The sequence below is a fragment of the Anthonomus grandis genome, chromosome 2 (genome assembly GCF_022605725.1).
Source record: "Anthonomus grandis grandis chromosome 2, icAntGran1.3, whole genome shotgun sequence".
Classification (NCBI taxonomy): Eukaryota; Metazoa; Arthropoda; class Insecta; order Coleoptera; family Curculionidae; genus Anthonomus; species Anthonomus grandis.
In genome coordinates, this window is record NC_065547.1 from 2,547,007 (window position 1) to 2,619,095 (window position 72,089).

The 72,089-nt window shown below is 32.6% G+C and overlaps 1 protein-coding gene across 1 annotated transcript; it reads left to right on the forward strand.

Annotated features, from left to right (window-relative positions):
- The first annotated feature begins 786 nt into the window (after positions 1-786).
- LOC126750471 (endothelin-converting enzyme homolog) lies at positions 787-29,802 on the forward strand. Its single transcript, XM_050460101.1, has 11 exons — positions 787-981; positions 1,463-1,677; positions 1,927-2,097; positions 2,158-2,306; positions 14,632-14,798; positions 14,859-15,041; positions 15,096-15,257; positions 15,426-15,698; positions 20,703-20,890; positions 20,947-22,053; positions 27,848-29,802. Exons 1-10 carry the CDS (start codon positions 858-860, stop codon positions 21,121-21,123), a joined length of 1,809 nt encoding a protein of 602 aa, XP_050316058.1. The 5' UTR covers positions 787-857; the 3' UTR covers positions 21,124-22,053; positions 27,848-29,802.
- Positions 29,803-72,089: the final 42,287 nt, after the last annotated feature.

Here is a 72,089-nt window from a genome sequence, read left to right on the forward strand (position 1 = left end):
CATTTATTTATCCACAACGCCACCAGGACTCTACGTGACCTAAAATGCAGCATCAGCACCACAGAAACTATTTAAGCTTGACCATGTCTCCATTATTATTATTATTATTGTTGTTGTATTGTAGTAATAATCATATCTTTTGTTTAACTCTTAATTGTTTTAAAATCCAAAAGTTATAATTGTATTCTTTTATTATTTTATAATGTAATTAAAGTTTTTTTTAAAAAAGTAAATTCAGTGATTGTGATTTAACATATATAATTCCCCCTGTAAAATTTTTCTAACCGTTTCTTTATCGGCGTTTACAGCCTCGTCCATCATCCGGGTGCTCATTCGACGATCTGCACGCACAATTTGTTTGATTTTGGTCACTGTTTCCGGAGTTGAAACAATGACAGGGCGACCTGAGCGCTCGTCATCTTCAGTGCTCTCTCGGCCCTCACTAAAGCGCTTACACCAATCAAAAACGCGCGCACGAGAGAGAGAATTTTCCCCATAGGCCTCTTGCAACAATTTATAGCACTCAGTCGGAGTTTTTTTCAATTTAACGAGAAATTTAAGATTGATGCGTTGCTCGTCACACATGGTTTTCGGCACGAGAAAAAAACACGTTCGTTTCAAACCGCTACTGCACGAATACTATAATAGTGACCAAATCGTGTTTTGGTAACGACACTGGAACAACGCACTACTCGTTTTTTTCCCCACACTTCTAGGGTGCCCTCTAGGCACGCATGTCTCGTTATTTAATAGCCAGACCTCGTAGTTCTTTGTATAGTGCAGGTGTTTTATGACGAACGACTTTTCCAGAGCAACCCATAGACACTTTTAAATCCAAGGCTGAAAAAAAGGCCAAAATGTACTACGAATCCTGCCTGGATGCCAACGATACCGTGGAAACTCTTGGTGCCAAACCGATGATCGACCTTATTGCCAAATTGGGCGGCTGGAATGTTACTACTAAAGGGTTTAGCGTTAGCAGTAAGTCGATGTTGTTTTTCAGGGTGTAACTGGGAACTAGTGTTTTAATGAAAAAATTTATAGGGGTCAAAGTGAAAAAGTTCTTTAAGATTTTTCGGTAAGTGTAATAGTTTTCAAGATAATCGGTTTTGAAGTTTAAATTGGACTCGTTGAGGCCTATTTTGGCGCATAACGGCGAAATTAGCGGTTTAATGGAAAAAAAGTGTAATAATCGAAATATGTGTTTTTCGTAACTGTTCATATTTACGAAAAATGTGGTTTGAAATTTCTATTAGTAGAATCATAATGTTTGCCTTTCTACCAGTCACATTTCTTATGTTTTTCTCATAGTCATAACAGTTCCCTATTAAATTGCCTTCGAACCTAACCATTTCCCTACTAAATCCTTGTTTTCACCCCTGTAACTGAAAAACCACAATATAAATCACAAAAACCCTAATAGCACATATGAAATGTCTCTATCAAAATCACAATTTTTTAGACTGGACCCTACAGAATACCCTTCAAATAGTCCAAAACAAATACAGCATAGGAGCATTGTTTTCTTATGGGGTGGGTGAGGACGATCGTAATTCCTCCAGGCACGTTCTCCAATTGGACCAGAGCGGTCTGGCTCTTCCCACCAGGGACAATTATTTAAATAAAACAGCTGAACACGTTAAAGTGTTACAGGCTTATTTGGAATATATGACAAAGGTGAGAAAAACTAACAAAAAACATAAAATGTCCAACAGTTATAACTGAAACATAACATCCATTCTTTCTTCAAAACAAAACAAAAGTAAAAAACTCCAAGTCAGGATCTCATTAAACATATGTATATACATAATTATAATTTCTTAAAAAGCTACACGTGTTTCGCTCCTATCGGAGCATCATCAGGCCCACCAATATTTATAATGCAAATAGATGAAGGTAAGGAATTTAAAAATTATTTTTTTTTAGGTTGGAATTCTTTTGGGTGGCGAACCGAACGTTACCAGAAAACAAATGCAAGCGATCGTTGACTTTGAAACGAAACTAGCGAACATCACGACCCCTAGCGAACAAAGACGGGACGAAGAGTCCTTGTACCACCTCATGACCTTGGCTGAGCTACAAGAAAAAGCCAACTTTGTAAGTTGTCTATTTTTTTTCTCTCACATTTTACCGTCAATCAGATAAGGATATTTTTAGATAGATTGGCGGCAGTTTTTCGAAAATGCCATGAAGGTGGTGCAAAAGAAGGTGGGGGCCAGGCAGCAAATTATCATTTATGCTCCCGAGTATATGAGCAATTTGACCAAGTTGTTGGAGGAGTATCAGAATACTACTGAAGGAAAAATGTAAGTTTTTTGAATGTTATTCTATGCGACACGATGTATGGAGAAAATTCGCCAATGGTCGAATAGTTAACCCTTTATTGCATGAATTTTTTGTTTTTTATAAAAAAAATCTACTAGTACAAACCTGACCTCAAGATTACGTTAAAAATATTTAAAAAATTCCTTCTTCGACAGTTTTTTCTTGTTTTTTTTGTGGTTCATATATTATGGCATATTATGCATTAAAACAACATTTAAAAACTGTAAAAAATACCTATATTATTTTATAATAAAATTTATTCAGTGTGAAACTTGTAAAAACAGTTCCTATCATTGTTTAAACAGAGAAAAATATTACATTTCTCGCATTTTATGAAGCTTTTTGCGCCACAGAGATATTTGCATCTTTGCCTTTCATTACACTATAATGGAAGATGATCATATCTATCTGTTCCAACATCTTGCATTGGAAAATCGGTTGCTGGACCCCTTCTTTTCTTATTTTGCTAATTTTATATAGCTCCACTTAGACGATCCCGCTTTCTAGTAGAACCAGCTTTATTAACTTTGCACAAACACTCTCTTACTGCCATTTTGAAATCTGCCAGAGCTAAATTATGCTCATTGCCACCTCTTCTCCAAAGAATCCATACATTGACAGTCATTAGATCAATAATATGAAAGAATATACGCATGTACCATTTCTTGGATCTGAGTTTGATCCTATAGTATCCTAGCATCGAATCCAGGAGGTCAACTGATTGTAGATCGTTACAGCTCTTGGACATGGAACCATTATATGTGTCTTATCCTTCTTTAAAAATCGTTTCACCGCGACTGTTGGCATACTTCCAGCATATGCTGATAAAAGGTTGACTAATTTGTTGTCATACCATGCAACAACATTTTGGTATTTTGGTACCATCAATTGTGGCAACTATTCTCTACCATAGCTCCTTGGCCGTTTTTTTTAAGTTCAGACTCTTTTGGAATATTACTGTTTGGCACTCTCTTTATTCTAACTGTTCCTAGTGGTGACAGACCCTGTTTCGTAAGATGAATTTGCATGCAATGGAACGCTATTAAACCAATTATCGAAAAATAACTTATGATTTATAGGCCTGGGTACTGTTTGTGTTAGCCGCAGAACCACGTTTGAACTCACCCCCAGATCATAGGGTAAAATTGGTTTGACTTCAGCGAAAATTTCATAATCGTAGGAAAATCCGCTGACTCCACTAAAAACAAACGCCTTATATCCCTATTTGTGGGGATTATATTGGTTTATGGATGAACGCGCTTTTGTAGGAATTATCTGCTCATCTATAGCTAAAAACTCCTCTTTTGAAACTTTAAGTAGCTGCTCTCGTAGTTTACTTAGAAGCGGACGGATTTTGAAAAGTTTATCATGACCAGGATTACCGGCAGCAATAGCATCATTATTGTTCGCGAAATGTAAAAAACGTTTTATTTCCTCCCATCTGTTACACGACATAACATTTGATATCAATTGGTGACTCAGGCTGGAGTTCCAATAACTTCTAGAGTTTGGCAATTGCACTATTGACATATAAATACAGGTTCCTATGAACTATTCTAGCTCATTTTCAGTAAGATCTAAAGGTTTTTGAGGTCTTTTTTCTACTGAACATAATATAGTTTGATAAACTATCATTGATGATTTCATCTGTTCATCAGGAAAAAAATTAAAAATGTGTGGGGGCATCTGCTTGCTGCAATTCAGGTGGCAGGTTAGTAGAACCGAGAAATTTTATATCATTATCATCTATGTTACCAAATAACCTCGCTTCCAAGTTGGATAATTTTTCCTCTATTCTTTATTGGACTACCCCGTAATTCGTTTAAGGAAATATCATCTTCGCTGTCTGAACTGCTTTCTGAATCTGTTTCTGGAATAATCATTTTTGATTCATTATTTTCTATTGTATCGTCTTCAGAGTCTGACTCTGGGGCTGATATAAAAGGAGGAATATCATCATCTGATAGTCCTTCGCCTTCACTACCATCAGGTATATCCATAACCACAGGTTTTTTTGAGCCATAGAAGTTTTTAAATTCGGATCCATTTTTCTAAAATATCAGAAAAAATAAAATAATTCCTAGTTCAGAAAGCGTGTTGTGCCATAAATGTGCATGACAGTTTTGCACAAAACTGCGTATATGGCACAAATAATTTTTTAGTAAAAAATACCAAAATATAAGGAAATGCTTGAAAATACTGACAGGATCACTTTCTTAAAGGCCTCACCTTTATGTGGATATTTTTTTTGAATGAAAATATTCAATCGAAACTCCGATGATTAAAGATCAAATTTCACTATTCTTAGAAGCACGCACCTGGCAATACAACGCTAACAAAATTTCATAAAACTTTAACTTGCTTTATTGAGATGGCGTTACATGACCGGTTATATGAAATTTGTGCCATATATTCAAATCATGCATAAATACGTTGGATTGAGGTTTTGTTTATAAGGGTGAGGCTTAGGAACAGTAATTGTGCCATATATGACCCACTATGCGGTAAGGGGTTAACGTAAAAGTAAACTTTAAATTGCCGCTAAAAATCGATTTTTTATTGAAACTTTATAAATAAAGTTTTATTGTATAGTTTAACGGTTTCTTTACATAAAGGCTAAATTAAAATGTTTATGGGATACGATATGATTTTTTTTTAATGTTTTATTTCAAAAAATTTGCTTTTTCCAATGAACGGACAGCGCTAGCTAGTAGTCGACCAGTCTACACCAGTTGACGAACAAGTCTAATATCATACAGAGCCGTAATAAAAACATTATGAATTTGAGGATCTGAATAATAAAAATCACGAAAAACAAAAAAAAAAAAAGAAAAATGTTTATTAAATAAAATAAATAATTCTTATAACTAACTCCGTAAAGGAACGGAATCACAAGATATAAAATATATCTAAAAAAAATAAAAATTCTAAAACAAAACCAATTATTTATTACAAGGATATAACTAGCAATAAAATAAAAACATACAAAAAAAGTATAAAATTTCTGGAACAAAGAGACGGCTGTAATAATTTATGCCTCAATTCAAACATAAAATTCTGATATTGAACATCAGAATATTTTAAACTAGAGCATTTGTCGTAACCTACAGTTCTTCACAATGTACACACTTTTGCTTATCATTTTCTAAGTTAACAACTTCATTAAGAGATTTTGTATCTAAAGGTTTAATATTACAAACTTAACTAATACTTAAAAAAGCTTTTTTATTTTGCAATGTTTGATTTCCTATTTTTGTATTATCTTCATCTTTTTTTTCTTCCTGGAATGTTCGTTTGCCTATTTTGTCTCAGTTTTTCTTCATAATATTTCCTGTATTCATTAGATGAAATTGCACTTGGACAGTTACTATTTCAGCTCGTTTTGTTTTCTAATGGTTTTGGACACGTAAGATGTTTTTGAAAAGTTAACTTCACTTCGGTTTTGCATTTTATCTTCCTCTCACTTTCTAATTTTTCTTTTTTTATAATAGTTTTAATAATAATAATAATAATAATAATAATAATAATAATAATAATAATAATGACTTTTATTTTCCCATATAATACAAAGATATAAACTTATTGCTAAGGTCTATTACGGCGCAGTCTAGCCTATAGCTACTCTACTGAACCCTATATCTTAAGCTAAAACCAACTACTTAACAATTTACATAGGTACTATAATTTATATAAAAAAAAGCAAATTATATGTAAATTCGTGAGTTTAGTATTTCATATCAATAAGTACTACACCCTAAATATTATTGCAATCAGATTAGCCACTATAAAACATCATAATATACTACATCAAATATTTAATGTAAGACCTAATTTTTCTTTTAAAAGACACTTCCGGCAAATGTTTCAAATTATTTGGAATCCTGTTGTAAAGCTTCGCTATATTATAAATAAAAGATCTCTCAAAGATAGACGCGGAGTGACGTGGTATGGTTATAGAGCCTTTGTCGCGAAGATCTAAGTTATGTATTTCAGTGCGAAACTTAATTTTTTTGTATAAATATTCTGGACATTTCCTTGCTATTATTTTATAAACTAAAACTATTGAGTGATAAATAAGCCTCTTATCCATTCTAAGCCAGTTCAACTCTCTTAATTTAGCCGATACTCCCTGTTCCCTGCCCCGCAGACCCCCAATTAACCTTACGCAATGATTCTGTATTAGTTGGATACGGTATTTATCTCTTTCTAGCAAACATGGTCCATATACTACATCTGCAAAATTAAAATGGGAAAGCACTAAAGAGTCACAGAGCATCCTTTTCATTGAAGTTGTTAATAAGTGTCTTTACTTAAATATAAGTTTTAAATTGATAAAGGCTTTCTTTATACACATATTAATGTGTTGAGTGAACCTTAAACTGCTATCTAAAATTAGGCCCAAATTCTTAGCAAATCGGTGACAATAAGACTTTCGTCATTTAACGTTAATTTAATATTAGGTAATTGTGAATTTTGTGCCCTGTTTCTACCAAAAAGTAAGACTTGAGATTTAGAAGGATTGAGCTCTAAACAATCCATCTGTGAAGTATACAATGTAAACAGAAGAGGTCCCAAAATGGATCCCTGTGGAACACCAAATAAAAGCTGTTTTGCATTGGACAATTTACCATTCAATTTTACCCTTTGACTTCTACCTTGTAAATAACTAGCAATTAAGGTGCATGAATGTATATTAAAACCCAGATATTTTAAAATTGCCAAAAGAAGAGTGCGATTTATCCTGTCAAACGCTTTTGAATAGTCTAGAAGAATAAAGACAGTTAGTTCGTCATTTTCGATAGCTTGAATAATATCATCTGTGACCTTCAAAAGCGCCGTCGAGCAACTGTATCCTGGTCGAAATCCAGACTGTACTTCCGGTAGTAAATTATATTTTTGTACATATTCCCTTATCTGGATATTAAGAATTCTTTCTAAGACCTTAGAAAGAGTAGGAAGTATACTAACCGGGCGTAAGTCCTTCAATTCTACAGGATTATTTACTTTAGGAAGAGGTGTTACCAAAGAGCATTTCCATTTATCAGGAAAAGATGATTTTTCTATACTATAGTTTACTAAATGTGTTATTACAGGGAGAATTATAGGACAGCAAAGTAGCAACATATCAATACCAATATCATCATCTCCAATGGCTTTTGATCTAATTTGAAAAAGAGCATCTTTAACTTCTTGATCCGTAGCTAATCTGAAATGAAAAACATTGGCCTTTGATAATGTATTATTAAGGTAAAAATTTAACAAATCCGCATCAGGATTAACTTGTGGTATATTAACAAAATAGTTGTTAATATCCTCTGCATTCCAACGCCCCGGAATCGCACTATTTTTTGATGACCCATAAATATCTAAGTCACGCATCAATTTCCAATTTTCTCTAGATCCGTTAATTCTGATTTGATTTTCAAAATACCCCCTCTGTTCCCTCTTAAAAGTTGCACTTACATAATTTCTTAACTCTTTATAAGATTCCCAGTCATCACGCAACTTACTCCTCTTATACTTAGTTAGAGCTTTATTTCTAAGTGACATTAAATATTTTAAATTAGGTGTTAACCAAGGAATTTTTTCTTAGTAATTAGCGTACAGTTCTTTTTGGAGCGTAAATATCAAAAAGTTCTATTAAACAGTTGGTAAATGCATTGATCTTAGCGTTTAAATTTGTCAAATAAAAAATTACATCAAATGGAATGGTCTCTAGTTGTCTAGTAAAATCCTCCTTGTTAAAATTTTTAAAATCTCTATAAGTATGAAAAAAAGCCTCCGGCTTTGCCACTTTTAAGCTTAAGTCACATGTTAGAAAATAGTGATCTGAGAAGTAAGAATTTAAATCTATATTTACCGAACTAATAAATTCTTCATGCGAGCAAATAAATAAATCCAAAAGTGTTTCACCCGAGAGTCCTTGATGAGTAGGTTCATCCACCATTTGCTTTAAACTTAAAGACTCTAGAATGGATGAGAAGAGTTCAACAACATTAGATTGCAGATTAGACATATTTACATTTACATTAAAGTCGCCCATACATAAGAAAAGGTCACATTCTGTTAGTAATGTGGAAACATTTAGCTCAAATTCATCATAAAAATTATTAATATTACTATTGGGCGGCCTATAATAACATCCTACTATAAATATCTTGTTTTCAATTTTGATTTTTAACCATAATTGTTCTGCATAATTCCCAGTTAAACAATTAATTATTTGAAAATTAATAAAACTTTTTACATAAAACATTACCCCCCCTCCTCGACCAGTAGAGCGATCTTGCCTAACTAAATTATAGCCTGGAATTCAAAGAAACTCATCCGTCGTGTAATTAACCAGGTTTCAGATAACCCTACTATATCTACATTATTATCTAATACATAAGATTTAAAATTAATAAACTTTGGCAACAAGGAACGAATATTAATTTGACCTATTTTTAGTTTGTCCGCCATATTCTTTAAATGATTTGATAATAGGTAAATTAAAAATAAATAAACAAAAAAGTATATACTCAAAATATGATAATAAGAAGTATTAAGCAGTAATTTCATCTAAGTCCATATCTTTCCTAATTACTAAGTACCTTTCACCATCAGCTTTTCGAACTAAAATGTTGCCATTTCTGTGCCAAATATATTTATACGAGTCCTTTAAATGCTGCTTGGTCCTCTTAAGAAGTAGATAAGTTTCTTTTGTGAGCTCCCCTTCTATATAAATCGGTGTTGCTGAATCTCCCATACCTGAATTGCTTGCAGTGATTTTCCCCTTGGTGGCCCTGGATCGTAGGAGGCGCTGCTTTAAATTCTCAGATTTCAAGGTAATTATGGTTTTAACCCCATTTTTAACTGGTATATGTTGCATCTTGTCCACATCACTTTCTTTGACGTCTGGACACACCCTATGTAGCAATTTTAATACACAAGTATCTTTATATTCCACTTTAACAGAAGCTAGAAGTCCAGTAACACAAACATTATTTTTTATTTTAGCAGTCTCGTTCATATTTATGGCTGATTTCAGTTTTTGCACCTCCTTTTTTAATTCTTGGTTGTCTCTTGCGATCTCAGAAACCATCTCCGATAGAACTTTGGTGCGTTTTAATTCATCCTCGTACTTCTCATTTAAAAAATCCATAGATTTTCTCATTTCTCTGACCTCACTCTGTAGCTCCTGAATTAAAACTTTTAATTCAGTATCAAGCGATGTAAGAGTCTCAGACTGTGGAACAAAGAGGGACGAACTCCTTCTGTTTTGATCCATAAATGACGTATCCTTGTCTCGAATTGAAGTAGTTGGCTGTGAAAAATGACTCGATGACCTACGAACACAAGTACTGCAGTTCCAGGGTGTCCTATCCTCCTGCATAATTCGTGCCTCAACCTCCGATACATTCCCACATGTTAAGTGGTAAAGTCCTTTACATATGCCACATTGCAATTTTATTTTCTTGCCTATTCCTTTCCCACAATGGCGGCAACTTCTTGGAAGCGTCATCTTTATTCAGTCGCGGGAAAATTAACAGACAACGGCAACCCCGCTTCGAGCCTATGAGCAAGTACCACGTACTACTGCACGGAGCTTAATCGTTTAGAGTCCGGTTGGCGGATTACGGCTTATAATAACGGCAATACAATACAATAAAAAAATAGTATGCAGGGACTATTTACCATCAAAATCCATAATACTCGATGCACTCGACAGCTCTCAACAGAAAAAGGATGTTTTTTAGTACACTAAAGGCTTAATTTACAAAATTTTAACGAGAACACTTTATAAACAAACTTATCGAATCTAGTACAACGTTGACTCCTATTATCATATTTAACAGAACATCTATATCAATTCCATTTTCTAATAAATCTGGTTTCAAAAAATGTATCACTTTTGGTGCACTTTTTATACGTTTTAAAGTTTTTTGGTTTTAAGATTTACAATAGCTAGAGACCACAAGCCCTAATCCCAGTTTTTATGTTATTCGGCATGTTAAGATCTTCTAAAACCTTTTACTACACTAATTACCTGCTTAGTAACACTTTATTTGCTAATCAAAACCCAGCAAAAACGTTCTCGGACATATTGTCGCCAATATCCTTTCATAGGCTTCAATTCTGGCACATCTGCTGGCTGAATCAAATCGTCCCCTTAATGACATATCACAGGTGAGCGAAAAAACAAAATAACCAAAGTTCAATTTGTCATAGCGTTGCTACAAAAATTACTTAAAATTTTGGCACATTAATTTAAAGTGTTTAAGGGTTCAAATGACATAAATGGATTTTTGAAATAGTTGTCTAGTTTCGAATGATTTGAAAAAATATCAGATACGTCGTTTCGTTATATAATCTTGTAAATCATAAGCGCATACGACATGGGTGGAATGCATAAAAAGTAGTATATGCTAATGCTTCAAGTATGTACTACATTTCTAAAGTTTATACTACACTAATGAAGCATTTACTACTCTCTGTAGCATATACTACTATGTACGCGATACATAGAAGAAGGTGCTATGCTTTGGAAGTATCTACTAGTTATAGTAGTGAAAACATCTTGTCGAACTTGCATTGTCTTATTTATTTAATGTAACACGACGTTTCACTTGATAACGGTTGGAGATACTTACCAACCGAAACGTCGTGTTACATTAAATAAATAAAACAATGCAAGTTCGACAAGATGTTTTTACTGTACCATTGTCTACCACCTTCAAAAACAGTTATAGTAGTATTTACTACAGTTTAAATGAAGTTGGTGTTTGACAAACTTCGGCCCCAGCAATCAAAGTTTTAGTAAAAAATGGCAGTTTTTATGGATGTGCATCGTCAGAAAGTATACAAACAAAGAAGAGAATACAATAATGACGATTTATATCGAAAATTATTTAGGTAATTACCATAAATTTAATAAATTTTTCTATCCCAATCATCTAATCACGCTTTGGTATTTTAGATTTAAAAGAGAAAATGTAGAGTGGCTTGGACAGTATTTTCTCCAAGATGATAATGATAATGAACCGGTGGAAACAAGGGGTAGAGCCCTGTCACCGACTCGGAAAATGGAGGATTTTTTTGAGAAAATTAGGTGTTTCTAGTAAATTAACTTTGTAATTTAAAAAATTTAAATAACTTTTCTTACAGGAGATCCTGGATTTCAGCAAGGAGTTGGTGTTGATCTAGACGTCAATCAAAGCACTGTTTCCAGAACCTTATCTACGGTCTATCTAAAGTAATTTATTCAAAAAGAAACAATTGGATAAAGTTCCCCAACACTAACAAATTGCTTAGAGTTGCTTTTAATGAGGGAGCACGTGGTGAGCGAATGCCCAGGGTTATAGGTGTTATTGACTGTACCCATGTAAAAATAACAAAACCATCTATTCACGGTGATGTACACGAATTTGGCGAAACTCCATAGTGCATAGAATTATGTATAATAATGTGCACGAAGCAGCTTTATTAGGTGATGAAGGATATGGTGTTGCCCCGTGGTTATTGACACCATATAAAAATCCAACTACACCAATGCAAGAAAATTATAATTTAATCCATGCAAAGGAATGATGTGTCATAGAGCGCTGCTTTGGTCAGTTAAAACGGCGTTTTCCAATGCTCCAGTATACTTTTCGCCTAAAAACTGAAAACATTCCGGAACATATTGTGAGTGCATTTGTACTTCATAATATAGCTAAATATCTACAAGATCCATACCATGATTTTGATCGAATTGAGATGGAAGTTCAGTATCCCAATGAACTAATGCCAGAGGGTAATCAAGCACAAATTCGAAATCAAGGTACACAGCGCAGAAATGAAGTTGCTGAGTTTTTAATTCGTAATGATAACTAACATACCTAATAATTTAAGTTATTATTATTATGATAATTATATACTAAATAGGTAACTTATGAAATGTTTAATAATAAACTAATTATAAAAAAGTAACAACTAAATAAACTAATTATTTCAATTTTAAGTTTGTGACAAAATATCAAACTATAAAAGAAATAAATGGATACTATATTTCATATTATATTTAAATTATGGGTTTATACGTAGATTTTATATTCCTGTTAATAATCCAACATGTCCCACCTAATTAAATGGTCAACTAACTGCCCACCAGCTTTGGCAAAATTTACCAATGCAATCGCGGCCCGTTCCTGAGCTTCGGCTGAAGACTGTTGAGCTCGAGAAGCAGAAATTTGGGCTTCTTGGTACTTTTCGTAGACATGTCTTTTGTAGTTAAATAAGTGTCTCCTCTTTATCAGCTGCTTTAGAACCTTTAGGTGTCATGACTTTAACTTGTGGAAGTCATCTTCACTGTTTTGGAAGGAAACATCAATCTCATTGCTTACACCAGCCTGACATGCACCTGGTACTCTGTGTAGAACTGGGTTTTCTCCTACATTCCATAAGTCGTAGAATTTTTTTTTTGCCATTCCGTCAGTACAATTCTTTTATTTCCAGTTTTCTCAAGTCAACTATTTTCTTAACTTTTGTTTTCATGTTATTAAACTTTTTCAAAAGTTGTTTTGTGTCTGGGTTTTTTCCCATTATTTTATTAAAACCAGTTGTTAATTTTTTTAGTGCATCTTCTTTTTCGTTTTTAATTTTTGGTGTCATCTTTTTATCAAATAAAATTTGATAACTTTCAAGTAGAGTAACAAATAATACTTGTTCGTTTTTATCTTGTCCTAGCTCTTTTGTTGCACCGGAATCTAAAGAATCATAGTTAAACCAGTATTATAATCACTGAACTTTTAAAAAGTTTGAATCCGAACCGAATTACACGAACACACTTAATACTAATAGACGCACTGATAGAAAAACGAGTTTTGACAAGTGTCTTGTCAATTTTGAGAACTTTGACCGCGCTTTCTGCGACACTAGTAGATACTTTTCTCTTAAGTAGTAGGTACTTCTGTTGGGCCGTACAGTGTAGTATTTACTTCATAGGCGAAGTAGATACTTTTATGTAGAAGCTATGTAAATGCTACAAAGTAAATAATTTTTAGCGAAGCATTAGCACCTACTACTTTTTATGCATTCCACCCATTGATTACGAAGGGGATTTTTAAAACAAAATTTGCATTATTTTTGGAAAAATACTTTATTGCTACATTAAGTTCTCATCACATTTATCAGAGTCCTGGTGAGGTAAGTTCTTATAATATTCTTTAAATTCTGGATCTTTTATGACTGGTGTAGTTCCACTGCACAACGACACAAGATCGTTGTATTTTTGAAGACTAATTTTATTAGATTCTTTATTTAATTTTTCAAATTTATATCTGTTGATAAAATCTGCTTTTATACGCTTAAGGTAAATCGAATCAAAGTCTAACTGAAGATGACTTAATGGGGATGATTTTTAACCATGATTTCCATCACATTAGTCCATTTTATTTTATTGCCATTTTCGGTATCTTATAGTCAAGACGCTTTGATCTTTAGATAAAGCCTTAAAATCGTAGAAGTCATCATACTTCACACTAATTATCTTTTTAGGCTGTTTTCTACGTGCTAACCGTATCATTGGTTGTAACTGTGATAGTATAAAAATATCTCCAGCGCTAGATAAAGCTGATAAAATTGCACTGTGTGCAGAATCACCCTCGGTTTGACCATGGTTGGTCTCAAAATATTTTTGAGTAATCGTTTCTATAGCAGTAGAGCAGCATTGTGGCTATAATTGTTCAAATCAATGACTGTTACATTCTGATTTTGGCTCTATTCTTCTCATGCTGTATTGACTCGCGCTTACTGACTTATTCATTTCAAATTAAACAGTGACACTCTTTGTTAGATAAATTATAAAATGTGAAATTAAAATTGGAAAGTCGACTCTGATAGAATATTGAGCAAATAAATGGAATGCTAGCTTGAATAAATCGGGGTGTTCTATTCAAAAACTCAAAGTAAACACCTTAACCAAACAAACATTAATTTAGCGTATATGACAAAGCGACGTATGTATCAAAAGAAAATTTGTCAGATAAGTTAAAACTTGGATATTTATTTATGGAAAAAGTACAAGAAATAGAGATACGCCTGTTTGTTGTTTGAATTTTTTTTTTGTGTTTAAGTAGTAACAAAGTGAACTACTGAAAATAGAAAAAAACGATTTTCACTCTTTCTTTAAACTTCCCAAGACCTTACTATTGACCTAGAGTTTCAACTGCATTTATTTGAAAAGCTCATATTTCAAATTGTATCATGTGACCCCTCGAATTTCTCATTATTTCACGTTTACGTCAAAAATAACGAAGTTCCAACTACTTACTCCCTTCATTTCAGAACCCTTAACAACTACTTGGTATGGCAAACAGTGAAAGTATTCACCCTATGCTTATCCAAGCCCTTCAGGGATGCTTATAAGGGCCTCAGGACAGCCCTGATGGGCTCCGATGGGGCTGACGAGCCCCAATGGAGATACTGCATTCAAGATACCAATAATGTCCTCGGTAAGCTCGATGGCAAGAGACTCAATAAACATTTAATAAATTACAATTTGTTGCTTTCAGGTTTTGCGATCGGGGCCATTTTTGTGCGAGAAGTTTTCGATGTACGATCGAAAGAGCAAGCGGAGGTGATGATTAACAACGTGAGAAACGCTTTTAAGCGAAACTTTGACAATTTAAAATGGATGGACGAGCAGACCAGGAAGTTGGCCATAGATAAGGCCGACGCGATTTCCGATATGATTGGTAACATTTGAACCAGTTTTTTTAAGAGCTATCGTAATAATCCACATATTCCAGGTTATCCGGAGTTCATTAAAGACATAAACCATTTGGATGAGCGGTTTGAAAATCTTAGCATAAGATCTGACGCTTACTTCGAAAACAATGTCAACATAAATTTTTACAATTTAAAGAAGAACTTGGAGAAGATCAATGAACCGGTCAACAAAACCACCTGGAGTAAGTCCAATGAGTTGCTTCTGACTAATTCAAAAAAGTAGTCAATTTTTCAGGTGTAACAGGTGTAATAGTTTAAAAAAAAATAAACATAATCTGAGACCATTGACTTTACGTCCCTCCAATCTCTGAATTTCTGACTGATTTCTAAAAAAAATTCTTCTATTTTAGGCATGGTCCCATCGACCGTAAACGCTTACTACACCCCAACCAAGAACCAGATGGTCTTCCCGGCTGGGATCCTCCAGAGTCCCTTTTACGACCCGTCGTTTCCATCCGCATTGAATTATGGGGCCATGGGCGTGGTCATGGGACACGAACTCACCCACGGCTTCGACGATCAAGGGCGACAATACGATAAAAACGGCAACCTGAACCACTGGTGGAAGAATAAGACCGTGGAAAGGTTCAAGGAGAGGACCAAGTGTGTTGTCAACCAATATGGTGAGTTTAAATATTTTTTTAAATATTTCGATTTTTATTCGTCGTATCGACAAATTTATAGAGAACAAAGTTGTTCATTAAGGTTTTCACTATCGAAATGATTTTAATCATCTATATATTTAAAACACTAAGCCAAATTTTTCAGCAAGTTCGTGAGAGAGTTGTATTGCATCACTTTACACGATCTTTTTTTTTAAATAATCCTCTGGTTACCGAGACCTTTCAACACTATTTTTTTTTATTGTTTTATTGCGTGTATTTTTTATAAAAACAACATAGTTTTTAAGTCGATAACATTTTCTGTGCAGTATGGCGAATGCGCTGGTACGTGGATCGACAAGACCGGGCGAGGCGACTCGAGGTGCGACATGCACATCTGACGTCACACGAACGATAGGTTATAAATACTACTGCCAGAGGCACTTGCTTCATTCATCATTGTTGATCGTTGCTCTACTTTCAACAAACATTTCGTGTTCGGATCGTAGTAGTCGCTGATCGTTTATAATTTTGATAAAGTTAGGATAGTTTTCGCTGTGTTGTTTCCTTTTTGTTATTATAGGATAATTGGCGTTGCGTTTGCTTTTTTTTCTATTTATATAATCGAATACTGTTTTTAAGTTTTTGTTGTTTTTAATAAGTTTTAGGTTATAGAGAATTTCCGAAATAGGTTGCTTTTGTTTCGTTTTCTATTTCGGATTTTATTGTTTTGTCTGATTAAAGGGTGTTTATATAGAATCGTTAAAAAAGTTAAGAACTTTTTTTCCTTATTCTCATTTTTCAAGTTGTTAATTTGGGAAATAAATATGGAAAGGGAAGTTATTCCTATTTTAGAAGATGGAAATTGTTTGTTTCGATCGATTTCTTATTGTTTGTATAATAACGATGGACATCATAGGAAAATACGATTAATGGTTGTGGAAAAGGTTAAAAATGAATGGGAGTATTACCGAAATTTTATTATAGGAGATTTATCTTACAGACTGTCGATCAAAAACGCAGTAGATTACGAAAACTTGCTATCGTTGGATGGTGAATATGCGGGCTATGTTGAATTACACTGCATTGGGCAGTTGTTTCCTAACTATTTATTTAGGGTATATAGGGATGAAAATAATGAAAGTCAAGAGTATGGCACAGGGAATATTCTTTGCAATTTGCTTTTTTCTGGCAATCTTGATAGGGGCTATTATAGTGTTTTACGTTTTCGCCCCACAAATTTTGCGGAAAATGAACACAAGTTTTGTTAAGGAAAGCAATTTTCTTCAACAGTCTAAAAATAATAAACGTAAGCGAAAAAAACTTTGACTGATTACAGGGAAAAGTTAACGAAACGGATCCAGAACCAATAAAATTACCTAAAACAAAAGTGTAGACGTGCTGTATCAAACAACATTTCAAACGTTGTGCCTTCTTTTAGCTTAGGCAATTTGGATAACCCATGTGATTACTGTCTTGCACTATTTTTTTCATATGAAACGAACTCCTCTGGATATTTTGGTCTTTGTTGCAGCAATAAAAAGTTTAAACTGGCTGATTTTAAGACTCCTGATGAAATAAAACAGCTCTTTACGAATGATAATGATTTATCAAAAAATTTTAGGGCGAATATTCGCCAATATAACAATTCTCTATCCTTCGTGTCTGTTGGAGCAAATCTAAAATTACTTCTGGGATATGGTCCTTATTGTTTTGGAATTCTTGGGACGGTATATCACAAGATTTCTGAATTATATTCTAAAAGCGTAAATTCTGCTTCTTGCGGTCAACTTCATATTTTGGATTTTTCTGAAGCCAACCAAATTAGACTTCAAAATTCTGCAAACACTTCTTTACGCAAAGATGTTCTTGAAATATTAAATAAAATATTAACATAATCATAAAATATCAACATAATCCCTATGTGCGTTCATATAAAACGATGCATCAAAAGATGTGTGAGGAAAAAAAGGTGGCTTTAAAAGAAAATCGGATGCCCTTAAATTTTTTAATGCGGTTTTATCATGAACCTCGGTCAGATCTGCGACGATATAATCATCCTACTTGTCCAGAAGTAGAAGCAGTATTTGAATCAGTAGATGAAGCTCCTCCTTCCCATAGGAATATTGCTGTTTACCCAAACGAGGGTGGGTTAAAAAATATTGATTACGACAGCATGCACTGTGACCCTATGTCGTATGTACTTATATGGCCGTGTGGAGAGCCAGGTTGGTATATTTCAATGCCAACTGGAGTTGAGCGAAAAACTAAAGTACGGCAAAATATTTCGATGCGAGAATATGTTTCATACAGGCTTATGGTTCGTGGTAATCCTCCTAAAGGTAATTTTAATTCTGTAATTAATGCAGGAAAATTAAGCCAACAAATAGTTGTAGATTCCTACTGCTGTATTGAAGGTGATAGATTAAAGTTTATCCGCAATCAACAAGCAAAACTTCGAGTAGATACTTATATTGGTCTTGCCGATGCCTTACATGTAAGAGCTGAAAATGAAACTTTAAGAACTGGACAATTTGTTATATTACCTTCTAGCTTTACAGGTAGTCCACGTAATATGATGCAAAATTATCAGGATGCAATGGCAATGGTCAGAAAATTCGGAAAATATTCGGATATTTTTCTAACTTTTACCTGCAATCCTCAGTGACCGGAAATTAAAAACAGTATACATTCGTATGAAAAATAGATCCGGTATTATCGTAAGGGTTTTTCATTCAAAAGTAAAGGAACTGTTACGATTAATAAATCAGGAAGACATTTTTGGTGAAGTACAAACTTTTTTATACATCGTCGCATTTCCGCAGAAATTCCAGACCTGAATAACTCAACACTGTACAATTTAGTTAAGGCACATAAGGTGCACGGTCCTTGCGGCAATCTTAACCCCAAATCAGTTTGTATGGATGAGGGTAAGTGTACAAAAGAATTCCCAAAACCATTTATAGAACAAACAAAAGAAAACGTTAATAGTTATCCTCTTTATCAAAGAAGAAATAATGGTAGGACTATCACTAAAAATATTCATGGCAAAGATGTGAAAATTGACAACCAATACATTGTTCCTTACAATCCATTTTTATTAATGTATTTTCAGGCTCACATTAATGTTGAACTTTGTGCAAGCGTTCACAGTATAAAATATATACATAAATATGTTTATAAGGGACATGATTGTGCTAATATACAGATTACTGCGGCGGAGAAAGGCACACTACACCATGATGAAGTGTCAACATTTCTGAATACACGATATGTTAGTCCCACTGAAGCCGCCTACAGAATTTTTTGCTTCCCTATGCATGAACAGTCTCACACAGTTATTCGCTTACCCGTACACTTACCGCAAGAACAACAAATATACTTTCGCGAGGACAATGCAATTGAAGCATTATTTAGAGCAGAAATGCACATACAGAGTTAACTGCGTGGTTTGAGTTGAATAAAAATCCGTCAACCAGAAGTTCTTACATTTATCCGGAAACACCAGTTCATTATGTTTGGAATAAGCAAGGGCATACCTGGAAAAAACGTGTGAAAAAGCTAAAAATTATTGGTCGAATGTACAATGTTTCTCCAATTGAATCTGAACGATATTACCTTCGTCTCTTACTACTTTATGTCGTAGGTGCTACAAGTTTTGACGACTTAAGGACTTATGATAATGTCCATTATGCTTCTTTTAAAGAGGCAGCGATGCGACGTAGGCTGCTTCAGGACGATACCGAATGGCATCGTTGTTTACAAGAAGCATTGCATGGTCTTTCTCTTTCGACATTTAATTTACCAATTGTATATAATATACCATTAGTTCCAGACAATGCACCTCACTTAAGTTTAAATTATGATTGTGATTCTAAGATTTTGCAGGCAAATCAGGAGCAACGTCTAATTATTAATGAAATAAGTAAAGTTATACAAGAAAACAATATTGCCTTTAAGTATAATAAGCAAACAGGACATCGTGACCGAAATTTTTGGCGTTGGATTTCTAAAAGCTGAAGATGTAATACAAGTCTCCAAATACGCAATTCTTACACCAAAAAACGAACATTGCAATCACATTAATACAAAAGTTTTAGATTTAATACCTGGAATCGCAAAAACGTATGATAGTGTAAATCATTTAGTCACTGAAGAAGAAAACGAAATTCTCCAATTTCCAGTAGAGTTCTTAAATAGTTTGGAATTAAGCGGTTTGCCTCCTCATATTTTCACACTAAAGGTGGGTTATTAAGAAATTTAAATGTATCTCAAGGCTTATTAAATGGAACCAGATTAATTATAAAACATTATGTATGAAAACTGTTTAGATTTGGAAATTATCACAGGAGTTAAAATAGGACAAAGGGTATTAATTTCTAGAATAGATCTTACGCCTTCAGATAGTTCACTGCCATTTAGTTTTAAAAGACGCCAATTCCCCATTCGTCTTGCTTTTTGCATGACTATAAACAAGGCTCAAGGACAAACCCTAGAACGGGTTGGTATTTATTTACCGGAACCGGTGTTTAGCCATGGCCAGCTATACGTAGCTATGTCTCGCGCCCGATCGTTTGACAATTTAAAAGTACAAATAGTACCCAAGGGCAACATTACTTCAAATGTTGTCTACAAAGAAGTTCTTTGAATTGGAAGACGGGTAATTTTATAGATTACTTTTTTTTAACATGCTTTGGCCTGTGTTTCAGCGTCGAATTTCGACGGGTTCAAACTAGTTTTTATCATTAAGTGCGTTGTTTTCAAGTTATGAGAGTTTAAAGCTAGTTACTATCAATTTTCAAAGCTGTGTTTATTCAATATCTTGGTATTTATTAATTATATGAAAAAATATATAGAGAGCAAACTTTTTACAATCGAAATGATTTTAAGCATTCTTATCCATCATTGTACCTTTTTCAAGATTGACACATTTTTTCTCGTAACTCAACAACCACTCTAGATACTTCCATAATTCTTTCACTGAACAATAAAGCAATTCCCAAGGCTCCATTTAACTATTTCCAGAAAAATATGAAATCGAAAACAACCGCGTAAACGGCAACCAAACCTTGGGAGAAAACATCGCGGACAACGGAGGCCTAAAAGCCGCGTACCACGCATACCTGGACGTAGCCAAAGAGGAACCCGAACCAAAAAAACTGCCCGGACTAGACTTAAGTCACAAACAGTTGTTTTTCGTAGCTTTTGCCCAAGTAAGTACCCTATTCGCCCTTTATTCGAACCCCAAGAGCACATTTTCCCACTTTAGGTGTGGTGTTCTACCACCACCAAAGAAGCCACCACCTTGGAGATCGAAAAGGACTCCCACGCACCAGCAAAGTTCAGAGTGATCGGGGCATTGAGTAATTTGAAGGAGTTCAGCGAGCAGTTCCAGTGTAGACTCGGTTCGAAGATGAATCCCGTTAATAAATGCGAGGTGTGGTAGAGGTGTAGAATTTATTTATGTGCCAAAGTAGCATAACTTGATAACCGCTGCAGGTAATTTTATAGGAGGAGTTTTGAGGATTAATTTGATGTATAAAACGTTGTGTTTGGTGGAAGAGTTGATGAGATACGGCAGAGGAATGTTTTCTTAGAAAAATGTTTGATTCTAGTGCATTTATTTCCAAGGATTTTGAATTGAAAATAGATATATAGAAAATAGATGGGGTTTCACTTAAAAGTTCTGCATTCTTTTAGGGATATTTTGATATTCAAACGGTTATTGTGCGTTAAAAGCTCAACCAGTTAGAGCTCTTTGAAAACAGTCAAAAATGTGTTGAATTAAGCAGGTTTTAAAGATATCCTGAGTTATTTTTGCCTATAACTTCGGTACTATTTGAGATGTCTTGATGATTCTTTTACAGAACGACGTTGTGATTCTTAAGGAGTAATTCTGTATAAAAAATATCTTGTTCAGTAAAAAAATTACAGAGGTACGCTACTTTTTTTAGAGGCATGTTTTTGATGCAATCATTGTATTTCAGATATTTCAAAGTATTTTCATGTTTTAAAATAATAGTTTCCTCTCAAAGATTGTGTATTCTTCAAGGAATGTTTTAATATACAAACGATTTTTGTGACTCAAAAACTCAATAAGTTATAGTTCTTTTTGTCTGGTGATGTACAAGAGTGATAAAGAATAGACTTTTTGAAATTACTAACTTTTGAGATATTTCTGCCTATAATTTCGGATGTACTTGAAGGTATCTCAAGTACATCCGAAATTCATGATTCTTTACATGAGTACATCATGATTTTTTCACAGAAAGATGCAATTATTATTGAGCATTACTCCTGTATACAAAATATCTTATTCAATGAAAAATTGATTCAGCTAGGGCACTTTCGGTAGATGCATGTTTTTAATGAAATAGTTCTACAGCAAATATTTTAAAGTATTTTGATGTTTTAGAAAAATAGTTTTCTCTAGAATATTTCTGCATTCTTTTAGGAATATTTTGATATATCAACGATCCCTGTAGCTCAAGAACTCAATAACTTAGAGCCTTTTTTGTCCGACAAAGTACAAGTGAAATCAAAAATGAACTTTTCAAAATACGTAACTTTTGAAGTCATCTTAAGATATTTTTGCCTATAACTTTGGATGTATTTGAGATATCTTCATAATTTTTGCACAGAAAGATAAAATTGAGGCGTCTCATAGCAAAACTCGTCTTATCCATTAAGTCGTTCTACGCAAATTCAAAAAAACCTCTACTAAAGTTATTTTTTTGCATACAATGACAAAAAATAAATAATAATATAAAATGAGTTTTTAGAAAACACTCACATCAATTTATTTAAATGTAGAATATCCTTAATCGGCTAAAATAAATAAACAAAAATGGATTAGACAAGTTTTGATTAGTCATTTTGGATTTGACAAGTTATGCTGCAAAAAAAATAAAACAACGCCGAGTTTGAGAAGTGACATCTAGATTTTTAAAAGTACAAAAGTCTTAAAAGTGAAATTCTTAATTCTCCTTCATCTTCTGCTTCCCGTGGTTCGGAAAATTGATCTTCTGGAACTTCAGAATTAGGTCCTATCAACTTTAAACCCTCTTTGCTCTTCCATTCATTTCCAAAATGTTTTTCTAGTAAATTATCAACATCCTTTAATTTGGCAGAATTTACTGGAGCTCCCATTGGAACAGTGTCTGGAGCAAAATGATTCCATTTTTTTCCTTTTTTTAAAATCGACTTAGGTACCCCAGTATCCGAGTTATAAAATTGTTCTCCTCTAACCATAATATTATTTTCACCAGAGTTTTTAGTCAATATAAACCTTTCAGCAAAGGAGAAATTAAAATGCCAAGAGCTAACATTTTTTAAAAAATCGCCAGATGTAAATAGTTATAAATAGTAGTAGGCACAGATGTAAATAGCTCCGCACGGAGCTATTTACATCTGTGCTATTAGTATTAGAATCTAATTGTCATGCATTATGATATGCTACTACTTCCTTGCAAGGATTATTTTGTTTCATATGTGGGCATTTTCCTTTGAAATGACCTTTTCCGTTCCAATTAAAGCAGCGTCTTGCAGATTTATTTTGAGGACTTTTATCTAAATATTTTTGTTTATTAGTTATTTTAAAATGATTTTTTTGATGGGCTGGCTCAAAAGAATTTGGATTTAAGGATGAAGTCGAAGTTGAAGGCTGGGGATTTTGAGATTCCGGACGCATGTTTTTGTCATCAAATATTTTTAAGTACCGCGCTAGTTTTGCTGGATTTTTAATTTCCGCTGTTTCTACCGCGAATCTAATTTGATCGTCTTTAATGTCACCCATTATCAAATTAATTTTATCCGCGTTTGTTAAAGGAATTTTCATACTGTTTATCAATGCAAGTTTTTCAAAAGCATTTTCATACAGACTTTTGTTAGGCTTAGGGATATAACTCAACATTTTTGTCATATCTGCATGCAAATCGCTTGTAGAAATAAAATTTTCGGCAAGCAGATCTTTCCACTCAGACCAAGTAAATAAACGTGTTGGCAGCCCTCGATACCAAACTTCTGCTGGCCCACGTAATTTACTCAGCGCTAGGTGACAAGTTACTTGATCAGACCAATTATTAATCTGGGCAAACTCATCAACGGCAATAAGCCATTCCTTTATATCTTTATGAACAGGGTTAAACTCTTTAATGATGTGATTATTGATTGGCCCAGTACGATTACTATTGTTATTTGCAAGTTGGTTAAAACCTTGAATTAAAGCCTGACTTAAAGAAAAAATAGACTCACTACCATTCTGCTCAGTGGACATTCGAGGAGGCGGCGTATAGCTTCTTTCCTGATCTCTACTGGAGCGATGACGTGATAACTCATGATCACCAGATCTTCTTTTCCCACTTGTGGAACGTTCACGGCGGGCACTAGGGAAACTTGCGGAATATACGTAACCGCGTTCCGAGTTTCGGGGCATCTTTACACGAAATTAATAGTCTAATAAACAATGCTTCGAGTTTAATAGGTCACTGGATTTACTAATCCCACTTCTGATGTAAAACTCAAAAATAATTAAAACAATTTCTAAATAACACACGGATTTTATTACAATGAAATCAGATTAAGACAAAAGAGAATAAAAGAATAAAAGTATTAATATAAACGCAAACGACTAAATTAAGCTAAAATAGGGTTCTGTATCCGACAAGTGCACCCTTTTCAGTTCAAAACCCAAGTGTCCCTCATTTGGGTTTAAGTTGCCCTTGATCCATTTGTGTAACCCGATACCCAAAGAAATAGTCATCTTATTTATGGGTTCCTAAAGGGTCTTATTAATGGGTTTTAAAGATTTTGCCTGGTTCTTGTCGTCAACTGGTGATAACACTTTAAGAGTCGCGTTTTGATTGTAGAGCCTCCAAAGCTTGAAAACATTTAAATTACTACTCAAATATTGCCAACTACTTAATTTCGAACGACAACAATGGCTGTCCACTCCTTAAAAAACTCTCCGGAAATTTTCTCACGGCCACTCGCTTTTTTTCGTATTTTTTGCTTATTGCACGATTTTCTCTGGGCAAAAGCCCAGTTTCAAGATATCGCCTGGCAATTCTTTGGACGCGATCCTTTTATATGTCTATCGTGCTTCAGTTGTGAACATTTACATAATTTTAATATGTACGCATCTTGCTCCTTCTTTTTTTGAAGGTGGTAGACAATGGTACAGTGAAAACATCTTGTCGAACTTGCATTGTCTTATTTATTTAATGTAACACGACGTTTCGGTTGGTAAGTATCTCCAACCGTTATCAAGTGTAAACTGACGCCTTCACCGTCAGTTTACACTTGATAACAATGCAAGTTCGACAAGATGTTTGCTCCTTCTTGGTTTTCCCCTGATAAAAGTTTTGATGAAAGTCATAAACATCTCGGCTGGTTAATCTTATACATTTGTATGTTTTTCCATTGTGACCGCAGGTCACTTTGGCGTTCCGCCTAAAGTAGCAAAACGATTACCTTTAATACCCTGTCAATCTTGCAAAAACAAAAAACATAAAATACCTTTCGCGTTTTAGTATTTCTCTTTTCCACTGAGATCTGTCACTGATATTTCTTCTGCATTTACCCCGTTCTGCGGGGATAATTTTTTGCTCCATATTAAAAATAACTAGGGGAGTGTAAGGCAAAATGGCATACTTTGTGTTTAAGACCGCATAAAACGCATTATTTTAATGTTTAAAATATTTTTGGTGCATATAAACTATATATAAAAAAATTTAAGACTAAAAGCAGGTCATGTTCACCAGAAATAAAATATTTAACAAATAACTCAAAGTGTCATTTTGCCCACCACTGTGTAGGCAAGATAACATAGGCAGGTAGGCAAAATGACATTAAATTTCAAAACAAAAAATATGTACGGTTTAAAACATTTATTAAACAAATGTATATAAGGTAAACTTTTAATGAAAACAAATAAAATCATAAAGAACAAAAGGAAAACATTATTCTAAAGATCCCACTCTTTAATAAATACATTTGCTTAAACTAATCTTTGCATGCATCACAAATAAATTGCTTGGTTTTTTTTGACACATCTCCGCAGTCAGTGTGAGCCCACATTTTGCAGAGTTGGCATTTTATCCATTGCTCCTTGGACCTAGATCTACTGAAAACTTCATTGCAGTAGATGCACGCTGGATCATCCTCGTCCTCTGATTAATTTCCAAAAGGTTCAAGTTCTTCATCTGAATCATGAAAAACTTATTTGGTAACCCGGGCTCGATTACTTTTCCTGACTTCTCTTTATCTTTTTTTTATTTCGAATTCTTTTAACTCTTACTTATAAATGGAGAAATTATTAAGACACTTTGAGACTCCTTTCTTGATTTTTTTATTGCTATCTTAGCTACAGGTTTGGGGTGTATTTCTTCTAAAATTTTATCTATTTTCGATATATTTGCCATTTTATTTCCGTTATTATTCGAAGTAGGGACCTTACCGAAAGTTGAACAGCCACTGTCCTTCGAGCATCCGGGTTGGATATTGTCATCCTTATCATCATTATGTTTGTTAGGTGAATTTTTACCTGCATTTTCAATATCCGTGTTTTCGGTATCCTCAACTGGGGGCAAAAAGATGATCCGAAAAAATTTGTGGATTTAGTGGGCAAATACCGGTTGCTCTAAAACCACTAACAGCAATTCCTACAGTGGCTGCTTTATTGTACGCCTTTTAAAACAGTGAAGACATGTGATACATCGACACTGTCCTCCCAGGATTTGCTTATAACCAGTTCGTTACTTCTTGATCATAATAGGATCCCAGAGGTCCAAAAAATGACACATCTCATCAGTGGTTGAAGTCTATGCGCTGGTAAACAATAAACCACTACATCATTTTCTTTTGCATATTTTAGGGCACTATAATCTTTGTGACTTGTATGCCCATCCAAAATTAGCAGAGCTTTATTATCGAAAGTGTGTCTAATATATTGAACAAAATGTTTAATCCATTTAAAAAATAATGGTTTTATCATATAGGCGGGTTTATTATACAATTTAAGCGTTCCTTGAGGTGCTCCATCATAAAGTAGTTCATTTTTCTTTTTGGTAGGAAAAATTAGAGCTGGAGGGATATAGTTACCAATGCTGCTTACGCAAATCACAGCAGTTGTATGAAATCCGCGTTCTCCACTTGTTAGTGACCCTACTTGCTTCTTACCTTTTTGAGCAACAATCTTTTGAGTTTTTTGGACATTGGTTATCCAAAATGTGCTCTAATAAAGCTTTTTCCATTTCTTCATTTAAGGATTTTCTAAATCTTCCCAGACTTTTCTTCGAATATATTTAAAATCTCCGTAGAATGGGAAAGTATGTAATTTTGCCTGATATGCCACTTTGCCTTACACTCCCCTAGTTAGTTTTATAAATTATAATTCAAATAAAAATACCTTAAAAGTTAGTTAAAAACAAAGAATTTGGTAAAAATATCCCATAATAACTCTGTTATAACCTATACTAATCCAAATAATCTACAAAAATATAAAACGGGTGATACAAGCAGGCATGTGTTTCATGTTTTCGACGTACGGATAACGCGCGTTTTGAAACGACACATCCAAGTGGATAAGGCAAGTTTTGCGATAACAGCAATATTTTGCCGTTGAATTTTAATGGGATAAGGCAAGTTCTGGTGAATATTATTAAGGTAGAAGGAGCATATCAACCTAAAGAGAATATTGCCATATTTACCACATTTTTCGTAAAATTTGGATAAGGCGAGTTTTGCTATGAGTCGCCTCAAATATTTCTTATATACAAAATATCTTGTTCAGTGAAAAATTGATCCAGCTAGGGCACTTTTGGTAGATACATGTTTTTAATGACATGATTCTACGGCAAATATTTTAGAAAATTAATTTTCTCTCAAACATTCTGCATTCTTTGTAGCTCAAGAAGTCAATAACTTAAAGCCTTTTTGATCCGACAAGGTACAAGTGCAATCAAAAATGAAATTTTCAGAATACGTATCTTTTGAAGACATTTTAAAATATTTTTGCCTATAACTTCGGATATTATTAAGCTATCTTCATGATTTTTTCACAGAACGATGAAATTATTCTTGAGCATTACTCCTATAAACAAAATATCCTGTACGGTGCAAAATTCACTCAGATAAGGCACTTTTGGTAGAGCCATGTTTTTAGTGGATAGGTTCTACAGCAAATATTTCAAAGTATTTTAATGTTTTAAAAAAATAGTTTCTTCTCAAAGATTCTGCATTCTTTAAAGAATATTTTGATATATTAACGATCTTTGTAGCTCAAGAACTGAATAACTTAGAGCCTTTTTAGTCTGTCAAGGTCTTAGAATAACTAAAAAGGAACTTTTTGAGATAAAAAAACTTTTGAGGTCATCTTGAGATATTTTTGCCTATAACTTCGGATGTACTTAAGATATCTTCATGATTTTTGCACCAAAAGATGAAATTATTCTTTTGCATTACTCCTATAAACAAAATATCTTGTTCAGTGAAAAATTCATTCAGATAGGGCACTTTTGGTAAAAATATCTTTTTAATGCAATGGTTCTAAAGCAAATATTTCAAAGTATTTTGATGTTTTAAAAAAATAGTTTCTTCCCAAAGATTCTGCATTCTTTAAGGAATATTTTGATATATTAACGATCTTTGTAGCTCAAGAACTCAATAACTTAGAGCTCTTTTTGTCCCGCAAGGTACAAGTGTAATAAAAAATGAACATTTCAAAATACGCAACTTTTGAAGTCATCTTAAGATATTTTTGCCTATAACTTTGGATGTACTCGAGATATCTTCATAATTTTTTCACAGAAACATGCAATTATTCTTGAACATTCCTCCTATATACAAAATATCTTGTTCAGTGAAAAATTCATTCAGATAGGGCACTTTTGGTAGAAAAATCTTTTTAATGCAATGATTCTACGCCAAATACTTCAAATTATTTTGATGTTTTAAAAAAATAGTTTTCTCCCAAAGATTCGGCATTCTCTAAGGAATATTTTGATATATTAACGATCTTTGTAGCTCAAGAACCCAATAACTTAGAGCCTTTATCATCCGGCAAGGTACAAGTGTAATCGAAAATGCACTTTTTAAAATACGTAACTTTTGAAGTCATCTTAAGATATTTTTAAATGTACTTGAGATATCTCTAAGATTCTTCCACAGAAAGATAAAGTGATTACTGAGGATAAATTTGAACTACATAAAGTCACATTAAGTAATGTTCTTTTGAACTTAATATAGTAATCCCATGCGCTAGTGCCAACCCAATATAAGTATATATATATAATTTATATTAAATTATAAAACATAAACTGCTGATCTAATACAGGGTGTTTTAAAAGTTTTTATCACCCTGTATACTATATAAGTCAAGAAAATTAGTTGATAGTATAAATTTTAATTTTTTAATATTGTTTTTATATATATATATATCTAAAAGTTCACATAAGGTTAGAACGGGTATAAATGTAGCATAGGTTTAACATTAAATAAATATTATAATAAAATTATTTATTTTATATGTATTTAGCCACATTATGTAAATATATTTATCCATTGTTACTCTATATATATTTTTATATAATTTCTTGTTCCTATATTATATTGTGTATTCGTATAAAAATTATGTATATAAAATAGGCTTAAATATAATATACATAAGTAGATAACGAATGAATTGCTTGGCACTCTTTATTTGCGATCAATACATATTATAAGGTGGTTCATTGAAAAACTGAAGGTATTTACTGTATACTATTACATTCTTGTTATATATATATTACATGTCACTCCTTGAATTTCTTAGCATTTTATGTAGATTCTAAAGATGTAATAAGATACAGAGAATTTAAGTTTCTAAGGGACCACCCTTAGCTAAAAAATCCTCGGTTTTACTATATTTATATATCCTAATTTGTATCAAAGGACCCAATAGCCAGTTTATAGGGTGAAATGGTAATATTAATAGTAGAACAAGTTGAAGTTTGTAGGGAAATTTTCAATTGTCCATATCATCAACCAAATTTTATTGAGAACATCAAATTATCTAATTATTTTGGTTTGTTTGTTGTATTGTTTGTGTAGTTTTTTACTGTGATAATAAATTAAATGTATAAAAGAATACCGTGAGATTTTTTTTTATTTATTAGGCAATAACTGATGATCTGAAACTGTCACAGTGTAACCAAAAAATGCCCCATTGATCGCGTATTAAAATGGGACACAAAATCCAATTTAAATTGACAACAGTTGCCGAGTTGCCCAACTGCTCCCGAATTTTCCCCATTTTCCTGGCAAATCGACAACGATCAGTGACATAATATACTCCCGGAATATCCTTCTCCTTACAATAACTCACAATTTTTCTTTTTTATATATAAAAAAAGGTTCCCTACGTACGTAATATAAATTCAAATACGACACAATAAAAAAAAACGTAGATATAAAGGCAAGTGGGGATCTTTTCAGTTTTAAATTACTTATTTTTTATTTTGCCCCTGTAGGTAAGTAAGTCAATTGGGGATCGGCCATCTTGGATTTGTGACTGGTGTCCCCATCAAGAAACCGTGTCTTAGGACTCTTTGTTACAGGGGTTAATTAATAATAATATAAATATTTAAGTTAGTCCAGGGAATTAGAGAAAGTACAAATTATGTGACATAATGGAAGCAAACTGCATATTTTTTGTTTTGTCCCGGTATGTTACTGTCAGCGGCCATCTTGGATTGCAACGTCACATTGAGGGAGGAGCTTAGATAGAACTGCCACGTGATGTGTTTGCAGGAGGGGGGGAGGGCGTGACTTATGATAAATTGTTACAAGGGTTTATCAATAAGTTCATAGTAATTTTCCAAAATTTTAACTTTCTACTTAAGTTTTGTTAAAATGTAGACAATAAAATAATGATTCTTGCGTTCCTTGGTTAGGTATAGGTAGATGTTCTTCTATTTAAGTGCGAACAAACATAACCTTACTTTTAAAAACCAAAACGTGTGTGTGTATGTGTTGTGTGTTTTTACGTAGTGGCGTTGTTTGGTTTGTTTTCTCTCAGAAAGTTATGTAATAATGGAGTAAGATGAAAATGCATCTACATTAAAACCCTATTTAACAGATCCACAGTGTTTTATTGTTGGCAAATATAAGGACCTAAAAGAATACTACACCAACAAGTTATGGGCCCAGAGTTATCGAGGATGGGTCACAAATAGTTAAAAGTTCATCACCTTTATTAAATAGTTGTTTAGTTAAATCCAAAGTATAGGAGTCGGAGACAGTTGGATAAATTGAAAGTTTCAAACAGTCGTTAGTCTAATATCAAAGGGGTTTTTGATATAGTCTGTGGTACAATTGGAAAAGCAGCAGTACATAAAACTGAAAAAAAAGGTACATAAACAATAGGTCATAAACGCGTAGAAAAAGATAGGAATAGAAGACAAATTGATCATTCTGAAATAGCTTTGTAGATATGTGGAATAAATTAAAAATAATTTTCAAACATAAATCCCAAGTAGGATGTATTACGAGGACGGGTCAATAAGTCTATAAGTCCACCACAACACGCCGGAGACCAAACAGCAGTCAAAACAGTGGATTTCTCGGGGTGAATCGGCGCCCAAGAAGGCAAAGGTGGGTTTGTCAGCCAATAAAGTCATGGCGACCGTTTTTTGGGATGCACGCGGTATAATCCACATTGACTATCTTCAAAAGGGGAAACCAATCAATGTAAAATATTATACCAACTTATTGGATAGATTCAATGAGGAACTGAAAGAAAAAAGACCACCTTTGGCCAAAAAAAAGTTCTTTTCCACCAGGACAATGCAAGGGTCCACGCATGTGCAGTTTCCATGGCAAAAATCCATGAATTAGGTTACGAATTACTTCCTCATCCGCCCTAGTCTCCAGATTTAGCGCCCAGTGACCTATTTCCTATTCCCAAACTTAAAGAAATGACTCGGCGGAAAGAGATTTGACTCCAACGACGAAATCATCTCTCAAATAAATGCCTATTTTGATGACCTCGACAAATCATATTTTTCCGAAGGGATAAAAAAATTGGAGAAATGTTGGACTAAGTATATAAAACTCAAAGGAGACTATGTTGAAAAATAAAATAACTTTTTATATAAAAACCTGTCTTTTATCCAAAAAGTCACGGACTTTTAATTTAGACCAATTACTGTGTACTGACCCTGAATGCTTTTGGTATCACCTCAACAGTAGGAAGGCATTAAATAAAATTCCAAATTCAATGTATTATGGTAATAATGAATTTTCTAGTTGCAAAAAGATAGCGGAGGGTTTTGCCCAGTTTTTTTCAACTGTCTACAATACTAATATAAATAAAAATAACAATTATTATATGGGTCAACAGGTGGGAGAAAATATGACAATTCCTAATCCCCAACTGTCTGTTTAAAATTAAAAGCCAAAGTTAGTTCAGGTCCTGATAGGATGTCAAACTATTTTTTACAAAAATGTGTCTGTACTGCTTTTTCAGAAATCCCTTGGCTCAGCAATTTTTCCGTCATTATGGAAGCATAGTTTTGTGGTACCAATATTTAAATCAGATGATAATGACCAAATAGGCAACTATAGGGGCGTTTGCATCCAGTCGGCCATTCCAAAACTGTTGGACAGTCTTATCTACGACCAAATTTATTTCTATTGCAAGGAGCTGTTGCTCAATCAGCAGCATGGGTTTAGTTCGGGCAGATCTACGATCACTAACTTGTTGATCTATCAGCAGGATCTGTTGGATGCCTTGGAGAGGGGATGTCAGATGGATGTGATTTATACAGACTTCTCCAAGGCTTTTGATAGAGTCGATCACAGAATCTTGCAGGAGGAACTTAGAGTGTTTGGCTTCTCCAATCATATAGTTGCCTGCTTCACAAGCTTCTTGTCAGGCCGGACTCAGCAGGTTAGATTGGGTAGTGCTAGATCGAGCAATATCAATGTATATGCTGGTGTACCTCAGGGTGGATACTGCTCACCATTGCTCTTTAACATTTTCATTAATGACATAGCTACATGTTTTGAAAATAGTGCATTTTTATTGTTTGCAGATGACCTGAAATTTTATAAAGTAATCCAGACTCCCAAAGACCAAATTTTGTTACAGAATGACCTGAATAGGCTAAATTATTGGTGTGTCAACAATATCTTATTCTTAAACATAAAGAAATGTAATTATATTAGTTTTCACAAAAGAAGTAAAAAAGTTGTAACATCATACAATATAGTGGGAAGCCCTGTTTAGTATTCTGATACAATCAAGATTGACGATCATTTAAATTATAATATACACATAAATAATACAGTGGTTAGGTCCTCCAGGGTTCTGGGTTTTGTTCTGCGTAACTGCAGAGAGCTATTAGTCGAGACCTGTAAGAGAGTGTACATGTCTTTGGTGGTTTCTTTATTGGAGTATGGCTCAATGATATGGTCCCCCTATTACATGAACAGCCCTTGAAAGGATTCAGAATAAGTTTTTGAGATTTTGTCTATTTAAATTAAATTTGGAAATACCGAACGATCATGTTTATGATGATGCACGGGAAGTGCTGGCTATGACAACATTGAGAGAAAGACGTATTCGTGGTGGTGGACTTAATCTTTGTATTTAAGCTTCAATGTCCCCTCAAGACTCCTTTGCCTTTTCACGGTACCAACTATGCCACTCACTCCCCTATCGAAAGAATCTTAAATATTATTAACCATAAGGATATTGAAGTTGTGGGCATTGGCTTGTCTAGTTTTAGGAATCAAATTAGAGAGATTATGTAAACTCATCTGTTGATTTTATGTTGGTTTGCCTGTAAAAACATATTTGTATTTTAGCTATTTTAAGTTATGGTTAGGTGTAACTATTGAACTTGTAATATTTTTTTTTGTAATGGGGTTGATCCCGTCTATTAAATAAATGAATAAATAAATTACTTTTGTTCTCTGGAACAATATCAAAAACTCTTTCTAATTCACGAAGAAGAAAAAAAAATTTCAATTACCAAATTCAAAAAAGGCAAAAGTTCCTTCGATTTCCTTGAAAATGGAAAATAAGGAGCACAGAAAAAAATCCTTCGTATCCTCAAAATCTTGCCTTAATATGGCGCGGAATGTGGCCCTGAACCGAGAGCAGGAAAACAAAATGAAACGGTAATCCGTAAAAAGGTAATCCGTAAATTCTGCTTTAGTATATTGACAAATAACCTTACAAACTTAAAAACCCTTAAAAACTCTTTAATCTGTTTCTTTAAAATTGCCCTCCTACAAGTTGGCCAACGTTGGCACTACATTATTTTGAAGCAATTCTAAATAATTATCGCCATTCAAATTGCCCTCAATAAAAAAGGGACCTATGACCTGAGCTTCAATAATTCCTGCCCACACGTTAACCTTTTTAGGGTATTGAGTATTGTCTTCTCTCGTCCAGCGAGGATTTTCCCTGGACCAATAGCGGCAATTTTGACGATTGGCATGACCGTGAAGAGTAAAGGTGCACTCATCAGAAAACATAACATGTTCTAATTGGGTGACATTGCTATCTAACATTGCCATCATTTGTTCACAAAAATACATTCTCCTGTCAAAATCGTCTTCCGTGAGCTCCTGGGTGGGTATAATTTTATAGGGATACATTTTGTTTTCTTTTAATATTCTAATAACTGATGAATAGCTAATATCGAGTACTGGGGCTGCTTTCCGAGTAGATGTATGTGGGTGTTCCTAAAACTCAAGTATAACAGCCAATTTGGTATCCTCAAACATGGCCCAGCTCGCGGAATTGCTTTGCGTCCGTGTATTATGTCCATAGCCAATGATCTGTAGAATTGTTATTTTGTGCATTTCTGTTAACTCAACCATTTTCTGGCTTGTAGTTAATGAAATTCAAACGAATATAGCACTGACGACTACTTCTGTCATGCAACATGAGTCAACATTAAGTCTGGCATTTTTAACCAAAGCAAACAACAATTTTTAGTATTTTTTTATTCTCATATCAATAAAAAGGAATGCTGAAATAGTTTTTACTTGCTTTATCATTACCAAGACCTAAATGGACAAGAAGTATTAAGTGAGTTGTAGAGAATCTTGAAAAATAAATAATTTTCGGTCCTAAATGTTATTTTTTGAATTTTACTTAATATTTCCGAAACTGTCAAAGATAGGTATAGGACATTGTATACAAAATATGTCTAAAATGATCTGAGGAATCTAAAAATTAATTAACATACAGGGTGTTAAGCTTAAACTAAGCAAGTTGGTATTTGCCATCGTTATCTGATACTCCCTGTATATAAATGCGCAACTATAAAAACCAATCGACGTGTTCGAGCCTTTTTTCCAACACGCTCCCATCTATTTATTAGCTAATTTATTCCATTTGGCTCACACACACTGTATAGAAACCTTCATAATATTGATCATTTACGTTTTCAGTCTGATCTGGTGTTAATACCTTGGCATAGTATGTATATCATGCCTGAAATTGACTCTAAGGTTGATTTTTTTACATAGTCGATACTTAATATCCTAGACATACATGCGCCATTAAAGAGGGTTAATAATAAAAGAAAACCATATAGCCCCTGGATAACCCTTAACATCAGGTTTATGCAAAAGCTTCGTAATAGGCTCTAAATAAGTTTAGAGCTAGTAAGGATCGGGAGTACTGGAATACGTATAAACAGTATAGAAATAACATCTGCGATTCGTGTAGAGAAAAAAGCATATTTAATCTATAAACTTGGCATTTGTAGTAATAAAGAAATTTGGAGTGAGTTGAAAAAATCAATATTTCTAAAAAATCCAATGTACAGCTTCCTATATCATTACAAGATGTTAAAAAACTTAAAGGTTTTTTTACTAATATAAAAAATAACAACAATAAGCCTAATACCGGTTTTATAAATTTTTTTAAGGAGCACATGATTTTTCCAAATATATACGATTTTAAGTTTAATTTAGTAGACCGCAGGATTTAGTAGAAAAAATTCTTCAAACTATAAAAAGCAAGGCATTTGAATCCGATAAATTAAATATTACTATTGTTACGCTTTGCTGTCCTGTGATTATTAACCCTCTTACCCATATTATAAATTGTTGTCTGGAGCAAAGCTATTTTCCGGAAAAGTAGAAGGAAGCCAATATTATTCCCTTACCTAAAATTAAAAATCCCACGGAATTCAACAATCTTCGTTCTATTTGTATAAATTTCTTTTGGAAAAAATTATGGAACGCCAAATTCTTCATTATTTAAATATCAATAATCTCATCTCAGAATATCAGTCTGGGTTTCGTAAGGGCTATAGCTGTGTCACTGCATTATCTCAAGTTACAGACGATATATTTCGGGCTTTGGATAAAGATCAGGTAACTGTTTTAATTCTCTTAGATTTTACCGAAGCATTTGACATGGTGAATCATGAGGAGGACAATATTTAGGATTTTCTCAGTCGGCCTTAACACTTATGTCATATTTTCTTTCAAACCGCAAACAAAGAGTTCTGCTAAATGGAAAGGTATCGAAGGCACTTGACGTTATTTCTGGTGTACCACAAGGTAGTATTTTGGGTCCATTGCTATATACAATAGACACATTACAATTAATAAAAAAATTAAATAGATGTAAACATCACTGCTACGCAGATGATACTCAAATTTATTATTCATTTAAACCCAGTTATGCTCTTGAAGCTAACCTTAATATTAATATAGATCTTACTAATATCTTTGCTGAAACTCAAAATCTAGACTTTTTGAAATGTACTAACCAAAAGCAATTAAATGTACTAGATTGTACTAAAATTTACGATAAGGTGAAATGTTATTCGTTTCTTGTAGAAAATCCCTTTTTTGCACTGATTTATTTCTTTTTATTATAAAAAAAAAACAAAAATAAAAATATAAACTTAAATCTCTAATTCCTTTATAATTATTTAATAATTGACAAAAACTAAATCTAGTATCTACTAAGGGCCAATTTTACGAGTTCGAGTAAACACCAAACTGAAAATTAGTTTGACATTACTGATGTATATCTAATGATATAAATGTCAACAACGTCAATCTAATCTTCTGTTTGACGTTTACTGGAACTTTTAAAATTGGCCTTTACTAATTTATACTTAGAATAATATTATATAATATGTATAATTAAGTAATTATAAATGATTATTTATAATTCCTTAATTGGTTGCCACTCCCAACAAGTTGTGTTTCTAATAACCTCTTTGGTTAAAAGTAGATTGTGGCATGTTGCTATTTCTAACAAATTTCTATTTTTTCTTTTAATTAGGTTAAGACTTTAAAATATTCTTTCAGCCGCAGCGCTCCCATGTGGTAAACACAATATATTAAAAAAAAAAGAATACAGAAAAGGAAACATAGGTTCATTTAGAGAGTTTTTTATTAGGCCCAATTCAATTATAAAGTTCTCTATATCCATGTTTTTTAATCTTTCCAACGACACATCAGAAAGTGAAAGCATCCGCCACTCTAAATTAATTTCTTCATATTGGTCTGTATGAACCATATTAGAGAAATATTTTACAAGGGGAATAATGGAAAGGGCTTTTTTATCGGAAAAAAATATTTTGTGGATCTATCCAAGTTAATTTCGTGTATAAGTCATTATTAAGAGGAAATCTTTGTTTTATTGGGAAAGCCAATTCTATGTAAAAATTTAGGCAGTTTAAGCGAAAGTTGTGTAATTCGTTTTCATCTATTGGGTTATTTTCAATAATTTTCTGTACTTTTACCCTAAAATATACCCCCTCTAACGGCAAAAAATTAGGAGGATCTTTGAATGAATTTTGTCAATAGGCATACTGTTAATGTAATTTGAATTTAAAAAATTTGTTAGCATTTGTTTATAAACAGAAGAAATTCGGGGCAGCAATTGATGTAAATGGGGCTTTTCTGATTGGAACTCGATATGAATTGCGTTAGTTATTTTGAGGCTATAAGATAGAAATGATAAATACATTTTCGTAATTTTATTATTAAGTGCTGATAATATGTTGTTAATTTTTGGGGAGGATTCTTCATAAGCAGTTTCGGTAAAATATAATATGAGAGCATTATACTGCTCTAAGACCTAACTCGCTTTGACTGTTGTTTAATTGTTTCCAAGGTAAAAACTGACTAAACAATTAAAACTGAATGATTTGTCACAAAGCGCGTCCTTTTTAAAACCCGATGGAACAGTTTCGAAATATTTAGAATTATCTTCATTGTTTTTGCCCAAAGAGACCAATAATTTTAGGAGAATACTGACAGTCAAAGCAAGCAAGTATACAAATTCTAGAAGCCAAAATGGGGCTCTCGAACAAGATGAACTACTTAAAAACTAAACACTATAGATGAAAATAATAAGCCAAACGTAAGTAGAACCTTAAAGAAACCCTACGAATCAATTCTAACTACAGAATACTAATAAAATTGTACAAAAACTAGCAAAATAATTAACGTATTTACATTTTCATAATACTACTCCCCTCAATAGATCAAACTTGGGCGCAAGCCGGACGATGTTTACAATTTTCATCTTCGCTGTCGGATGTCGCTGGACACGGTACACCACGTCGTTGATTCTGGTGACCACATTGAATGGACCTTCCCAATCCTTCTGGGTGCATCTTTACCTGCCAGTATCCACTCTTTAGATCGAGTGTTGAGAACCATTGTAAACCTGATAGCGTGTCCAGGGTGTCGTCAATTCTTGGTAGGGAATGATAGAAAGACAGTTTCTTGGTAATGTCATTCAGTCGCCGATAGTCTACACAAAATCTAGTGGATCCATCCTTTTTCTTCACTAGCACAACTGGAGATGTCCAGGGACTCTGAGAAGGTTCTATCACTCCTTGTTTCCTCATTTCTTGAAGCATTGAGGAAACTTCTCTTTGTTTAGCTATCGGAATTCTTCGAGGTGCTTGTTTAATCGGAGCATTGTCTCCAATGTTAATTCGATGCTGTACCAAACCAGTTCTTCCCAGGTCTTTATCGTGCAAGGAAAACACATCTTGATTTTCTTCAAGAAGACGTTGCAATTTACTACACTGGTCCCTGGTTAAATTGGCAGAAGATTCTTCAAATAGGTTTTGTAAACATACAGGAAAAGGTCTGCTTGAATAACGACTTCTATCAGCATTTTTCATGACTGCCACTACTTTAGAGCATACGCCAATGTTCTCTCCTTGTTTCAGGTGTTGATCATATCCTTTTAAATTTACCATTCGAACCAAAACAGTAGATTTCTTCTGCGTAGATAACGTCTTGGCTGGAAAAATTCCTTGACCATATAGTTTGCAGTTTTCCATGGGCTCAATCAAAACAGTTTCTCCCTCTTTTCCTCCAGTTGTAGCATTAACTACCACCTCTGAATTTCCTGGTATAGTAACATCCTCGAATAACTTAACGACTCTGGTATTTACTTTTTCTTCATATAGGTGGTGTATAATATTCTCTTCATTTCTCGTCGTCAATATCCGGTTATATACATCCATTTTAAACTGCTGAGCATTCATAACATCTAATCCTAATATGACATCATCCATGATTTCTGCCACTAGTACTGGCTGTTGGAATGTTGTTAAGCCAATTGTAACTGTAGCTTCATGCAATCCAAGAATCGGGATCCTTTTTCCATTTGCAGACTCCAGAATTAAATTAGGTGGTGCTGAAAGCCTACAGTGTGCTATGATGTTCGGCTTCACAATAGTATGACTTGATCCTGTATCCACTACCATCTCACATTCACGGCCGCATATTTTTCCCGGTACTACCAAGCTGTCTCCAGGATGTGGCAGCCGTTTTAGTCTTATACGTGGGGCTTGGTAGCACCCAGCCAGCTTGCGCCCCATAAAGCTGACTAGTTGAAGTTTTCCTGGTTCCTTGGATCTCTTAAAGGCTTGGGGCATTGACGTTTAAGGTGCCCCTCCTCATTGCAATTCCAGCATTGCAATGGTCTTTTAGGTTTCCTCGCTAATAATGATTCAATCTTCTTTAGGCGGTCTTCGAGATCACTTTCCGAAGTTCTGATTTGTCTTATTCGTGTCTGCCTTCTAGTTGCTTGAAAAGCTGCTTCATACTCTAGTCCATGGGCCAAAGCTTCTGATATACTTTTATGATGAGCCATCCTTAGAGCGTGGTTAGTATCTGGATCTCGAACTCCGTCAATAAAACAATTTATAGAAATTTGTTCTCGGAACTCTGTTGGGGTTGAAGGGTAAGCCAGATTTACTAATCGAGCAACATCGGCCTTAAACTGTTGGAGTCCTTCCTCGGGTTGTTGTCTTCTAGATTTCAATTGAGCCTGGTACACTTGTTGTAGATGGGCTTCACCGTATCTCATCTCTAAGGTACGCACCAGTACGTCGAAATTGAGCTGATTCTCAGATGGCACCATTCTTAATATTTCTGTAGCTTCTCCTCTAAGGCTTAGCTTAAGATTGATTGCCTTTTCTTCGTTATCCCAGCGATTTCCCCTAGCAGCGGCCTCAAATTGATTCAAATAGGTACTCCATGCTTCTTTGCCGTCGAATTTTGGTGGCTTTACTTTCATCATTGTTTGCATTCCAGGATCGGGATGAAGAGGAGTCCGTTTTACTTTCATCTCTAGTTCTTGGATCTTTTTTTGTACTTGCCCCAATTCTTCTTCTACCGTTGCTTCAAAGTTAGTCATTAATTGTTTCTGATTCTTCTCCAGATCTTCTTTAAGTTGTAAAACTCGTTCCTCTTGTTTTCTGTCTCGTTCCTCCTGCTCCTTTTTAAGATTATCTTTTAAATTAAGTAAGTCATCTTTCATGGTTCAAATCAGGTCTTCATTTTCTTTCTTTAGGTCATCTTTCATGGTCCTTATCAGGTCTTCATTTTCCTTCTTCAGGTCAGATTTAATTGTCTTTAGTAAATCTTCTTGTTTCTGGTCTCGCTCTTCTTGTTTGCGGTCTCGTTCTTCTTGTTTGCGATCGCGTTCTTCTTGTTTACGGTCTCGTTCTTCTTGTTCTACTTTTTGCTCTTCAAACTTCCTTAATAGCAGCTCCATCAATTTCTCGGTCTCCATCTTGGCCTGACTTCTTGTTAAAGGCATCCACTAAAATGAGCTTTCAAATATCCTTTACTTCTGACACCAATTGTAACGAAATTCGGGAACACACTTTTATTGTCAACGTCAAAAGCACTAATCTAACTCGCCTTGACTGTCGTTTAATTGTTTCCAAGGTAAAAACTGACTAAACAATTAAAACTGAATGAATTGTCACGAAGCGCGTCCTTTTTAAAACCCGATGGAACAGTTTCGAAATATTTAGAATTATCTTCATTGTTTTTGCCCAAAGAGACCAATAATTTTAGGAGAATACTGATAGTCAAAGCAAGCAAGTATACAAATTCTAGAAAATTAGAACTACAGGGATTTACAATAATATAACCTAAATAACCTAAATTTGGGCCAAAATGGGGCTCTCGAACAAGATGAACTACTTAAAAACTATAGATGAAAATAATAAACCAAACGTAAGTAGAACCCTAAAGAAACCCTGCGAATCAATTTTAACTACAGAATACTAATAAAATTGTACAAAAACTAGCAAAATAATTAACGTATTTACATTTTCATAATAATATCTTTTATTAATTCGTCTAGTTCTTTCGGTATTTTAGCACAAGCATAAGATGAACATAAATTAAAAGAATGCGAGCTACATCCTACAACGACTAAGTTTGGTAATCTTTTTTTTAAAAGAGCTTGAACGCCATTAAATTGTCCCATCATTGTAGCACAATTATCGGCTGCAAAACCTGCCATATCTTCTATGTTAACTCCTGATGATATAAGGTAATTTGTAAAACATTCGTAGATTGAGACAGCTGTAGAATAATCCTCAAGCTCAAGGAGTCCTAAGAAGGCATCCACAGTCTTGTTTTTAAAATACCTTACCAGAATAGCTAAAAATTTTTTTATGGATACATCAGTGGTTTCGTCGATGATAATTGAACAAAAATTTTTATTTAAATCAGCAACAACTTGTTTTTTAGCATACGGACCAATGCATTCATTAACTAATTTGGTAGTTTTAGTTCTGCTGCAAGAAATTCCAGCGGCAATTTTCGAATCTGGACATTTCAGTTCTCCTTCTTAGTTTGTCATTCTTGCACAGAGTTTTTTTTAAAGCAACGTCTATACTAGGTTGTTCAGTTGTTACCGCCATTTTCATATTTTTCATATGTAGGTCATTTTTGTCATGTCTCTTCAAATGGGAACGATTTCCTTTTATTTGCTTATTGCAAATTTTGCAATAAAGATAATTACTATTGGGACATTTTATACACCATTTAAATTCTGACTCCCAGCTAGAACAATATTTTTGCACATACCTAGGCTTCTTTCGGCGTTTTTCTGTCAATTGTTCATTTGATGAAGAGTAATCATCACTTGATGTTTTGTTACCCTGGTCTTCCTTATCTGTCGAAGTTGATGGCTGATTCTGCTGATCATCGTCAGTAGATTTTTTAACCTCTTGAAAAACCTGAGAATTAAAGTAATATTAGATTCTAGAAAAAAAAAACAGCTATAAGACAATTTAAAAACACCTTAAGTATACTATATTTGTTATAAATGAAAAGACATTACAGAGTAGTGTAGTATGCTAAATAAATGTATTTTTATGATTATAAATCAAAATATTTAAAAACGAGTACTTACTTATCCAAGTTTCTCGTTGGCTAAAATATTCTTCTTGTTTTAAAACAAAAGTACACACGCACAACCAGCGGGAATAAGTGGCAACAATTGTCGAATATAAGCCAGGCGAAAAATAAATAACAAAACCTAAATCGATAAAAAAGAAGAACGGGGAATCCCAGACATCAGCGAGTCCACGTTATTGGCGGAACAACGCGCGATACGCGGGAACAGCGTATCACGTGTCACCAATGTGTATGACCAAAGATTATAAGACTTATTAGGAGTATTATAACTTTTGGTATGCCTTTCGCCCTTGGTCCTATTTAAAATTAAAAAATGTACTAGAATTAAAAAAAAATTAAAAAAGAACTAGAATTAGGTCTATATATGATAAAATGTGCTTTTGTACTTTGTTGTCGCAAATGTATTAGAAATAGTACAAATGTACTCAAACGGCAACCCAGACAAAAATTTCAGAATTCGTGCCTATTTGGCGTAAGGAGAAGGGAGCATATTTCTCATAAGCTAAAGGATGCGGGCTGGTAAATATGTTCAATCGACGTTTTTTTTTATAAATTATTTAAGTGGAAGTCTCCATCATATTTGCATAGAAATATTAGATTCCGAACGGATGTACATAACCTAAATATTAGAAGAAAAAATTTGCCGGCGCACAATTATTTGAAAAGTCATTTTCATACTTAATTGTACACTAATAAATAGGTTTAAAATAAATGATTTTACATTGACAGAAAAAACTTCTAAAGTTAACATTAAGCTGCTTCTCCTTGGTTAATTATGTGTATGAATGATTTTTTTTAACGTTTTTGTGTATAATATTGTTCATGATTTTGCCCCTGAAAGGCTTTGAACGTTGCCATAAATCATTATATAGTTTTCTTCATCTTCCCTTCCCCTCATATTTTTTTTTTCATATCCTGATCCTCTTCCCATGCTCTCGTTAGGTATGTTCTTTCTTTTTTCAGTAGAATATTTATTATTAAATTATTGGTTTTTTTAATTTGTTTTTTTGGCCGCAACAGAATTCAGGGAGCCTTTTGTGTAAGGGATATCTCTGTAAATCCGCATATTATAGCCTTTTGGTCACCTTGCATTATTAGCTTTTTTATTTAGTTACAAATTTTTCGATTTTTTTTATGTTTTTAGTAATTGATGAAATACTTAAAATTTAGTGGAATCTTGTAATATTTGAAATTTTGTAAAAGTTAATACACTTACCTATTAGTATTCTTTGTGCTTAATTGCTGTAATTTTTGTTCTGATATATTTATACATATATTTGCCATTTAAATATGGTATATATGGTTTCTAACTGATCAAAATTTTATAATTATTGAAACCTATAAAATTGAATTGATTTTTCTATGGAGCCCTTTTTTATAAGCCCAAACCCTGTTTGCTTTCTACCTTTTATAAACACTAATCTAAGACTTTGATAAATGAAAGAAGCTTTATTAAATTATATTAAAATATTTCAAATTTGAATACATTGAGTTAAAGTGTTATGGTCACAAAAAAAAACTGTAACATTTTAAAGGTAAATTGGTTCAAGAGCATTAATTTGCACATCATCTCACTATGCTATCTCATTTATATCTGATCTTATTATACTTACTTATCTTCAATTTTTTTTTTAAATTATTCTCTCTCTGTCTTTCTCTTCAATTTCTCTTGTATTTTTTAATCTGAAAACTATATTTTCACACACTGCTTTGCGGCCTTGTATTTTTGTATTTTTTTTTTTAATATAATTTTTGCTTTGCTCTAGGAGCTGACTCTTTTCGGAGGCAAGCTGATGTACCTTTTTATTTCGAATAGTTCATAGTTTGTTACAGGTTAAAATTGGCATTTTATACTCTTTATTAAAAGCACTGATTACAGTTATATTTTCAAAATAGATATTTTACAAATATTAATGATTGATACTAGTAATGCCCTCTCTGTAATAGCCTCCCAAGTAACCCATAGTTCTGTTCTCTAGCCATTTCAAATTACAGTATTCTTTTTTTTAAGGACACATTTAGTTTTGTACATTTCAGCTTCATATTGTACTGGTTGTTAATGAAATTTTATTTATACTCTTATAAAACCCGGTTCTGGACTAAAGAAATATTTTAGAATTTAAATTATATCCCATATTGATTATTTAATTATTTTATAACGAATAATGATTAATTGGGCATGTACAATTATTGTGTATGTTGTACTGTTCATAGTACAATATCTGATTTTGGCTTGACCATACCAGATATGCTGGTTGATTTTACTCGGTCTGACCTATCTAATTTTTGTCTCTTTTTATCTAATGTAAATATTAGTTTTCTTGGAAGATAGCAAGAAGTTGCTGGTCTAGGCAAAATCGAAATTGATTGTCATAGTGACACATATTTTCATTGCCAACTTCCTTGGGCCACAAATTTTGTTATTTATTTTTTATAAAAGGTTTTATGGTACTTATAAAAAAAGTTAAGTTATTTTGTTATATATTTCGATTGGCAATACACCTTGTGCGTGATTGCTTAAATACGGGTTTGACCTCTGCGGTCGTTCCTTTTCCCAGACCGCCGTCATGAAGTGAAGAGTGCTTTAGTTCTTTTTGAAATTCGTGTGAATTTTACCCATATGGGGATATAATTGACTAAATGTGGTGATAGTAAATCAACTTTTTGGGTGTAATGCTATAATTTGTTGTTTTGTTGAATTTACTGGCCTTTATGGCGATTTAAAACCTAATAATTTTTCACGTGCCCTCGAACATCGGCAAAATAGCGGTTCTGATTGGCATTGGCAGGGGACAATTTAATTAGCAAAGCTACATAACATGGATTTTGAATGGATTTTTTTTTGTACGGACCTGATTTTTTTCATGCCACATGGTGCTTTCGTTTTGGGGTTATGTACTCTACTGGCTCTAATCTAGAAGGAGATTTTAAGCAACTGTGAGCTAACGTCTAACCTAGACCACTACCAGAGCTTGTGAAGTGGAAGAGGTGAAGCTTGGAAGCCTGCAGTTTTCTTGACTGGGAATTGGATGTCTGGGAGAGTCTCGAATCTGAAGTAGTCTGCTGTGTGTGGAGCTAGGTGACACAACGTAACATTTTTTTATTCACTTATTTTATTTTTATTATTACAACTTTTATCTTTTGAGTTGAGATACATACATAAGCTTATTTAAAATTTTATTGACATTATTTAATCGATGCTATTTTATTATTGAATATTACTGATAAGAGTACATATATATATGACAAGTGACTCCTGTGAGGTAAGACGCAGCCGGCTTCGTAGTACTACGAGTATATACTTGGGTTATATTATTTATTTTCAGACTACTCCTAAGATGTCAAATTTTCTCAGATTAGCTAGTAAATATTAGAGTAAACTAATAAAAGGGTAATTTTAAGTGGGGAAGCTTCAACAGTTAGGGTTGTTATTTTTTTTTTTGCTTAGGTCAATGTCCGTGGCGGGATATACCGGGCCATGTAAGTTATTAGTTTAATTGAATTGAAGCTTCATTCCCCAAAAGGTTTGGGTGTAACATAGTTTGTTTATTTTTTGACAACCACACTTTGATTGTGTATTTTTTGTGTGATGTTGTGGTTCCTTATTACCAACTTGGATGGTTGTTCCTCTTAACGATAAATAACATAACATAATTCTCTGTGATAATCAAGACTTAAATAAATTGTTATTTTCTGTTGTTAATTTGTTTTTCACTTGAGTTGAGTAGGTTGGAATATCATAGGTAATTTGGAAACAATAGTGTATACTGATTTGACTTTGATTTTGTTTTCCAAGTTTCGTTTTGAACTTGCCTAAATAAATTTTGATAAATATTGGGCGTCCTTTGGGATTATATAAAATCCAAAACTTGGTGGCGCCATACTGATTTTGACATTTAGTTGGGTAACTCTTGGGTAGTTACTACCTAAGAAATTTTGGTTCATTTGGTTGAGAAAGAAGCTAGAACCCACATCGGCTTGAGCTAGCAGCATTGTGAAGGATTCCTTCTCTGGGCGTTTCAGGTAAGAGGGGTTAAGTTCCTCCGGGCATCGAACAACTTTTGGAGACCCTCTTAAGGCCATAAACCTTTCACTATTTTTAGTACTTCTTTTCTTTTGATTAACTTGGCATTCATCGCTTCACCACCATCATTCCATTTTATTGCACTTTAAGAAAAAAAAAAATATAACAAGTTTTATTATGTATTATTTCATTAATAGGCATGTATATTTGGGAATAAATAAAGCATTATTATTATTATTAAAATGTTTTTTTTTTGTAATTTCTATATAAGCATTAATTGGCATCATTGCATCAGAGATGTTGCAAGCGAACAAACTTCCCATAGTTTCACGGCAATGCCAAGTCTTTTCTAAATACATTTCTAATTAATTTTTTTCATTCAAAAAGTGCATGTGGGCGTGGCTTAAAAAGAAACAAAAAAATCCATAAAACGGTTGTAAACAAGTGCCAACGCTAACTCTCTCCAAATGGCTTGTAAATAGCGAAACAAATCCATATACGATATCCAACTCGCCAACAGTCTTATATATGGAAAGGGTTTATTGGGGCTGAAGTTTATACGACTTTGAGGAAATTTATTGGGGCAGTTAATGAACGTTATACGCTCGCCGGGGAAAATAAGAAACTAACATGGGGAAATCTGTGCCCGGTCGAGCCAAAACGTTTTATTGACGATGTATTATCGGTTATTTTTGTATTGAAATAATAACGAACGTTTCATCTAAGTCCTTTGAAGTTCAAACCCTGCCGACACACCTGAATCTTTGCTCACCTTGTTTAAATGCACAGGAAAAACAAAGTTCAAGCGTAGCGACAAAAGGGCGCGCCGGTGCGGTTTCGTTGTTTTCGGCCGAAAATTGACGCCAATAGTCCGGTTTCCGCTTCCGGAACCACTATGACGTTCCTCCTCTTCTTCGCTTCTTCTTCTTCTTTCTCTCCTTTCCTGTGCCTGATGATGAAAAGGCCTTTGTTTCGACGGCGGAGTGCCCTCCACTCCACGTTGTTCTAGATTAGAAAAGAACAAACGGTATTGTGGTAATTAAAACCGACAAGGATGGACGGAAATTGGGTTTTATTGTACTCGTTATGCGGGAGCTTAAACCCCGTTTTTTTTCTTTTTATAAATAATTTGTTTTAGTTTTTGAATCGCCTTGATAATTATAATATAGGAGTATTTTTTTTCCAAAAGAGAACTTTTAAAAATTTCAAAGGGTATTTCTTCCTTGCAAAAAATTATGTGAAAAAACGCTGAAATAGGGATGCAATGAATTTATTAGAAGAACCTATGTTCCAAATTTCAAGTCTCTAACTTAATTAGTTACAGAGATATAAGCATTTTCTTATTAAAAATTTTTTTTAATTGGTTTTAAATTTCATGGCAAATTTCTTCATTGCAAACCATTGTTTGAAAAAACGGTGAAATACGTAACCTATCAATTTATTAGAAAAAGGTATATTTTAACTTTTAAGTCTCTAACTTCATTAGTTTCAGAGATATAAGCATTTTGACACTAGGAATTTTTTTTTTGAAAACCGAATTTTTTCAAGTTTCAAACCGAATTTTTTTATTGCAAAAAATTGTCCTTACCCTCTGATTGGTTTGTCAATTTCAATGAGGCGTGTCTTAACCCAAATTATTACGAGGGTTGATCAATAACTTTGTGGATGGCAAAACCATTTATTCACCCGGTATAGAGTGCCCTAAAAACCCTTGGTAACAGCAATTAGTACAAAGCTTTGTACAATTAATTCGACACTCGTCCAGCGTGTTAGTTTTCACGCCTTTTTTTAACGGTACAGTAAGCAAACCGAACGACCGTTTTTTTTTTGCAAAATGATTTTGTCTGGTCATTTCCTTGTACAAACAATATCGCGTTTTGCTCTTTTTGTATAGGCGAAAAACAAACGAAACCTCGAATTGTGTTTTGAACGAACGTTTTTCAATTGTTTATTAGTTAAGATAATATTTTTTCAAGACAAATAGTAGATTTTTATATAAGCCACGCCTTCCAGTATCTTTGACAACTGCCAACGTCACCTGTCACAAACTCAACCTATTTGACACGCCCTCTTGTGGACGGAGTTTGTATATAAACAGAGCAAAAGGCATGGCTAAGGCAAACTTTCCAGTCAACATAAGTCAGTCCAACTAACTTAAAAATGAGATACAGATTAAATCCTAGGGATGTCCCATTACATTCCATGAAGTCTATGGGACGTTTCAGGGACACGCTATTAGAACAGTATGGGTCATAAATGGGATCATCCCAATTTGATCACATGACGTCCTCGCCTATGGTACAGGCGACTTAATGGCTGTTTATGGGACAATATTAACGTTTTTCAGATATTTATAGGACTATTGGAAAAAATCACTTTTTTTTAATAGTAACAGTAATAATTTTTCCATTTCATTTTAGGTTATATAATGATATATACATATTTAATTAGGGATATAAACCTGAATATCCTTAATATGACAATCCTACCCAGGACGTCCAATAGATATCCCAAGGTATCTTTATTTGGACCATCAAGACATTTCCGACCAATATAGCACGTCCCCGAGACAATTACTAAGTTTACATGAAATATTAATACGAATTAGAGCAAAAACACTTCTGACATGACACAACGGAAGAGATTTTAAGGTTGACATTAACCAGCTGTTTTTTATTGCCAACCTAAATAATTTATTGATAAACTACTTACTTAGATTAAGTAAAAATAGATCTAATAAAAGAATATAATTCTCTTGTTTTGTGAAAACACGACAAAATCAAAGTGATTTTTTTTGCCCCCCTATCGGTTTTCAAATTTTTGTTAGTTGACAGCACTGAAAATTAAGGCGAATATAGATACACGGAACCTTAACACGCATTACAGCGAGATCTTTAAAACGTTTTAAAATAATAGGAACGCCAAAAACGATTTACGTGCGTCTACACATGCGTTTTATCATATATAGTCGCATTAACGGTTACGTGTAAACTTGGTAAATAAGTGTTTACTGCCATATTTTTGACAGCTCTCACGGTCACATCATGGCCAGTGTTGCCATTTGCGGCTTAACTTAACCTCACGGTATTTTTCTCACCCGAAAGGTTAAATAAACGAAATAAAATTACCGCGAAACCCGATTCTAGAAATCCGTCGTAGCCAAAACAAACCTAATTGAAAATGAATCGGATCGACGACGTTCGAGGCCATAAAATCGCCTCGGTTAAGGTTAATTAAATCGGCAACGTTTTGTTTTGCCCCCGTATATATATACATATAAAATAAAACCTCTGAGCGGCCATCTTGGATCGCCACGTCAAAACACAGTTGGCAATGATAGTTTTCAACGAATGTCACGTGACTGTTTGTTTATTTAAGCAACAGTGATCACGTGACCGTGTCTATTGATAAACAACCATGCAAAATAACATACGAGGTAAAGTCGAAGACTTATTACCGATTAATCAACTTCAAAAAAAAAAAAAATTGAGATTGGTCCGACGCTGGAAGACTATTGAAGTCGCCTCGGGCGCTGCGTACTTGATTAATGGTAGAGTGGCGAAAAACAATGGAAAATAGAAAACAAAAGAATAACGGGCCCGGGACGCTTTGATGTCTCTTTGATTACGTCATCTTGGTATTTAGACCGTTTAGCGCTACGTATTTTTTTTTTTCGTCTAACTTTTTTGTTTTTGTTTCGAGTTGCGTTTGTTTTACGGCCCGCGGAAGCAACAGATTAGTGTGGACGTAAGCGTGAAATTAAAAGGTTTCCGTTTGGCATTAAGAAGCTTTTGATGGTATCTTTATAAAAACTGGGAATATCTGGCTTTGATGGAACCGTACTCCCTTATTTTAAACGAAACGCCCCTGTATGTGTGAATATTTAGATTCTACGTGAAATTCTAAGAATTTTGAGGGGTCACATGCCATACGGGGGTCCAACAGTTTTTTAGATATAAACAGTTGAAAATCGCCTCGTTTTTTATTTTTAGAGCCTGTAAAGCCAACAATAGTCAACGTAGAGTGTAGCAATTTTTTACTTTTCAACCTTCAACTGTACTGATTTAATTTTTTTACTTAAATTTCGCTAAATGACAGACATCTGTCATATGTCAAAAAAACTTTGAAGCTTGACCCTCTTTGAAATCTAGGTCAGTAGATAGGTCTCAAAAAGTTTAGCCGAGACAGTGAAAACCGTTTTTTTCTAAGTTGAATGGTTTTAGCTGCAGAGCCTCTCAAAGTCAAAAAACCGAAAATTTTAATACGCCAATATCTCAGGAACCATTTAACCAAAATATAGCAAGTGACCCCTCAAAATTCTTGGAATTTCATGTAGAAATTAAAAATGTAATAATATAGAGGGTGTCCTATTTGAAATAACAAAGTTACATATATTTTCTAGTTTAAAATTTAAAAATTTTAAGTGATTAGGGCTTTGCCAGAGCCAACACCCTATACAGCATTCAATTTATTTATTACAATTAAGAAGAAAATTTTTATTGTAACTTCATTATTGTAAACGGGACACCCTGTATTTTATTGCTTATTTAGATTCTACATAAAATTCCAAGAACTTCGATGGGTCACATGCCACACTTTGGTCCAACAGTTTCTGAGATATAAGTAGTTGAAAATTGACTATTTTTTCACTAACAGTTGCTTAATTTTCTATATTCAATTGTAATGATTTTATTATGTATAGTTCAGTTCAGAGATCTATTAGAATCTTTGATGTGCCGCGAATAGTCCGTGTGCCGGTGTTGCTTGTATTGTCACATGGCATGCATGTTTAAATCGCAAAATTTTATGTGGAAAGAGTCATAAAGTAATATTCTAAGCGATATTTAATCATTTTATTAAATAAATAAATGTTTTAAGCATTTTTTTAAGAATTTATACATTTGATTCGTAAAATTTGACTACATGCGCCCACGTACTATTTTGTTAGACTGAGTCACAGGCACTCAAGCGTGAAAAGTTGCACAGGTCCGGCCTTCAAATTAATCAAATTTATTATTCGGGATTCTTGGGATTAGTTTTATTAAGTTAGAAATTCAGGATAGTTGAAAGGTAGATAATATTTAATTTAAATATAAGTAAGATTTAATTACGTAAAATGAGTTTAACCAAAAATTTTAATTTAATATGTTTAGTTTTTAGCACCATCAGTGGGGTGTTTATAACAAGTGATGAGAGAATAGGTGGTACGAATTACTTAGGCCCATTTATTCTGTGTATTAAGGCATTAAATATTTACTGTTTGACACAAAAGGGTAAAATGTTTTGGTTTGTCTTCAAATTTTATATATTTCCTTTTTTTGGGTATTGAGATTTATTTTTACTTGGTGGTGATTATTAATGGGGATTTTGGCTGCCATATTCAATGTCACTACATTTTAAGTATACTGAATCCTTAAACTACAGTGAGGATACTAAATACTTTTATAAATTTAACCAGTCTTTTGAATCTGGCCCAAAGAGTTAATACAATTTTCTAAATTCTGTTTTTTTGCCTTTGTTGCTGCTATGGATTTCAACTTCATCTCGCACATCAGCATATGGATACTAAAGCATTACATTATAATTATATTCTTTATTGTGTCGCTTAAGGACAAACAGGGGTAGTAAGCTGAAAAAAACAAAACTTTATTAATTGCTTGTTTAATTAATAAAAATAGGGTTTTCTTACTATAGCAAAAAAATGACTTTTTTCCAGATAATGAAGGAAGAAGCAGTCTTTATTGTGTCGCTGAAGGGCATATATTGCTGCATGTTGTCAATGAGCCAAAAGATAAGATTGGAACGAAATTCGTGATAGGGACTTACTAATTTTAAATCAGTTGACTGTCGTTTCCTATAAACCTATTCAATTTTTTACCCATATACACTCTATTATTTAAATGTTATTTATGAAAAAACGTTTGAATATTAAAATGTATCAATATCTTGTTGACACATAAGTTTATCTCTATCTAGCTCATAAAGGAATGAGATAAGTATACTTTTATCTCATATAAATGTTGACAAATTATTATGTTTTTACAGGCACTCCTGAAATAAAAATTCTAATTACTTGACTTTTATTAAATGGATTTTAGTAAGTTCTTTAACAAAAACTAAAAAAGCCTTCAGAGTAGTCATAACTCATTCATTTCAAAATTAAATCAATAGAACCCTAAGAAACTAGGGTATGCAATTTTCTTGGCTCTTAATAAATGGATTCTAGTCATTTCTTCAAAAAAGAATAAAAAAACCTTTAAAGTAGTTCATAGATCAATAACGGGAAAATTTTGACTGTTAGAACTCAAGGTATAAATAAGAGGCCAATAAGAGACAAATTTTTTCCTTCTGGAATAAAATGTCCATTTTCTTCCGACTTTTAGTTATTAAATTTTAGTTATTTTTATAGAAAAGACTAAGAAAGTCTTCAAAATAGTCAATAAATCAATAATAACGAAATTTTTACTACTAGAATTCAAGATATTGGCGGGCCAATAAGAGACAAATTATTTTTTTTCTTACAGGCACTCCTGGAACAAAAAATCCAATTTTTTGACTTTTAGTAAATGAATTTCAAGCGTTTCTTCAGAAAAGACTAAAAAAGCCTTCAGAGTAGTCCATAAATCAATAATTTCAAAATCTTTAGACTACTAGAACTCAAGATATTATTGTGTCAATAAGGGACAAATTATTTTATTTTTTACAAGCACTCGTGGAATGAGAAATTCAATTGTCTTGACATTTAATGAATAAATTCCAATCATTTCTTCAGAAAAGAGATGGCCATAAACCAATAATTGAAAAAATGTTGATTTTAAAAAATTTAAAATATTGGGGTGCCAATAAGGGACAAATGTTTTTTTTCGCACAGGCATTCCTGGGATGAAATTTCAATGTTCTGGGCTTTTAGCTAGTGGATTTTAGTCATTTCTTTAAAAAAGACTAAAAAAATCTTCAGAATAATCCATAAATCAATAATTGCAAAATTTTGACATTTTTCTTCTTGAAAAAATTACAGTGGTTATTATTAAGTAAGAAAAAAATGTGACTTTTGTTGTAAATTTCTTCGTCAAAAAAATTCCTAGACAAACACGAAATTTGATCCTCAACTGCGACAACAGAGGGAAGTAAGCTGTAAAAAACAAAATTTTAGACTAATTTTCTTAATAAAAACAGTGTTTTTCTTACTATAGCAAAAAAGGGTTTTTCCCAGAGAATGGTGAAAGAAGTAGTCTTTATTGTGTCATTGAAGGGCAAACAGGGGCAGTTATAATACTAAAACAAATCCACAAACACAAATAAAAAAACACACTTGCTCACAGTAAAAACTGCAAAAAATTTAGACGAATACAGGCCAAATTCTAAATTCACCAATTTCATAAAAGGGGAAAAAGGAAAACCAGCAAAACCCATCAAATAATAATGACCTCACCTGACCTCCCTCCCAACTATTAAAGGTGATAGACCCCTTAAAGATTTTTTTTAAAATTACGTCAAAAGTAATACAAAAATAGCCCATAAATTTATTTGGGTACGGCCCCGTAATTCTCAAAATCAGTGGGATAGAGAGAGATACACAATTGCTTGCACAGCCTAAAGTAAGAATCGCCAGAACGCAGATGTTTTATCTTTGTTTAATAGACTGGCTAAAAAGAGGTGACAAGTCTGTGAATGCTGGGAGTGTTTAAAATATTTTGTAAGATGCTTGGATTTTAGTCCGCGGTCAATTTTTTGATATTATTTTCTTGTGATATTATTTTTTTTCTAAAAATGGACATTTTCGAAAGAGAAATAAAAAATAGTATAAAACATGCGGTTTTACGTATATTTAAAATGATTTCATAGATAAACTATATAAAATCTTACCATTTAAACATGTATATCATGCGACAATAAATACGACATAGGCGCACGGACTAGTTAGTGCGGCATCTGCGACACATCAAAGATTCTAATAGATCTCTGAATTGGACTTTACAAAAATTTCGCTACCTCTAGGAAAATGTGTCAAAGTGACAGGCATCTGTCATATGTCAAAAAAAAACGGTTGATGCATTTGAAATCTATGTCAGTAGATAGATCTGGAAAAGTTAAGACAAGACACTAAAAACCATTTTTCTTTATGTTGAATAATTTTAGCTGTAAATCCTCTGAAAGTTAAAAAAAAAACAATTAAAAACGCCAATATGATAAATATAAAAACTATTTAATAAGGTATTTGTTTTTGTAATTAGTTTTAAGTATTACAATTTCGTTATATCACTTTAAAATCTTGTTAATTGCAATAACGCAGTGTTTTTTTTTGTCTTAACGCAGTGGTTTTGGATACTCAAGCTATAGGTCCCTAGAAGCATGAACTTACGATTCAAAACAAAAAACTAAATAGTATATTCAGGTTATATTATTGATAAGCAATTTTGCAATAAAAGGATTCTATATAAGCATTTTTATAATTTCTTTTTTTTTAAAGAAATTTTTCGCTTTGTCCCTAATGATAAACGTCTGCATTACTAACAGTTGCAAGGTCTACATTGCATGAGACAGTAGTAGTAACGTTAGAAGAAAATGAGGAGCTTCTTTATATTGATTTCAGTGAGAATTATAGCTGGAAATACTTCAAAGAGATCCAATATCATCACTTTGGGGAATCACGTAATCCGTAACCTTACATACTGAGCTTATGTATTATCGTAGATCAATTAATGAAAAGAGAGTAAAATCTTTTTGTCCTATTTCTAATAATAATGCCCATAACGAGCGGCGAATTACGCTCATCTTTATCCCATTTTAAGAAACATTTAATTAAATAGTGAAACATATTAACAATTAATTTTTTTCTCCGATAGGTCTGCTACTCGATATCGACAAAAACGAAAAGGTTAAATAAACGAAAACAAAAGGTTGTGGTTTCTACCTCATTTCATGGTCCAGGTACGCCTTGAATCATCTTGAAATTACACTTTGTTTAAGAAGTTGAACCCACTAGAGACGTGAAGCACCATTTCATAGTGATCGTGACAGATTCATGGTTCTCAGATGGGTTTAAAGGTCCGAAAGTGCAAAAAAGTGAATTTTTTGGTGTCTACCGCATTTCATGGTCCAGGCACGTCTTGAATCAACTTGAATTTCACTTTTCCAAGGTAGGTAAACCCACTAGAGACGTTAAGCACCGTTTCATAGTGATCGTCAAGGATTCATGGTTCACAGATGGGTTTAAAGTTCAGAAAGTGCAAAAAAGTGCATTTTGTTATATTCTACTGCATTTCATAATCCATTTACGTCTTGAATTATCTTGAAATTTCACTTTTTTCTAAAGTAGTTGAACCCATGAGAGAAGTGAAGCGCCATTTCATAGTGATCGTCACAGATTCATGGATCTCAAGGTTAAAAAGTGCAAAAAAAGTGTATTTTTTGGTTTCTACCGCATTTCATAGTCTAGGCACGCCTTGAATCAAGTTGAAATTCCATTTTTTCGAAGAAGGTAAACCCACTAGAGACGCTAAGCACTATTTCATCGAGATCGTGAAGGATTCATAGGTCTCAGATGGGTTTAAAGGTCAGAAAGTACAAAAAACTGCATGTTTTGGTTTCTACCGCATTTCATGGCCCAGGCACGCCTTGAATCACCTTGAAATGTCACTTTTCTTAAGTAGTTGAATTCATTAGAGACAGTAAGCACCATTTCATAGTGATCGTCAAGGATTCATGGGTCTCAGATCGGTTTAAAAATCATAAAGTGGGCAAGAAGTGCATTTTTTTGTATTCTACCGCATTCCATGGTCCAGGCACGCCGTGAATCATCTCGAAATTTCACTTTTTTTAAGTAGTTGAACTCATTAGAGACGTGAAACACAATTTCATAGTGATCGTCACAGATTCATGGGTCTCAGATGGGCTTAAAGTTCAGAAAGTGGGTAAAAAGTGCATTTATTGGTTTCTACCGCATTTCATGGCCCAGACACGCCTTAAATGATTTTGAAATGTAACTTTTCTTAAATAGTTAGACTCACTAGAGACGTCAAGCACAATTTCATAGTGATGGTTAAAGATTCATGGTTCTCACTTGGGTTTAAAAGTCAGAAAGTGCAAAAAAGTGAATATTTGGTATCTACCGCATTTCATGGTTCAGGCACGCCTTGAATGATCTTGAAATTATACTGTTCTTAAGTTTTTGAACCCACTAGAGACGTGAAGCACCTTTTCATAGCGATCGTCACAGATTCATGGGTCTCAGATGGGTTTAAAGGTCAGAAAGAGCATTTTTTGGTTTCTACCGCATTTGATGATCCAGGCACGCCTTAAATCAGCTTGAAATTCAATTTTTCTTAAAGAGTTGAATCCATTAGAGACAGTAAGCACCATTTCATAGCGATCGTGAAGGATTCATGGGTCTCAGATGGGTTTAAAGGTCAGAAAGAACAAAAAACTGCATGTTTTGGTTTCTACAGCATTTCATAGTCCAGTCACGCCTTAAATGATCTTGAAGTGTAACTTTTTTTAAGTAGTTAAACCCACTAGAGCCGTGAAGCACCATTTCATAGTGATCGTCAAGGATTCATGGGTCTCAGATGGGTTTAAATGTCAGAAAGTGGGTAAAAAGGGCATTTTTAGGTTTCTACCGCATTTCATGGTCTAGGCACGCCTTGAATCATCTTGCAATTATACTTTTCTTAAGTAGACGTGACTTAAGGAGACGTGAAGCACTATTTTATATTTTAAGCACCATTTCTCAGGTGGCTTTAAAGGTCAAAAAGTGCAAAAAAGTGAATTTTTTGGATTCTACGGCATTTCATGGTCCAGGCACTCCTTGAATTATCTTAAAATTTCACTTTTCTTAAGTAATTGAACCCACTAGAGACATCAAGCACCATTTCATAGTGATCGTCAACGATTCATGGGTCTCAGATCGGTTTAAAAATCATAAAGTGGGCAAAAAGTGCATTTTTTGGTTTCTACCGCATTCCATGGTCCAGGCACGCATTGAATCATCTCAAAATTTCACTTTTTTTAAGTAGTTGAACTCACTAGAGACGTGAAGTACCATTTCATAGTGATCGTCAAGGATTCATAAGTTTCAAATGGGATTAAAGTTCAAAAAGTGGGTAAAAAGTGCATTTTTTTATATTCTACCGCATTTCATAGTCCAGGCACGCCTTGAATCATCTTGAAATTTCACTTTTCTTAAGTAGTTGAATCCACTAGAAACGTGAAGCACCATTTCATAGTGATCGTCATAGATTCATGGTTCTCAAGATGGATTTAAAGATCAGAAAGTGCAAAAAATTGCATTTAACTGCATTTTTTCGTTTCTTTGACATTTCATGGTCCAGGCACGCCTTGAATTATCTTGAAATTTTACTTTTCTTTAGTAGTTAAACCCACTAGAAACGTGAAGCACCATTTTATAGTGATCGTCACAGATTCATGGTTCTCAGATGGGTTTAAAGGTCAGAAAGTGCAAAAAAGTGTATTTTTTGGTTTCTACCGCATTTCATGGTCCAGGCACGCCTTGAATCATCTTGTAATTTTACTTTTATTAAGTAGTTGAATCCATTAGAAACGTTAAGCACCATTTCATAGCGATCGTCAAGGATTCCTGGTTCTCAGATGGGTTTAAAGGTCAGAAAGTAAAAAAAACTGCATGTTTTGGTTTCTATAGCATTTCATAGTCCAGTCACGCCTTGAATCATCTTGAAGTTACACTTTATTTAAGTACTTGAACCCACTAGAGACGTGAAGCACCATTTCATAGTGATCGTCACAGACTCATGGTTCTCAGATGGGTTTAAAGTTCAGAAAGTGCAAAAAAGTGTATATTTGGTTTCTACCGAATTTCATGACCCAGGCATGCCTTGAATCACCTTGAAATGTCACTTTTCTTAAGTAGTTGAATTCATTAGAGACAGTAACCACCATTTCATAGTGATCGTCAAGGATTCATAAGTTTCAGATGGGATTGAAGTTCAGAAAGTGGGTAAAAAGTGCATTTTTTTTATATTCTACCGCATTTCATAGTCCAGGCATACCTTAAATCATCTTGAAATTTCACTTTTCTTAAGTAGTTAAACCCACTAGAGATGTGAGGCACCATTTCATAGCGATCGTTCAGAAGGTGGGTAAAAAGGGCATTTTTAGGTTTCTACCACATTTCATGGTCCAGGCACGTCTTGAATCATCTCAAAATTTCACTTTTTTTAAGTAGTTGAATTTATTAGACACGCGAAGCACATTAGAGACGTGAAACACCATTTCATAGTGATGGTTAAAGATTCATGGTTCTCAGTTTGGTTTAAAGGTCAGAAAGTGGGTAAAAAGGGCATTTTTAGGTTTCTACCGCATTTCATGGTCCAGGCACGCCTTGTAATCATCTTGAAATTATACTTTTCTTAAGTAGACGTGACTTAAGGAGACGTGAAGCACTATTTTATATTTTAAGCACCATTTCTCAGGTGGCTTTAAAGGTCAAAAAGTGCAAAAAGGGAATTTTTTGGTTTCTACCGCATTTCATGGTTCAGGCACGCCTTTAATTATCTTGAAATTTTACTTTTGTTAAATAATTGAACCCACTAGAGGCATGAAGCACTATTTCATAGTGATCGTCAACGATTCATGGGTCTCAGATCGGTTTAAAAATCATAAAGTGGGCAAAAAGTGCATTTTTTTGTATTCTACCGCATTCCATGGTCCAGGCACGCCTTAAATCATCTTGAAATTATACTTTTTTTAAGTAGTTAAGCCCACTAGAGCCGTGAAGCACCATTTCATAGTGATCGTCAAGGATTCATGAGGCTCAGATGGGTTTAAATGTCAGAAAGTGGGTAAAAAGGCATTTTTAAGTTTCTACCGCATCTCATGGTCCAGGTATACCTTGAATCATCTTGAAATCACAGTTTTTTAAGCAGTTGAACCCACTATAGACGTGAAGCACCATTTCATAGTGATCGTCACAGATTCATGGTTCTCAGATGGGTTTAAAAGTGAGAAAGTGCAAAAAAGTGCATTTTTTGGTTCCTATCGCATTTCGTGGTCCAGGTACGCCTTGAATTATCTTGAAATGTGATTTTTCTTAAATAGTTTAACTCACTAGAGAGGTGAAGCGCATTTTCGTAGTGATTATCACAGATTCATAGTTGTCAGATGGGTTTAAAAGTCAGAAAGTGCAAAAAAGTGTAATTTTTAGTTTCTACTGCATTTCATGGTCCAGGCACGCCTTGAATCATCTTTAAATTTTACTTTTTTTAGGTAGTTGAATCCATTAGAGGCAGTATGCACCATTTCATAGTGATCGTCAAGGATTCATGGGCCTTAGATGGGTTTAAAGTTCAGAAAGTGAGTAAAAAGTGCATTTATTGGCTTCTGCCGCATTTCATAACTTGGGCACGCCTTGAATCATCTCGAAATTTCACTTTTCTTAAGTAGTTGAACTCACTAAAGACGTGAAGCATCATTTCATAGTAATCGTCAAGGATTCATGGTCTCAGATGGGTTTAAAGGTCAGAAAGTGCATTTTGGTTTCTATCGCATTTGATGGTCCAGGAACGCCTTGAATCATCTTAAAATTTAACTTTTCTTAAGTAGTTGAATCCATTAGAGACAGTAAGCACCATTTTATAGTGATCGTGAAGGATTCATGGTTCGCAGATGGTTTTAAAGGTCAAAAATTGGCTAAAAAAATTACTGAAAAAAAAGAATTAATATAATTTTAAAGGAGCAGTATGTAGGATGGGTAGAAATATCTCAAATAAATCAACGACAATCTTCATGGCATTAAAATTGGCTTAAAGAAAATTTTTTTCAGTTTTTGATAAAACTGGTTAATACTTTTTTGCTACTGTTCTTTTTTTTTTTTTGAAAAAACGACATTCAGAAAATATCCATACCTATTTCTACAAATGTAGTACTTTCGCAAAGTACCATGCAGCTTCACCAACTTTTTTTACAGATACTCCGGACATTTTAAAATATCGCGATCGCGAGTTGCTTTTGCAATCGAGGACTTTGGCTTACGCCAAAATCCAAAAGTATGTCAACCTGTCGAGAAAGTTTCTGAACCCCTTAATGTGAAAAGTAATGACGGAGGTATGTTTGCTAACTGCAGTGAAAATAAAGTCTGCACCCCAATATTCAAACAGCGTATATTCAGAAAGCTCCGATTTTGAAAATAAGCCCCTTTCAAAATTCCAATGCAATCCTTACCAGTAAGTACTTCATACCATCAAAGCCTGGTAATGATTGATAATAAAACGTTACATCCCATCCAAATATTAAAAAGAGTCTATGTTCTTGTAAAGATTTACAAAATTAAAAATCGTATTATTATCTCTATATTATAATCTCTATTAAACTTACTTGGGTATGGCCTTAAGTACTGTAGAAGAAGTAGAAGAAATAAGAATCATATTTTTTAAACCAATTGGTGATACTGGGACTACTTATGATCCTTTTGAGAATATCACAAAGGTTGTCTCTCAACCAACAATAACTAAAAAGACATCAAATATTTTATACCAATTTAGAAAAGCCCGTTAGAAATATTTAAGAAATAGTTCATTTGTATCAGTTGGTAGTTTTATGTTTAAGGTATATTTTTCTGTTCACTTTTTTATGACAAAGTTTTTGTCGGAATATTTATGATAATAAGATATTTTGTTAGAATTTTCAACTTTTGCTTATTTTATGTTTTTATTTTTCTTGATATCATGTCATTTAATTATTATCTGTGATTATTATTAATGACTAAAAACTAAAGAGGATCAAAAATTTAAAGTGTAAAAACTAATCTGACTTATAAAGAAACAAAGTTTTGTTACAGGAACTTGCTTTGATTTTATTTGTTTGAATTATTAGTTTAAGAATTATTATTTTGTTATATTTTTTCCACTGCGTCACAAGATTTTAATACTGGGTTACTTGTGTGTCCCATATATATTTTTTTATCTATTTAGGCTTATATGACCAAGTCTTCCTAACAATTTAAATATAATTAATTGCTAAGTTTGAAAAAAAAATAAGATTTTTATGTTTTCGATTAATTTAACGAGTTTATTCAAAATTTTTAGTAGAGTATGAGTTTAATATATTGGAGTTTAACATGTATAAAATAAAAAAAAATGTTTTTTAGTAACGCAGGTATTTAATTTTTTAATATATCTGTCAAAAACAAAACTCTAATATTTTTTAAAGTATCTAGAAAAATTCGATGCTCATATTAGAAATTAATAATTTAAACATCAGAGAGTAACATTCATATCAACAAAAAAAATTAACATACATTTTAGTTTTCGTATTTTAATTTTTTTTCTTAAAAAAATAACACATTTAAAAGTACAATAGATCCAACATCATTTACCTAAGATATGACAAATGATCCCCTTAAATTTTTTGAAATTTCACGTAGAATTTAAATATTTTAATAATATCTAGCGTATCATATGTAAAATACACCAGTTACAATCCATTTTCCACTTACAATATTAATTCTTGGGTAAATTTCTTCATATTTCCATCGTAGTCAATGTTGACCTTTGACACACCTGAAACTTTGCTCACCCAGTATCAAAATCAAGGAAGGGCAAAATTCCAAGCTGGCCAAAAAACCAACCGCACAACATTCTTCCAATTAAAAATCTAAACTTCCAATTATCTGGTCGAATTAAGGTGAAGATTGGCGAGAAAATAATAAGATGTCATCGCATACTTTGAAGCTATTTTAAGAGTACGTCAGTCAGCACCGATCTGGTAATTAATAAGTAAATTACCTTATTGAGTCGAGGTGTCTAGGGCCATCTGAAAAAAATAAGAAAACCATCATGACTATAATACTTAAGTAAAATAAATTAATAAATAAAAATATCTTATCTACATGAGAATTCCATTGTAAATCATGGTCAAAAGTATTGGTCAATAGTTTAGAACTGCTTGATGAACGTAAGTTTGTGTATTTTTAAATAAAATAACAGAATTTACTGCCTGCATACTTTGTAAAAAAGCAACAAAATGAGGAATAACAAAGTTAATGCTACAATAGTCTTTTACTGGTTACAACTTTGATTATGACAGTATTTTCGTTAAGTCGTCGATTCTTGAATTATAGGCCAAAATAGAGTTACAATTGATAAATTTCATCTCTCAAATTGATTTTCTTGAAAACTGTTGGAATTAAAAAAAAATGGAAGATGGTTTTCGTGAGAATCACTTATGCAAGTACGTTTGTGTAAATATATGTGATAATTTTTTAAGAGGAATTATGTTTTGATAATAATAATTAGCCGTGTTCTTGCATTTTAAAAGAGCATTTTAAATGCAGGGAGGACTAAAGTTTTACTTTTCTCCTCTATGCAACATTCTGAGCAACTCAATAAGTTCGGAAAAAGCTTTGTGAGTCTTATGTTTTGTCCAAAGGATACTATTGCCTAATTTTTTATTATCCATATTTAAGTTTTGTAGACAGACAACGATTGCAAATAATCCAAAACAATTGCGGTAGATTTATTTATTTATAACTTAAAAAAATTCGATCATATTTCTCAAAAAATTAATCAGCTTCAGTGGCTTAATGTTTCTTTTTCGTATCAGTACTTTTTGATGATATTTGCACTTAAACTACTTAAAATATCTGTTCCGCAGTATTTAATAACCAAATTATTGTTTCCACAAGATGTTCATATATAGTACCCATTAGATCTAATACTCTTTCTATGCCGAATCATCACAAGACAATTTTGCAACGTTGTTTTACATATAATATAGTATCAAACATTTTGGTATAAAAAATCTTTTTTCATTTCGCAAAAAAATTAAAGAAATACTTTTTAGTTCTCAGCAAGGTGTTGTTAAGGTATAGCCTATTAATATGATGCTATTAGATTATATCGTATTTAATTGTTAATTTAAAAAAAAATTAAAAAATTGTTAAATAAAATTTATTAATTAATCTAGTAAATTTAAGAAATTTTAGGGTTAATGATGAGTAGCTGGCCTTAAATTCAGCTAGACTTTGCCTTTTGAGAAATTTACTTTTCCTCTTGAAATTGTACTTTTATTAATAAAAACATTTATTATTGTTATTATTATCATTTAAGACTTTTGTATCCTGTACAACACAATTGCTCTACCCCATTTACAGTTTTGTTCAACAATATTGTTTCTTACCACAATTCAAAATAAGACAACATAAAGTCAATTAAAATAGAAATATGAGAATTATTCTTAAATGTAATCGCTATACTCCTATCTCATCTATGTTAAGTGTATTAGGGATGTATGTAAACAGAATCGTACATGATATACGTATATTCTATAGTTTAATACATATAACATGACCATATACGGTTGATAAATATACCAATAGTTATAATTTAACAACCGTATTTTTGAACCTAGATAATAAAAACTTCTTGAAGTACCAAGAAAAACTTAATTTTTTTAGAACTTAATAACTTTTCTTAAAAAAAGTAAATTTCCACTTATTTGCGATAAGAAATGGCACAACTACTGTAATTTTCATAACGATATGCCTTGCTTTCAAAAAATAAAACTGGGTCTTTTCACGTTTTACTCGAAAACCTTAAGGTTATGTGAAAAAAGTATATAGATACAAAAACTATAGATTTTTTATCGCCTATAATTTTCTTAAAAACTATTTTTTTCTTAGGCAATTATTTTCTGCAAAAAAAAAACGTTTTTCAATAACTCTAACCCTTACCCTCCCACCCACCCCACACAACTTACCAATAAAAAATTATTTTCAAAAATCAAGGTTTCGTCGTAACTATATAATGTAATAATACACTTTGTTTAATTAAATTTGATATAATTATATAATAATATAATAATATTCTTTATTTAGCACTTGGCTAATACATTCAATTTGCTAAATTTAGTAGTATAAAAAATAAGTAAAACCTATAGTAATACATAAACTGTACATCACATAACGCTATTTCTAAATAAATGTTTTTTAACATTCTTATTAAATAACCTTAAATTACTTGCGTTCTTGATTTCTATTGGAAGAGAGTTAAAAGCTTGCAACCCTTCAAAAAACAATGATTTTTGCAATAAAGTTGATCTAACTCTTGATATATGATAATCATTTCTTGACCTTATATTATATTGTTGAAAGTTGGATCTTTTCTCTAAAAAATGTTGCAGATATGATGGCATAAATCCATGCTCTATTTTATAAGTTAAAATTAAATTTGCCTTAAGAATATTTTGCTTCACAGGAAGCCATTTTAATATTTGAAGCATCTGATTGATAGGTGTATATTTATTACCGTTAAGAATAATTCGCATTACTTTATTTTGTTGAAGTTGTAACTGATTTATATATTCCTGAGAGCATGATATAAGTAACGAGGAACAGTAATTAAAGTGCGGCAAAATAATTGTATTGTATACTAACATTTAAGTCCATTGAGACAAGCAATTAGAAGTTCTCCTAAAAAACCCAACTTTCTTGGCAATCTTTTTAGAAATATAATTTACATGACCATGAAAATTTAATTGTTGATCTAAGAGTACTCCTAAATATTTTATTTCAATGACAAATTGAATTTTTGACTTATTAATTTCAATATTTAAACCTTGATCTAAAAATTTTTTACAATTTGCTTTGGTACCTATTAGCATACACTTTGTTTTTGATTCGTTTAGTTTTAATTTATTTTTACAAAGCCATTGATACAAAATATTCAATTCTGAATTTAAAATATTTGTAGCTTCCTTGTAATTTTTACCTGACACACAAATTACTGTATCATCTGCAAATAAATTTACGAAAGAGTTTTGTAAAACAGTATAGATATCGTTTATATATATAACGAACAACAGCGGTCCAAGAACACTACCCTGTGGTACACCTACGATACTTTCTATTTTATTTGAAAACTTTTATCCTATAGATACTCTATTATACCTCTTATCCAGGTAATTTTTAATCCAGTCCAAAGCTCTATTACATACACCATAATATAACAGTTTTTTAAGAAGAATATTACGGTCTAATGTCTCAAAAGCACGTTGAAGATCCACAAATACACTAATAACTAATTTGTCTTCGTTAATGTCTTTTCGCCATGTCCCACACACATACTGAAGAGCAGATTCACAAGAGTGATTATTCCTAAACCCTGACTGTCCAATATATAACAGTTTATGTTGTTCAAAGTATTGTCTCAACTGCTGGCATACAATTGTCTCTATAATTTTATCAATGACAGGCAATAAATTTATTGGTCGAAAATCTGCAGGAATCTTTGGAGTGGTTACCTTTGGTATTGGAATCATTACACTAGTTTTTAAATCACTTGGAATTATGCTAGTTGATAGGCATGAATTAACTAAATGCAATAAAGGGTATCCAATGACACTAAATAAATCTTTTACCAATTTCACACTAAGCACATTATCACTAGTTTTTTTATTTTTTAATCCAAAAACTGTCTTTTTCAATTGTGACAGATTGACATTTTTAAAATGTGAAATTTGTATATTCGGAGAATTAGTTGTATTACAAGTCCATTCTATTGTTTCAATACTTGCAGCAATATCTTGTAAGCTATCTGAATAAAATTGATTAAAGTTTTCCTCTATACTACCTGTATATGTCCCAAAATCGACATCCATATAATCAACAGATTGTTTGTTATTTCCCAGTAAACCTTTTAAGGTCCTCCACATATTGCGACTATCACCTTTACATTGATCAATTTTATTATCATAATATTTGGTTTTTTCAGTACGCATTACCGAGGTTACTTTGTTTCTGAGTTTTTGATAGCTTTTCCAGTCACAATCGGTTTTTGTAAAGCAAAATCTTCTATAAGCCAAGTTTCTTTCCCGTTGAACCTCTCTTATGTAGATGTATATTAATAAATATTTAATACAAAAATAATGCTATTAGATTGGACATTATGGGCGAAAAACGGTGATTTCTCAAAAAAAATTCCTATTAGGTTGTGTTTGGGGTGGGTCGGGGAGGAATAAGGGTTGTGTTAATGAAAAAAAGGTTATTGCACAAAATAATATTATATTTAAATTAATAACGCTGTTTATTTAAGTTTGATATATAAATATTTAATATAAAAACAGTGTTTATAGGTTGGATGATACGGACAAAAAACAGTGATTTTTCAGAAGAATTTTATGAAATATTTGAGTTGCAGTAATGGAGTTTAAAAACTATATAATAATCGGTAAATGCCGTGTCATTTTTTTTAAATGCCGAAATTTTCTCCTTTTTGTGAACAGCATCGTATATGATAAACGTATATTCTACAGCCTAATAAAAATACCTTGACCATATACGGTTTATAAACATACCAAAAGCAAAAATTTACTAAAAAATCGTTGAATAAATATAATATATTGAACAATAATATTATATAATGTGTTGCTCGGAAGGGTTGTAATTGATAAATTTTAAACTTTTTAATTCAACGTCGAATTTCTCGAGAAGTATTCTAATAAGGGATATTATTAATAAAATTTTTTACAATCTACAGTCTTGTTTATTACACTTTTTGCTAATTAATTCACTGGTTTTTTAGTTACGAGTCAAAAATAGGATCTGAGATTCCAAAATTTGACGGGTATTTTCTTGTAGTCTATCAAATTTACAAGAAAAATATAACAGAGCTTATTGATAGAAAATTTTTTAGTCTACAATTTTCGTTTTTACACAATTTCTCATTCAATTACTGATTTCTGAGTTACGAGTTGAAATACATTCCAAATTTAACGATTATTTTCTTGTAAGTTTCTTGTATTCTAATTAAAATTATGCCTCAACTGTCCAGAATTATTAACTATGTTTATATATATTATAATGTTTAAAGTAGATTTATTTATTTAATTATTACTGCCTGGAATAAATAATTAAATATTTTTAAATGAAAATTCCAGGCAGTTGAGTCGTAATTTCTTGAAATTTTTGTGTATACAAATGTATTAAATAATAATGTTTAAATTATACTTGTTTAATTAAATAAAGTTCCAGATAATTCAGCTCATTCTTTTTTTGTACAAGTCGGACATTTTAATTAAACTGGTACCTCAGCTATCTGGAATAATTTATTAACGATCTTTTAAAATTGAACCAACATTTTTTAAAAATTTTAAGCATTTTAATTAAAATAATACCTGAAACGCCTGTAATATTTCCTTAATTAATAATGGTAAAATTTAAACTATTTAATTAAATAAAGTTCTAGATAATTCCGCGTCTTATTTTCTTTTTACAACTAAAATATTTTAATTAAACTTATACCTCAACTCTCTCGAATAATTAATTAATAAATCAATCATTGTTAAATGAGAATTCCAGGCAATTGGGCCATAATCTTTTTTAATTTTAAGCATTTTACATTAGGATCACACCCCTTTAATTTTAAAAGAAGTAACTCACCTAACTAACTAAATCAAGTTTGAATTCTTTTTTTCATTGTTTAAATTTAATTTAATTTATTTGCCTTGATAACAGTAGTAGATATAACTACCGAAACGTTGATTCCAATAATGTATTTTTATTAAATAAGTAGGTTTTCAATTTGAATCTTCATAACAAAATTAGGATATTGAAAAGAAGAAACGAGCTCCGAGATTAATAGAATAAACCTCAGTTCCTGGGTATATAAAAAAAATCTATTATATCTCAAGTAAATTATGGTATTTAAAACTTATTGAACATAAATTAAATTAAATATAACAAAAGTTATCGTCAAAGATTTAAGTTCATATTTCTTTTAAATACGTGAATAAGTCTATTTTCTTCTTCTTTTCAATTACTGAGCGTGTGAGATAGTACGTCTGTACATACGTACATGAGATAGAAATGACGTAATACCCAATAAAATAAGTAACTCACAAAACTTAAGGCTGTCACTTTTATGTCGTAAAATGGAAATTTGCCATTTTTCATGTAAGAATATTAAAAAGAGTTAAAAGAGAGACGAGTTTACGTTTCAAAAAGGGAGGGTTTTGTGCTTTATTTGGGATCAGCCGACCGGAAAATGGCTCTGAGGGAACGTTTTGAAACGCTGACATTATTGCGGTGATGTTACTCGTACGTAGTAGGGAAACTTGGCTTTTTTAACACCGTAAGGGTTTATTTAAAAAATACTTTATTAAACAGCTTAAATTTCAAAGAAGATTTTCGCGAAAACACTTGCAGTTATAAAGCAAAAAGTCAAAAAAGATTTTAGATAGAGAAATTTTGCTAGAATTGTAGTTGCAGTTTTTTTCATTAAGTCGCTGGTTTTTAAGTAAGGAGTCAAAATCATAAGTATGAGAACATTAACCAGACAACACACAATAACCAATAGGCGACTAATGGATAGCGCAATATCCACTGGATGTCCCATCCATAATGGAAGCTTATACAAGGTGTCTACTATAAAAACCGCCAAACTTTAAGAGATGATTAAACAAGTCATTTGCAACAAAAAAGTCGTATAAAATTTTCTCGAAAAGTTATTAGTTCTTCTGGTATTTAACATTTTTGATTTTATCAAATTTCTTTGTTTTTTTTCATATAAACAAGAATATCTCCGTTATTCTTACCACCACATAAAATTTAGATATACCACCTAAAAGAGAATTAAATTTGCTATAAGATGGGTATATTTAAGTTATTGAGTAATTTTTTATACCGCGTGTTATCAGAAGTTAAATGTAAAATATGGGAAATGTGCAAAATTAGTGGTGTCTTCTTCGTTGTCGTTTTTATAAAATTGGGTGAATAGGGACATGTTTTTTTCAGTAAAAACTACTCCATTTAATATGCTTTTCAATGATATACTTACTTTTGTACTAGCTGTTTATTTTCACAGCAATATCATGGACAAAAGAAAGAAAACCACAAAAATTGAAAATTTTAAAATTTTATATTTCTTGATTGACCAAAATTAAAAAATCAAAATTTCATTAAACAAACCTAAAATTATAACAATTGTTCAAAATGTCTTCCCTCTTGTTCAATACATTTGATGCATCTTCTTCTGACACTATCAACAACCCGTTTAAGTTCAACGCGTTTTTGTCGCATTTCATTGCAACACATACTAATTCGATTAATTAGTTCGTCTCAATTATTAATGTTAATACTATAAACATTAGATTTTAATGTGCCCTAGACATAAAAGTCAAGAGGCGTAAGGTCAGGGCTTCTGGGCGGCCATCTTACCGGACCGTATTTTCGACCCATTTCTCCCCAAAGCATTGATTCAAGGAATTTTGCACAATTCTACCATTATGGGCTGGCAAAGTTCCTGTCTAGCGGCTAAGGGGATTTCTTCCAGAAAGTCAACAAGGTCATTATTTAATAAATTTGAAAACTCATTGAAATTGAGCCGATCAGGAAGTATTACAGGCCCGAAAAGGCGCACAAAAACCTGAGCAACAAAAACAAGTGTGTGTCACTTGTGCACAAAAACCTCTCGCAAGTCATCACTAAAAAAAGCCCCGCGGTAACACGTAACGACAATATAATGACTAAAATGGTGGATAATAACAATCATTTCCCGCTTCGCGATCCGCGAGCATCTGTTTCGTTGTCAAATTTATTCTGAAAAAACCGTGTTTCAGCTCATTGAGAACGAACAGGACCGTACTAGGGCGATTTTTTTATATGATGGCCTATAAGTCAAAAACCATTGACTTGAAATAAAAAAAAACTGTATTAATTAAAATAGAAAAAAAATTACAATCCCAATTCATCGGTCTCAAAACATCCTTTATATATGTCACGAAGGTTACGTGTTTCGCTAATAAAGCATCATCAGACCTTATAAAATAGTAAGAACTCTCACGAAATGACCTGCTTAGTACACTCGTGTACAGGTCATTACTGATTGCTGATTTATTTGGTCATTTGATACTACATATACAATTGAATAAGAGAAGTCAGGAGAAAGAAACTGATAATCCTAATTAACTTATTTAAAAAAGAAAAACTATTATAAAAAACACCAAAATACACTCATCTAAAACTTAGAAACTATAATAGCCACAAAAGTACCAACAAACAGTACAAACAAAGTACAGACAGTGACTAGGCGGGAGTGACTCAGCATGTTGCTAAATTCGTTGATATCATACACGACAGAACTTATAATAAGACGTTTTAGTCTATTTTTAAATATGTTGAAGTTATCTATATGTTTTAACGAAACAGGGAGTTGATTAAATAAGCTAATTCCTTCATAAAAGGGAGTCTTTTTAAAATAAACAAAGTTAAATTTTGGAAAATAAGGTCATGCATATATATAGGATGTTTGGAAACCGAGACTTTTTCTTTCTACTTACGTAGGTCTCTGAGATAATGGATGAGTTCTTTGAATTTGTATTAATCAAAGTTGTAGACAGTGAAATTCTCTATCAAAAACATCTTTATAGTCTTTCTCTAATCGTAACGGTTTTCGAGATAATTGATTTTAAATATTGATGTTTCTTTTGAAAACCTTATTTTGACCCATAAGTCAAAAATCAATTATTTAATTTAAAAAAAAAATTAGAATGAAAGTTTTACATTGTAAAATAATCTATCAAATAACATTTCTTGCATTTTTCCTATAACCGTAACGGTATTTGAGTAAATCCAGCTTGAAATTTTAAGCTAAAACCCTATTTTTACTTAAATTAAAAAAATCTATCACTTGAATTTTTAATAGTTAGTGAAATTCTCTATCAAAAACATGGTGTGCAATTTTTCTAAAATTATTTTAAAATTTAACAGTTATCGACGACTTAATCGAAAAATATTATCTTAATAAAAATATTTCTCACAATTTTTCTCTAATTCCAAGAGTTTTCGAGAAAATCGACTTTGAAAATTTAAATTGGTCTAGAGAAGCTTTATTTTAATTATGATTATAAAATATTCAAATACTAATTCAGAAAAACCGACCCCACAATGGAAAATAAGTGTAATAATCAAAATTAGACATCGGGAAATTTTCTTAAAAACTTCATAATATTTTCTCGTAAATATGATGTTTTACGATAAAAATTAAAGAAAATCGGAGCACCTATTTTGACCCGACACTCAAAAGTACTGACCTAATGAAAAAAAGTGTTATAACAAAAAATGTACATTGTAATTGTACAAATTTTTCTATTAAAAAGCTTTATTATATTAATTTTCTAAATGTTAATAGGTTACAAGAAAATAATCGTTAAATGTAGAAGCTATTTTAACGTGTAACTCAGAAATCAGTAATTAAATGAGAAATTGTGTAAAAACCAAAATTGTAGACTGAAAAATTTTCTATCAATAAGCTCTTTTATATTTTTCTCGTTAATTTGATAGACTACAAGAAAATACCCGTCAAATTTCAAAATTTGGAATCTGAGATTCTAATTTTTGACTCTGTAATAAACAAGACTGTAAATTGTAAAAAATTTTATCAATAATACCTCTAAGTAAAATAGTTCTCGAGAAATTCAACGTTAAAATTAAAAATTGATCAATTATTAAAACCCTCCCAAGCAACACATATATTATTATCGTTCAATATAATATATTTATTATACTATAGAATATACGTATATCATATAAGATTCTGTTCACAAAAGGGAAATAATTTCGGCATTTATAGATTATTATCTAGTTTTAAAATTTCATTACTACATCTCAAATATTTGATGAAATTATTCTGAAAAATCACTGTTCT

What these genes read in the sequence shown, in the direction of transcription:
- LOC126750471 (XM_050460101.1), top strand. Translation starts at nt 858, where the DNA reads ATGTACTACGAATCCTGCCTGGATGCCAACGATACCGTGGAAACTCTT. An exon ending in AGATACCAATAATGTCCTCG is followed by an intron (nt 14,799 to 14,858) that starts GTAAGCTCGATG and finishes TGTTGCTTTCAG; the next exon opens with GTTTTGCGATCGGGGCCATT. An exon ending in GTGTGTTGTCAACCAATATG is followed by an intron (nt 15,699 to 20,702) that starts GTGAGTTTAAAT and finishes AACTATTTCCAG; the next exon opens with AAAAATATGAAATCGAAAAC.